Below are 60,948 nucleotides of genomic sequence, written 5' to 3' on the forward strand. Positions count from 1 at the left end.
ATAATTTCTTGTTCAATTCGCTTAAAAGGATTTGAAATAGTTGCCATTCATGATTTTCGAGAAAAGTATTAGGGGGGAGAATGAAGTACGGTCTTTTGATTTGACGAGTTCCCTAATATGTGTTTATCTATAATTATCATCAACGTCGACGCATATGCTGTTGTGCAGGAAGCGAGGAAACATATACTGAACACTGACCACCAAACAATATTGGACATAGCACATATAAATGATTATGCTACTCCCTGTGTTTCGTACGATAGACAGTTTTTTTTTTTGGGCGTGCTTACATGTTCTAAAAATATGTCAAATTTTTTTTTTTTAAAATAAGGTTTATGTTACACCTAGGCTCTTTCATTACACCTAAAGCCAGTAATCACCCTTTATAAACAAGGAAGACATTCTTTTGGCAGATTTAAAAAAATTAGCTTTCCTGTTCGTTTGTGTGTGTGTGTGTGAGCTTTTCTGGCTCTTTTTTTTTTTTCTTCGTTTATATTCAAAACTGTCCATAAAGGCCTTTAGATTCAATAAATATACAAGAAATGTAATTTTTTTACAAAAAAAACATAACCTTATTTATAAATGGGTAAATGAGAGAGTAATAAAAAAGAAAATAGTGAAAAAATGTATGGAAAAAAATCAATTACTAATAAAATTGATAAAAATCCCTTTATCATTTAGCTATTTCCAAAGTGAATCTTATTTTTTTAAAAAAAGAGAGGAGAGATTTAAAATTTTGTATCTTATAAAAAGAGATTGAGAGAGCAATCAATCAGTTCATATATTTTACCACTTAATTGCAATTCAACCTTAAAATGATTAGATAGTCTTGTTTTGCCCAAGAAAAATTATTAGAAAGTCTCCTGAAAAGGTAGGAATCGCCGGATGTAACGGGGAAAATGCAATCAGTACAAACACACAATGGCGAGGGGCGACTGTGACGCACGTGAGGCTTCCCTCCCTCCAATTCGCTGTCGAGTGCCAACAAATTGTGACTCTTCTCTCATTGGCCAAAACAAAAGTGGTACTTTCATTCCGTATTTTTTTGGGTCAAAGGGTCAAACCTTTCCATCTTTTGCTCCTTCCCCATTCCCTCAATCCTTCTTTCTTACATTGTCGCGCATTTCCAAATATATTACTCCTCCGATCCTTAATATAAGACCCATTCAACTAATTTGATTAGATTAAGGAAGTTAGGTAAGTTAGTTAATTATAAAAATATGACACGTTTTTCCTAAATACCATAATCATATTTCTTAATACCTCATCTTTCTCTTCTACTTGATTATGATTGAAAGGGTATCTATAGAGGTAATTTAGAGGTAATTGATAAATATGAGAAATGGGTCTTATATTTAGGACCAAAACCAACTCACCAATTGGGTCCTGTATTAAGGACAGGAGGAGTATTATTATTATTATTATTGAACATTTATATAACTAATGAAAACTTCATACAAATTTCAAAGAGCCAAAAAAGACCCTTATCTTTCTTCGTTCTTACGAGTTACAACCTGGCAGTAGCAGTAATTGACGCAAGTGGAGCTCAAGTAATCGTTACGGAGACCGTTATCTATCTTTCTTACGGGTTGCGACTTACGAGTCTAACGAATCCAGCCGCACTTGACTGTAGTTACTGTGTTATCCTTCTTGCGCACTCTTCTGGGTTTCTTGGCAACAACCAAACGAAGGACGTTATGGTAATTTCGTGGGTGCCCCCATTATTAAATCGCCGGCCAACCGGGAGTCCCTATCTCTCCACTCTGACTCCCACGGAATGGCAGACGACAACACCGCCAGCTCCACCTCCACCTCCACCTCCACCTCCACCGAGGACCATACCCTCGCGCCACCCCAGGACGACGACCCTCCGGCCCCGGCATCCGTCGACGGTGGCAAGATCGACGAGGAAGATCCCGACTCTTCCCGTGATTCCAAGAGGCGAAAGATGTGTCCCAAGGCTCTCGAGAAGATCGAGGACTTCGTACCGCCCAATCGAACCTTGTCCTTCACTTTCGACACCAAATTCAGCGCCTGTGGATCCGACGTCACTCCCAAATTCGGATCCTTCCACTCAATCGAGGAATCGGCGCCATTGACGACGAAGGATCTGCCTTGTGAAGTTCCCTCGGAGATTTTGGAGATCAAGGAAGGAGGAGGTGAGGAGGGATCGGATGTTTTGGGTGTATTTGAGGTCGTTGAAGGGATTGAATTGAATGATACGCAATTTTCCACGAAAATCGGTGAGAAGAACTTACCACTGTAGATCAAATTATGGTTTTCCATGTAAGGTTGATAAGCGTGATTTGTTCATGTATCGCAATGAAATGGTAGATGAAAAAGAAAATTTTCGTTTCCGACAATTTCGTGGCTGATGGGCGGGTGTGGGGTGGGGGGTCACAGCCGCCACTGCACTCTGCACTCTGCACGTGCGCCCTTGTTTTCTTCCTCTTTAGTCTTTACTGCTTTTACGCCCATTAAGTTATTCTGAATTAGTTCTCTTTAATATTTCTATTTACAAACTATAATTATTTCTATCAATAATCAGTCTTAGCCTCTTTAGCTCTTAGCTGCTAAAAAGTAAAAACCAAACATTCAGCTTTTACACAATACTTATTTCTCCTCTTGTGGTTAATTATCTATTTTTTATATTGTAAGAGTATTACTATAAATTTATACATTGTCCTGTTGATAATAGCATCGCAATTTACTCTCGTTCTTTGGACATCGAGTATAAGAAATTTGGCACTTTCAAGTTTTGGCCTCGTCCTTTTGGGGTGCGATGAAATGTAGTCTTGTACAATTTAACAAATTAAAATATTATTTTATTAGTATAATATTGATGCGTCTTTTAAAAGAGTAAAATATAATGACTTCCTTAATTACATATCTCTCTTTTTTATTTTTAAAACGTATATATGAGCCGCTTTGGAAACTATAAATTAATTACATAACACAAACATCCTTATACTTTCAAAATTTAATTTTTATCTCTCTAACCATTAAACATTAATAATTGTTAGGTTACATATTTGAGCCAAATATCCTTATTTAAATGCAGGTGATATTTTAAAATCATTTAGATCACCCAAAAAAAATTTTAATGCATATATTTTAATTCTTTAGTCTTGTTAACTTTTTTATTTAGTAATTATTTCAAAATGTAAATGTACTATAAGTTAGCTAAAATAATATTTCAAATATGTATATAGAAATGAACGAAATAATGATTTATTATAATAAGGATAAATTAGCCAATATAATTTATGTTTATTTTCGCTTAATTTTTATTAATTTTAGTATAATTTCATGATTTGGAATTCAAAATTTGGCACGCTAAAATGGATTGTTCTTTCGTCCATATTTCGTAACTATTTTGGGAGTAATATGGAGTTCTTTCATCAAGAGTGCCGGGATTATTATTATCCTCTGGACAAGAATAGAGTGAAAAGAAACCCACTCTCCAAGGTTATCTTAGATAATTTCTTTTTCTAGTTTTTTGTTTTCCAAGTTCGGGTACCTGTCTTTCACAACCAAAAAAAAAAGCATAACCATTAAAAAGAAAGTTGAAATACTAAGAAGAACATAATGAAAGCAAGGAAAGAGAAGCAAAGCAAGCAGGCTATAGGAAACACGAGAAAATGAATGTAGCCGATTACAATTTGAAATTAATTTGAATCACCAAGATAAATTATACACAAAACAATGCAGCAACCAATTCCATAAACATTAGTATACAATGCTATATTGATTGCTAAGGTGAAAATGGAAAGGATGGCATTGGCCCTCTCAGCCTGCCCAATCGCTATTCCATTATTGCGTGATATAGAACTCGAGCAAACATATATAAACCTAAACTAGGTACCAATGTACAACTACAAGCGATGGTGATTCATCTCTGGCTTTGAAAACATTCCTTAACTTGGATGAGGTTCCAACTTTTGGTTCATTTTTTACGCTTCTTAGCCTCAAATACAGCAGGCAAAAGCTTCTCAAAAATCTCCAAAAACAACTCCCATTCGGTTAGGTTCAGCCTTGCAAAGGAAAGGCCGCCACTTTCAAAATTTTGGCTCCACGAAGAGAAATTCGAACTTCTATCTCTACTCTCCTCAGTGTGACTCTCAGTGTTCTCTTTGGTTTTTCCTGTATAAATATTTGTAGTAGGATTACCGTTTTTGTCGTTCAATGGAGGCAGTACTGCAAATCCATTCATCGATCCTGCAAATGAAAGCCTTCGCGTTTTGGGTACCTGAGATGCTCCATGATGGGTCTGCAACAATTGAGGAAGTCCCAACCCTTCAATAGATCCATCTTGAATTTCATTATCAAATTGAAACATTTTAGACTCGTTTTCAGTTTCTTCTTTTCTTCTCCCATTGTTGCAAACATAAGGGATGCTAGACATGACTCGCGAACAAATATTTTCTACTTCACTTGGTTTTTCTTCTCCTCCACGAAATTCTCGAGTCATCATTTGACCTATATCAGCAAGACAAAGGCCAGCAGTAGCAGCTTGCTTTAAGAAGATGGTGCAAACCAGAAGAACCCGTATAGAGGATTCCCTCAGCAGAGGAAGCTCGGTTCTTAACAGTTCTGCATCTCTAAATGGATCAAGTTTGGATATGTACTCAAGTTCGGAATCTGAGAAAGGAATTGAGGCTTGTGGCCAATGCAGCCACTCAAAATATGGATCATCCATCCATTCAGGCAGGCAAAGTCCATGGTCTATGGGAACAAGCTCAGCAACTCCATTGCCCTTGTGGCTATTTCTCTTTACAAGCATATTACCTGCATGTCTGTCAAGATTTAGAAGTCTAATGTCTAAAATCCCAATCCGATGAACTGACGCAATTGAGTAAAAAGAAGGACCCAACTCTCCCGCGTCAAATTCATGATCAACAAAGCGATGGAGGGAAGCAATTTTACAATGTGTGGGAGGAACTTCAGCTGCACCATTAACAAAAAAGGGAGCATTGCAGAATTTTACGAAGGCTGATGGAGGTACTCCAGCAAAGCTTTCATAGTCAAGGAGATAAGCAGCCAATTCACGTATGCCACTTTCACCCACCCGAATTGAGCCTTTCAATCCAGGTTGGCCCAGCATTCGACCCCCCAAGCCTTTTGGGTTATTTAAGGCTAAAGGTTCTTCATCTGCTGGCTTTGCCACAGCAATGCGATCACCATTTTGGCTGCAGAAAACATAGGCACCACCTAGCCCCTTTGACAGTGGTTGAGGGCAAACACCAGAGGCCATAGCTATGGCAACCTCAACAACAAGAGCATGTGAAGGAGCTCCACGTCCACCAACCATCGCAATCCTTGGATAAGAACCAAGCTCTTCTTCCGTTGAAGTGGTTAAAGATAGACATGGAGTGGAGGAACTGCGGTGGATATTATCCGCTTCAAATGCTGGTTTGAAGGTATGACTAGTTTGGCTAAGTTCTAGAATGTTATGATCATGGGGACCGCAGGGTTGAAGCATGCATTCATAGGATCGACTAAATGGCTTAAATCCATGATGTTGATCAATGGCTACAGCCATTTCAAACAATCTCATTCAGATGGAAATGGCAGCAGTGCATTCCAAGTCAAGTTCTTCTCACAAAATTCTCTGAAGATCAGTTTTCTTGGGGCGATGACATCTGCAAATTCAAAACAAGCACACATGTAAAACCTGCTTCTGGATGTGCTGACCAACATGATTGTGTTGCAAGATAGATGAAAGAAAACAACATTCTAGTGCGTCATCGGTCTTGAGAACCAGTCATCTCATAGGTAGGAACCAAACAGGCTCCTCACATCTTCTTCCTGAATAATCTGTTCTGTTCTCCTTTAGTCACCAAAAAGAAAACAAGAAAATACTAGTTTCTTGAGACAACGGAAGTCAAATTCGATTTTTTTTTAAAATTTTTTTATGCTTATTTCAAATAAAAAGGAATGTTTTAAAACTCTAAAAGATTCTGTTGCATAAAATACACTCAAAGATCAACACCTCGAAAGCCTTATACGTTGCTATTTAATATTAATAGGCTGAGACATGGAAAAGTATTTAGAATTGACTTATATATGCAACAAATCAGTTTCATTGGAAGTCCCGGGCGCGTCTGACAAAAGATATTCCACCCGCCAGTTAGTGCCAAATTTGACCAATGACTACGGCTATCCTTGACGTTCCACAAGTTAGATGACAGGACAAGTCCGGTGATTTTAACAATGAGAAAAGAACAAGTAAGCCCATACCATTGCAAGATGGAATCAATAGAAAAGAGCGTTCGGATTCAAATCATAGAAAAGATGACTTTTTCTGAGCAACGGCCAAATTAACCCATCAAACTTTTAAGGACATATCATGGTTGGAAAATTGTCGGAACATTTCTCCCTTTATCACAGGAGAATGGAGACTCGTTAATATGCGGCCAATTTCTTACCGTGAATGCTGCTTCATAAAATTTGAATGCCGATTGAATTCATCGCTAGGCTAACTTCTGCAAATTTTACTTGGATCCCGTGTAACACCTGCAGATTCGACAACAGAAAACAGTAAATCAGACGACAGTTAAAATAAATATCGAACAAATTTTCTCACATACATATAGGAATATAGGATTGCATGAAGCACGGAAACATAAGAACACATAAACCCTGACTACAGGGAAGTTGCTGGCTACACGCAGTCCCTCCGCACATGGCCACAATTCCGTGGAACAGAGATTATGTAATATCGCAATGACTACAATTAAAAACATTCTTAATGAAAATTTCGCTTTTCCCGCACATCTACTAAATAAATAATGCGGAAGGCTTTCATCGATAGTTCGCATATCAATATTAGATGCTACTAAATGTGCATTAGAAAAGGAAAAGGGAAGAGCAAATGAAAATTTTATCAATTCTTTTCCGTTTGTGCTTTAGACAGTTTGTCAAACATGCAATTGCAAAGAAGAGAAAGGACATACCCTGAACACAGCGAAGGCCTGCAGGGAGACGAGAGTCGAGAAGCAAAAGGGAGCGCCAGAGAAGCAGCCCGGCGCCGGAGTAATACGAAATAAAACTCCGCTCCCACCCCCAACGTTGTTATCTCCAGCCCGTGAGCACAAACCCTCCATCTCTCTCCTCTTATGCCTCCTCCTTCCCTCCCGCAATCTCAATACTATTTTTGGCGCGCATTCCCCGTCTTCTTTGTGCATTCATTTCCTGATCATCATAACGGACCCGATCCCTTTACCCAATCAGAAAGCGACACGTGCACCCGCAGCACCTGTTTGTTAACCCGCGTCGCAAATGCCAGGCGTTTTCGGGAGCGTTGCCCTCATTGTTCTTTATGGGTCTTTTTGCGCATTCTTACCCATCATCCATCTCTTTTTATTTTCCTCTTACCAATAATAAAAGCGAATGCCGATTTTACTGATGAGACTCAGCTACACATATAATCTTTAAAATAAAAAAGAAAAATCTTAAATGACAGTAACTACGTACCCACTAAATCAATCACCTGATGACCAACAAACTGACTGCTTCCTGAAAAATTCCAGAGTAAAAGGTATATGAATTAATTTTTTAAAAATAATTTTACAGAATCTGAAATAAATATATAAAAGAAATTTTATCTTGATTTATATAAAAATATTTTTTTAATACTTTTGAGAGTTTCCAAACATTCCCCAAGAAGGAATCAAAAACCGCCCATTGAAAAAAAAAAGTATTTTTACACAAACATATTATTTATATATATATATTTTTATTATCCAAAATATCCTCCCACCTGAAGGTAAGAAACTAATCAGTGTTTTTTTCATACACACCGTCCTAAACATCGAACACACTGCCTTAAGAATCGAACCAAGAACATGATATTTAAAGTGTCCAAGTCTATTCCACTTAGATCAACACTTGTTGAGTAAGTGGACATGGGAAACAAAGAGCCCATAGAGTGTATTCGGACCAGGCTGCGGCGACGGCAAGAGTAATGCATTTGAAGATGCCATACTAAGCCCAAATCTGCGCTTGTCAATAACATTTATCCATCCAACTTTGTTTTCCTTTCAATCGTAAAGAGTAGCACACAGAAGGAATTAGGAGGGGATAATTGGGTGAGAAACACAAGGATAATTTGGTTACTTCCTTTTTCCTTTCGTATTTTCCCTCTTACATCTCTGCACAAAAGGATACACAATAGAGGGGCAATGCATGTCATTAAGGCCTGCCACTTGTGGTCTTTGACCTCAAAATGCATGCATCGCTTTGCCTGGACCTCTTCAATCAACTATTTACAAGCATAATGACAACTTATGTCCACTCGGATGTGAAGCTCGCCCTTTGCGTAGCTCACTTTCTTAGTACTCTAGTTTGTCCGCCCGAATAATACAGTTCAGTCATTTGTTATACAAGTAACACAGAATACTACTAATATTAAAGTCGTCCATTTCTCAGTCCCACGTGTACCTGCAGAAGCTGCAAAACACATGATATTATTATCAGCTGCATAATCAGAATGCAGTGTATAAAAAACATGGACTGACACAAAATAGTACACTCAAGTTCCAAAAGCTAACAAGAGAACCTAAAAGATTTATCAATCTCAGAAACAGGAAGAACAGATGAGCAAAAGAATTGCTGCATGCATCTGAATTTACAAGAAACACTCGCAAAGGAATGAAGGCGGAAGATAAATGGAAATCGTGAGTTCATGTTTGCAAATTTTCCTTTCGAGGGCTATATAAGGGGACAGAGTAAAAAGTCCAATTCCTATTCCTGCTCCAAATATAAGGAGACCGAATGCCCAATCAGATTTTTCCTTCTCAATGAGGGAAAAATAATAAGAAAACAAGACATACAAACTATTCTTACAAACAGATTGCGTCTAATTCAGAATGAACATGTCAGGTTCAATAATTGAATAGATCATCAAGCATACTCACATGGAGATGGTGACGGCTCATGAGAATGTGTGCTAGAACGTTCTCTAGCTGGTTCAGTCTTAGGAGGGGGCTCAGCATGCGCAAAAGCCACATTTGGCAAAGGACTCAATACAGGAACTGAATGAGAAGCACGTCCTGGCGGTTCAACTTGTTTTTTTGGTGAGGCAACGGGATAGTGTGTAGCAATGTTAGGTGCAACAGCAGGCGTCAAATGAGGGTGCTTTCCAGCATTTCGGGAAGACCTCTTTCTATGTCCAAATTGACAAACAGGAGGCTCAGCTCGAGAACTCCTCCCTTCTGGTGCAGTTGCATGTTTCCTGGTTTCAGGTGCTGGTGTAGGTGAAGTTGCAGGAACAAGATGGGAATTATGGTGGTGGTGATGATGGTGGTGATGGTGGTGGTGATGGTGGTGGTGGTGGTGGTGGTGGTGGTGAGGCAGAGGAACAGGAGCTGGCGACCAAGAAGTGCCCCTGCCATCACTACCGTTAAGGGAGTGCTGCAAGATGGATGAAAGTCGAACCTGCTTAACCCTACCAAATTCAGTGTTGTTCAAGCCAAGATTCCTTGAATGAGATCCTGTGATGGTTTTTGCCAGTTGCTTTAACCTCTCCCTTGATGGAATATCCCCATTCCCAACTGCAAATAAAACAGATGATTGAACAATTGTAGGAGCAGCCACTGTTGAACCTTCAGAATTTGATAAGATGACATACAAGTTCTGCATTCCAATTACAAAATTACGATTAGAATCAACATGGTTCATCCATACTACAAGTTTCAAATTAACATGTCATCTGATTCTTTACAAGGTTTACGGGAACATCTCCATACATCCAAGGTCCAATTGCAGAGTTTAGCGAAACTCCATTAACATGATATATTATTTATTTCTGCATGCATGACTCGTAACCAACACACAGGTTCCCATACAAGAGTTTCATACAGGTCGCATATGAACTTTGTGGTATTGAAACATAATCATAGCTTCAAAATTAAAGATGACCTCAAGTACGTAAGATAAAAGAAGGGGAAGCAAGTAAAAGACAAGAAGAACGGACCTCATATGATGCCAGATGCAGTCCAGACTCTAACTCACTTGTCAATTGATTGAAATCTGATTGTATTTTGCGAATAGAGAAGTTCAAAGTAAAGTTGAATAGTGATTGTGGTCTCTGCAGAAGAAACGCATGCTGTCTAGGAATTATAGTAATTCCTCCCTTAAATTTTAGCACCTCAAAAGAGAAGGGATTTCCAAACAAGGATGAAGTCAGCCTGAGATCGGATTGGCCAGCAATCAGAGATTCAAAAGATGATCTTATCAAACTAGCAGAAGCTGAAGGCATTCCAGAGTATTTATTATCAGGATCAACAGCAAACTCCACTTTGGTCATGTTTGACCCAGACAGGGGATCAAGAGACAATATAACCACCTGTTTCAAAAAGGAGGATGGAGTGATTATGTAAAAAACAAGATATTAATGAACCTAGAAGGAAATTATTGAGAGAGTTACTTTGGTAGAGGGAACTAATAACTCGTCAAAAATGTCATCTGCAAGTTGTGAAATGTTGTCATGCAGCAGAGAGACTGGCTTCTTCATAATAAAACTGGCAACAATATCATGACCTGCAAAAGTAAACAAGGCCATTAAGCAGGGAGATCATATAATCATTCCTAATAATACACATCCCGGGCCACAAAATCACATATTAAAACACTTGGACTGAGTACATATATATGAAGAGGACAATGTCAGCTTCATGGTTCACACAACTGAAAGTTGATAACCATGGCTGACATGAAAGGTGGAGTGATGATCCATAGTATTAAATCAAATAACAGGCACACATGCCTCCTATCACACATTTGCATTCTTGCTTATTAGAAACAATGTTTAGACAAATAATGTAATATCAGGTGTGTAACAATTGTTAAACAGCTCAAAATATTTAATCAACTCGCAAACCGAACAACTCATTGTCAGTTATAAAGCAAAACATCCCAAGTTGAGACGGGGCGTATTAATGGCCTGCTGCAAAGTACTTTTTGAGAAATAAAAAAAAGATATAAACAAGAAAATAATCAAGCAAGGTCATTTCTTCGCAAAAAAGTATTAAATCTCCAAATTAGAAACCCTAATTAACATTGCTAATAACAATTGGCCTCAATCTGCATCAACATGGATTTATTACACAATGTTAAGAAGAAAGATGCAGGAAGCCAGGGAAGTACATGTAAACAAGTTGATGCACTCAGGGTCATTTTAGCCAGATATATCATGCCTCATTTCTAAGTGACTGTAAATTGTAATGATAAATTATAAGATGGATAAAAGTTCACTGCCTTGCAAGGAAAAAACAAACTTCAAACATGGCAGATAGCATAGAAGAGAAAGAAGTTGCGCATGCTAAAGGAAAAACAAAGAAAATTGTAATGATAAATTATAAGATGGATAAAAGTTCACTGCCTTGCAAGGAAAAAACAAACTTCAAACATGGCAGATAGCATAGAAGAGAAAGAAGTTGCGCATGCTAAAGGAAAAACAAAGAATAATTATAAAGTGCATCTTTTAAGTATACCATGAAAATGTATGTTGTCAAGAGAAATGTCTTTAGATTTACAGAAATCCCTATTTCAAGCTCCCTTAATTATGCATTAGGCAATAGAATTGCCAACAAAAAATTTCCCTTTTCTGCTTCTTAGATTATTTTGTGTACAAGCCTCTGCCTTACTCATTTCCACCATGAAGTTTCATTGATTACGTCTTACTCTAATTGCTCTTCCCTTTTCCACCAAGCTCCACTTCTTAGCCTCAATTTATCACCTAATGGTTGCAACTTATTCATTTATTCCAACAGTAGTAAATATATTTGTGGAAATTTAAACATTCTGATGGTGAAAATGTGCCACATAGAGAGGCTGCATGATAGAAGGGCGTTTGTGACAAATGAAAAAGCAACAAGAACGGTTGCCCGTCTAGTGTCACAGCAGTGCTTATGGAGGTTTGCATGCCTCATAATGTCATTTCTCTCTCCTCCAATACAGGCACTAAAAATTGATGAGTACCAAATTTCCAAGAAGAAAAGTCTCAAGCAAATTTTTTTTTTGGTGTCAAATATCATGGCCCAAAAAAAGGGTTTTTGGAACATCTCCAAGCTTACTCTGGTTTAAATAATATGATAATGCATAAGATCCAATCTACCGAGCAAAACCTAACATTTGGATGATCACCACCGCGCCACACACAAGGTAGTTAGCCCGTGTTAGAAGTTAGAAACTCAGTATAACAATTTTGAATAGGAACATTGTTTCTATGTATAGTATTGATAATGAAATAAAAGAAAAAGTTATGTCGGAAAACATGTCATTATAGAAGTGGAAGTGTATGAATGTTTCAAAAGAAGCAAAACGCCTGCCTAGAGCTGACAGCCCCTCCGATGACGGTGACCAATTGTCAAAATACATTCACAATATAACGAAAATAATGTTAAAAAGTTGCAGTCTATGTGAGGTCCAGTTCAGAACGTTCAATGTGGCGTCAAAACCAGTCTTAAAATGCAAATGCATATTAAAGCCCCCACACCATACTTAAAATAGATATGAGAAGCTCAGTTTCCTAATTAAAGACAGCTTAACTATATTTTTGGTTTATCAAAAAGAAAATTCAAAAAATAAAGGATGAAATCCCGAAATCGCTGCGACTTTTCATGCAGCAGGGTCCAATCAGAAACTACAACCGAGCTTGCCTCCACTTCCCAGTTTTAGCAAATCGAATCCACGTAAACTATCCTTGTTAAAATTCATTCCCCGTCATTGGCCTTGATGCATAATCAACGTCAGATAAAGAATTAGATAACTTAAATTGATGATCATATCGTTCACTTTTTCCTCTGCATTTTTCCCTGAAACGTATGAAAGTTCTAATGACCTAGCAAAACAGATATCACAAATCGTATAGACCCCCTATTTCGAATAAGAAAAGACAAAAATTAGCTCCGCAAAAGGAATAGATCTATGCCCATAGAATAATGCCGCTGCCGACAGACTCAAAAAATGAGAGTGAGAATAAATAACTAAAACCTACCTTTATATTTTGAATCGGAACCCAGATCCTTCTGATCTGCGTACCGAACAAATGGGGGTAACCAAAATAAAGCAGAGAGGAACACAGCGACGGATAGCAGCAGGACGAAAATGCATCTGAAGCCAATGAATTTCCGAATTTTTGAACATCTGCACCCACAGCTTGCCTCCACATTCTGCTCGGGATCACCGGAGGCAACACTGGAAGGCAAAGGCTGTTCTTCTTCGGCCTTTCCCATCTGAAGCAATGCCGTTGAAGTGGATTACGGTCCATCATCGGTTTGGTGAAATCGGTAAGAGTTGGGTGCACCCATTTCTGGCTTGAATGATGAGAAATTGTTGGAGAAGATAAAAATTTTAATGGAGTTTGCGTCAGTGCAATTTTTCTTATGTAAACATCTGGTAGGGAAATCAATAATTTAGGGTTTGCAAGAAGAAACTGAAGTAACTTCAACAGCAAATGACAACTCTAGTCTTCTTTCTTAGAGATGGTGGTTTATCTGTTTTTTTTAAATATAATGGGAGAAAAAATTGAAAAGGAAGTAAAGTGAAAAGTAGTGACTAGTGAGAGGATTATTAAACTGCCCACTACTAGCGCACTGGGATCGTCGAAGTAGGATTCCTGTAATGACGCAGAAAGCATTAATACAAACAGCGAAAGATGAGGCTGTGCTCGTGTGAGAGATAAGGTTAAAAAAAGGTCACCGAATCGGAGTGTGATCTTATTCTTCGAATTTTTTTCCGAAGCTATTTCTTAACTGATTGATGCCCGGTGATTGAAGATTGCGATTAACCTATATTGAGGTTGATATAATAAATATAACAGTTAATTAATTAATTTAAATAATTAAAAAATTAGTTAAATTGATTATTTAACATAAATATATGTTATCTTTTTTAAAATAATTTTATTAATTATATCTATTAGCTAGAATTATTGTTTAATAAAATCTTTAAAATATGCGGTTTATAAAAAAAACTTTAAAATGTATAATTCTTATAAAAATTATTTTTAAAAAATAGACAAAATAAATTGAGATTTTATATTTAAAATAAAATTAAATGTAAAACTAGGTTTTGACATCTCTCCAATCCTATATATAAGCTTTAAATCGAATCACATTTAATGAATTAGTGGTTAAAATTAGTTTAAACTAATAAATAAGTTATAAATGTATTTTTGTTTTTCAAATTTACAAGAGTAAATAAGAGAAGTAATAAATAAAAAATAATAAAAGAGATATATAGAGGTAATATTAATAAGAAAGAGGGAATACTAGATATACTCAATTAAAGAGAACAGATGAAAAAATAATAATAAATGCCCAAACAAACTCAAAAATAAAATTTATATTTTGGATTAAACCTTTTTTGAAAAGTGAAAATTATATATAGAACCAGAAATAGTATTAAGGGGGATTTTTTTTTTTTGGCCAGTAAATATACTTTATAAACATGCAGTGAAAGCCATGAGTATTATCTGTTATTAAAATATATATTTAAAAAAGAAAAAAGACTACGGAAGTACCTAGTGCTCCTCCGGAGTCCGGACCTAAAATCCTAAATGCAGCACCCATGATTTACATTTAAGATTAGGAGGTGTTATATTTAAGTGCAGTCAACCTCTGCTTTATATATTATCTCATATTTTTAATGCAGGAACTAATTAAATAATTTAGATGGGTTAACAAATTAGTTAATTTAGTTATTTATAATAATTAGATATTATTTTTTTAAAATGTTTCTACCAATCAAGTGTATTGGCTATAACGATTATTATTATAAGAATTATCTTAAAAAAATAAATATAATAACCAGAGTGGATTGATGTCTTATATTTATGATTAAAATAAAAATCAAAAGAACTCTTATGTTAAGAACAAAAGTTAAGATTTCACATTCAAATGTCTTTAGTTATTATGAAGTGTGGAAAAAAAATACTTAAATTCTATTTTCACAGTAAAAGTAACGTAGGAAATGGAGGAGATCGAGAGGATGAATTAATGACGTTCGATGTTTTCTTGCGGGTAACTGGAGGAATTTCTTATTATGGCAAAATAAAAAAGTTGTATGGAGCTTCTTAATTTATAAGTCGACATTTCCAATTTTGTATATAGGGTGTAACTTAGATGTGTTTATATTTTAATAAATATTTCTGACACAGCAAATGTTATATTAACACGAAGGGGGGGAAAAGTCAAATTTTCTGAACATGTTAATAAATGTTCCTGACTTGTCATGTATCATTTTTTTACTACATGTAGGTTTATAATTAAATAATAATATTTTAAAAATATTATATATAGTCATGTATAATTAAAAAAAGGGATAATTAATCTGTAAGTCCTTATAGTTTCAATCAATTTTGAATCAGGTCCCTATAATTTTTTTTCTTTTTATCAGATCCTTATACTTTTACCTGTTTTTAATTAGGTCCTTGCATTTATTTTTCTTTTTATAAAGTCCTTATAAAATCACCTTATTTTTAAGTAAGTCCTTGAATTTTTTATTCTTTATTTTATAAATTCTAATAGTACTATTTTATAAACATAAAATAGTATATATTATGTAATATTAGTTTATAAACAATAATATTCTAAAAATAATGAATTATTATAATAATTTTATTTTTTAGCAAAAAAATTAATTGTTTTAAAAAAATTTCCTTATTAATTAATTATATTACTTATCTTTTATTATATAATTATTAATATTTTATATTTCAGTACTAATTTATTTAATTAAGTTCATATTTAATTAATAAATAAAAATTAAAACTAGATGGATCTAATTAAAATTTTAGTGAAATTATAAGGACTTAATAAAAAGAAAAATAAATGCGAGACCTAATTAAAAATAGATGAAAGTATAAGAACCTGATAAAAAGAAAAAAACTATAAGGACCTAATTCAAAATTGATTAAAACTATAAGGACTTTCAGATTAATTAACCCTTAAAAAAATTTGATATAATGAATATAATAAAATTTAACATAAATATTGGCATTTGCCTCAAAACAATTAGTAATATTTATATATATAGTTTGATACAACTTTTGATTCTTAATATAAGAGTCAGACTAATTTAAGTAGATTAATAAAATTAGCTAAGTTGAATATTTGTAATATAGCTACTACCTCCGGTCCTAGTTATAAGAGCTAGTTGACTAATTTGAGGATATTAAAGAAAAAAGTTGGGTTAGTCATTTGTAATAAATATGTGTTGTCTTTTCTAAATATTCACTTTATCTCTCATATTTATGTATTCTTTTCAAAATAATCCTTCTAATAATAATAGTTTTAATTAGCCAATACACTTTATTAATAAAGATATTTTACGAAAGACAACACATATTTATTACAAATAACTAACTTAATTTCTTTTTTTTAATCTACTTAAATTAGTTAACTAACTATTATAAATAGGACCCGAGGTAGTATGTGTATATGAGAGATAAAATGAATTGTAATTTTATATTTGAAACCAGATTAAATACTCCCCTATCCTTAATATAACCCATTTAATTAATTTGATTATATTAAGAAAGTTAGTTAAGTTAGTTAATTATAAGAAATGTGACATGTTTTTCCTAAAATACCATAATCATCTTTCTTAATATCCTCCTTCCTCTTATACTCGATTATGGCTGAGAAAGTATTTATAGGGATAATTTAGAAAAAATTAATAAATATGATAAATAGATCTTATATTTATGATTAAAACCAATTTAACAATCAGGTCCTATATTAAGAATCGGAGAAGTATCAAATTCTTATACTAAAGACGGAGATAGTATTAAAGTAATAAAATCATTTCAAACACGAAGGGAGATAGAATTTAGAAAACGCCCGGAAAATGGCCGAAAATGAGGTTTATGCTCACCTACGAAAAACACACAATCTCAATTAAAGGATTTTGTGAGTCAAGCCCGTAGCCAATTTATATAATTCCGTTCCAAAAGTTTTTTTTTTCACTTTTTAGAAAGCTCAGCAGAGCATCCTAAAATTTTTATTTTTTTTTTCTTTTTTAACATACAAGGCCCCTTTTAATGTTTCCTTGGCATATTTTTGTTACGCGTTTTAAGGCAATATTTTATATGTATAATTGAGAATATATTTAGGTCACCTTATATTTAAGATCATTCTCTGTCAAGCCAAGAACGCAAAGGTTAAAACTTTCATATTTTGATATTTAGGGAGTGTTTTGATGGAAACCAAACTATAATTTTAAAAATAATTTTACAATGTACGAGATAAATATGTGAAGGAGTTATCTTAGGGTATCCAAACACCCCTTTAAACTTGTATCATTCTCTTCCTAGAATAACACCGTATAGATAAGATAGTTAATATTTAATGCTATCCCCTGTCCTTTTGATGTTTCTTTTTTTATCTTCGGTGGGCTTGAGCACTAAATGCTATAAGTCTGAAAAAATTAATTAAGCTAAATTAACTATTTAAAGTGTAGAGATATGATATGATTTGATATGTAAATATTATGTAATTATGATTAGGATTTGATAGGATATGATATTATCATAATGGGCCATTAATGCAGAGGCTCCTCTCACTTGTATATATATGTGTATATTCTGATCAATGAAATACAAGAGAATTATTTTCCATATTATTCTATTTCCTACATGGTATCAGAGCGTGGGAATTTCTCTCTAGGTGTTAATTTTCGGTTGCTACAGTACCGCCGCCGCACTGTTCACTCGGCGTCCGTACAGTCCGTACGCCTGCACTGTTCATCGACTTTCCGGCGGCGTCCGTACAGTCAGTGCGCTCTGCACTGTTCACTCGGCGTCCGTACAGTCCGTACGGTTTATTACTTTCTGGCGTTCTGTTTCGTTTCTGGCGCATCTCCGGCACGCTGTTTGTGCAATTCAGTTCTGTTTGCAGCTCCTTGTGTAGCTGTTGGCCTTTTCACTGCCTTGGTATTCATTAGGTAATCCAGGTATCGTGCTTTGTGTTCCTGTGTAACACTCTTTCGCATTCCCTTTGGTTAGTGCACTTCATCTATGGCGGAAATTAAATCTGTCTCGGAGCTTGTCCCAACTATTACTAAAATTACTGATCACAAGTTGACTTGGGTAAATTATTTGGATTGGAGTAAAACCATTCGCCTCTATCTGCGGAGCATTGAGAAGGAAGACCATCTGACTGATGATCCTCCAACAACTGATTCCAAAAAGACCTGGTTGCGGGATGATGCACGGCTATTTTTCCAGATCCGTAATTCCATTGACAGTGAGATTATTCCCTCTATTAATCACTGTGAATTGGTTAAGGAACTAATGGATTATTTAGATTTTTTGTATTCAGGAAAAGGAAATATCTCTCGTGTTTACGAGGTCTGCAAAGCTTTCTATCGTTCTGAAAAACAGGATCGTCCTCTCAAAGCCTACTTTATGGACTTTAAAAGGATGTATGAAGAACTGAATGTGTTAATGCCTCTTACTGCTGATTTGAAGGTTCAGCATAAGCAACGGGAGCAAATGGCTATTATGAGCTTTCTTACTGGTCTCCCACCTGAGTACGACACAGTTCGGTCTCAAATCTTATCCGGATCTGAAATTTCTGACCTTCAAGATGTGTTTTCCAGAGTAATGAGAGCTGAGAATCTCTTGCCACCAGCTGCTAGTATTCCTACAAGTGCCTTGCTCAGTAAGGGCACCTATGAGACTCGTAATCCTATTGATAACCGCGGGGGGCCTACCCGTGGTGGTTCGAAGCAAGGGGGAGCCCCTTCTGACTCCAGTGGGGTAGTGTGTTATTACTGCAAAGAACCGGGGCATACAAAACGCACATGTCGAAAACTTCAGAATAAACAGCAACGGAATAACTCTGCCCACGTGGCTACACAAGCCAGTGACACAGTCACGATTTCTGCTGCTGAGTATGCCCAGTTAAAATCTACTACACCGTCTGTGAGTGCCGCAGCTACAACAGGTAATAATGCTACTGCCCTTGCTTCTTCTTCCTCAAAGTGGATCATAGATTCCGGGGCTACTGATCATATGACAGGTAACAGCCATCTCTTCTCCTCTTATAATGCTTTTGCCAATCCGTCAAGTGTTTCCATCGCTAATGGTTCCCAGTCTCAAGTTCTCGGTTCTGGCACTGTTAATCCCACACCCTCTATCCGTTTGTCATCTGTGCTAAATGTTCCTAAACTTGCTTTTAATCTCCTATCTCCCAGTAAACTCACCCGTCAACTAAACTGTTGGGTCTCACTTTTTCCTTCTCATTGCTTGATACAGGATCTTTTGACGAGGCGGATTATTGGTAGAGGTTATGAATCTGGCGGGCACTATATACTGGATGATCGGGTGTCTCATGCGGTAGCTTGCGCTAGCAGTCATTCTCCCTTTGAAGTTCATTGTCGATTGGGTCATTTGTCTTTATCTTCTCTTAAGAAAGTTTATCCTCAATTTCAGCATTTGTCGTCTTTAGATTGTGAGTCATGTCAGTTTGCCAAGCATCATCGTCTTCCTTTAGTGTCTCGTGTCAATAAACGGGTTTCATCCCCTTTTGAGTTAGTCCATTCTGATGTTTGGGGTCCTTGTCCTGTAGAGTCCAAAGCAGGGTTTAAATACTTTGTTACATTTGTTGATGATTATTCCCGGACAACTTGGTTATATTTAATGAAACATCGTTCTGAATTGTTTTCCCATTTTTGTGCCTTTTGTGCTGAGATTAAAACTCAATTTAATGTTTCTATTCGCACCTTACGAAGTGATAATGCTAAAGAATATCTCTCTGCTTCGTTCCAATCTTACATGCTTCAAAATGGTATACTTCATCAGTCGTCTTGTGTCGATACACCAGCTCAAAATGGTGTTGCAGAAAGAAAAAATCGCCACCTACTTGAGGTGGCCCGTGCACTTTTGTTTCAAATGCAGGTTCCTAAACCATTTTGGGCTGACGCGGTCTCCACTGCCTGCTTCCTTATTAACCGAATGCCTTCCTCTGTTCTTGATGGTAACTCTCCTTTTTCTACCCTCTTTCCTTCTAAGCCTTTGTTCCCTATTGCTCCTAAGATATTTGGGTGTGTCTGTTTTGTGCGGGATGTACGGCCATCTATTTCAAAGTTAGACCCAAAGTCTCTTAAATGTGTCTTCCTTGGATACTCTCGGGTCCAAAAAGGTTATCGTTGTTTCTCACCTACTCTCAATCGTTATTTAGTATCTGCAGATGTCACCTTTCAGGAGTCCACACCATATTTCTCGCATTCTTCCCCACCTGCTCCACCTGCGGAGGAGGATGACCTTCTAATATACTCTGTCACCTCACCATCACTGTCGTCGCAAGCACCCGCTCCCGCACTCGTTCAACCCTTTGATCATGTGTATACACAACGGTCAACGGAGATTACTACCGCCACGCCAGCTTCTATTCCTCCCTGGTCCGCCTCGCCCTCAGATCCTGAGTTGAGCAACACTGAACCTCGTTCTGACCCTAATCCTGAGACACCTCCTGTTCCAGACCCGGATGCCTCTCTTGATCTACCCATTGCCCTTCGCAAAGGTAAACGTACTTGTGCCCATCCTATTTCGTCCTTTGTTTCATATGACCGCTTGTCTCCTGTGTCCAGTTCCTTTGTTGCCTCCCTAGATACTATCTCTGTGCCCAGAACTATTCGTGAAGCCTTGGCCCACTCAGGTTGGCGTGCTGCAATGGAAGAGGAGATGGCGGCCCTTGATCGAGCTGGTACATGGACCCTGGTCGATTTACCGGCGGGTAAAAAGGCCATTGGATGTAAATGGGTGTTAACTCCGAAAACTAAGGCTGACGGCACACTTGACCGCCTTAAGGCTCGCCTTGTGGCTAAAGGTTATGCACAAACCTATGGCATTGACTATTCCGAAACCTTTTCTCCTGTTGCTAAGCTCTCATCTGTCCGTCTGTTCATCTCTCTGGCTGCTACTTATGATTGGGATCTACATCAATTAGACATTAAAAATGCATTCTTACATGGTGATCTTCATGAAGAGGTCTATATGGAGCAACCACCTGGGTTCGTTGCTCAGGGGGAGCATGGGAAAGTATGTCGCCTTAAGAGGTCCTTGTATGGTTTGAAGCAAAGCCCTCGTGCATGGTTTGACCGGTTCAGTACTGTCGTACAGAAATTTGGCATGAGCCAAAGCAAGTGCGATCATTCTGTATTTTATCAAAGAACAGCGGCTGGCATGATTCTCTTGGTGGTATATGTAGATGACATTGTGATCACAGGCAGTAATGGTTCGGGCATCTCGTCCCTCAAGTCCTTTCTTAATTCCCACTTTCAGACGAAGGATCTGGGCTCTCTGACATACTTTCTAGGTATTGAAGTTATGCGAAGCAAGAAGGGCATATTACTGACACAGCGCAAATATGTTCTTGACCTCCTGAAGGAAACTGGAAAGTTGGGAGCAGCACCGACCAAGTTTCCTATGGTTCACAACCCACTCCTTGACGCTGATGGGAGCATACCACTCGATGATTCTCTTGATGATGAGAAACGGATGCTTGAGGCTCAGAAGAGCAAACCATTTGAGAATCCTGAGAGGTACAGGAGAATGATTGGCAAGTTAAACTATCTCACTGTAACTCGTCCGGATATTACTTATCCAGTCAGTGTACTAAGCCAGTTCATGGCATCCCCGACTGTCAGACAGTGGGAAGCCTTGGAGCACGTGTTACATTATTTGAAGGGATGTCCAGGTCGTGGGATATTATACAAAAATCATGGCCATACAGACATTGAGTGCTTCTGTGATGCAGATCATGGTGGATCAAAGGCCACGAGACGGTCTACTACAGGATACTGTGTCTTTGTGGGCGGGAATCTGGTGTCCTGGAAAAGCAAGAAACAAAATGTGGTGTCCAGATCGAGCGCAGAGGCAGAATACCGAGCTATGGCACAGTCTGTATGTGAGATAATCTGGATATATCAGCTATTAAAGGAAGTTGGCCTCAAAACCACTTTGCCAGCAAAGTTGTGGTGTGACAATAAGGCTGCCCTACATATAGCCTCCAATTCTGTGTTCCATGAACGTACCAAACATATTGAGATTGATTGTCATTTTATCAGAGACAAGCTTAAGGAGAACTTCATCTCCACTGGATATGTGCGTTCTAGTGATCAATTAGGCGACCTTCTCACTAAAGCTCTAAATGGGACTCGTGTTGACTATCTGTGTGACAAGTTGGGCATGCTTAACATTTATGCTCCAACTTGAGGGGGAGTGTAGAGATATGATATGATTTGATATGTAAATATTATGTAATTATGATTAGGATTTGATAGGATATGATATTATCATAATGGGCCATTAATGCAGAGGCTCCTCTCACTTGTATATATATGTGTATATTCTGATCAATGAAATACAAGAGAATTATTTTCCATATTATTCTATTTCCTACATAAAGTATTTATATTTATCATTTTCTAAACTAATTTATCTAATATATAATCTAATAATATAAATAAATATTTTAAAAATACTATGTAACATATAACACAATTAAATAATTTATTTAGTCTCTTAATAGGTTCAAATTAATCAATCGAGTTGTATATTATCATTGTTACTCAATTATAATGATCATTTTTGTATACTGACAAATAATTCGCACGTACAAAATCATGTTTTGGGCGCGGAAATTTTTTTTCTCACGGGTTTGATTTTGATAAAAGAAAATGATATAATTAAAATAGTCAAACGGCTGGGGATCGGTGATAAAATAAAAGTAAAATAATAAGCTGCAGGGTGGGCAGGAAAGCGTGGCGGCTGCTGGATGGCTCAAAACTTCAAATATTCCATAACAGTGATTGACTCCACGCGCCAGTCACGGAGAACAGGGGCTCCATCACTACGTAAGCTGATGGCCGATAGCTCTTTTGTTTTTTCCCCCGGTAATGATATGATGTGAGATTTGACGTAAGGAGCTTGTGAAGTCATACCAAGATATAAGATCCATTTATATTACTGGATTTTATATTTAGGATTAAGGAAATATTGATATACTATGTCTGCCATATACCTAATTTTAAAATACTAAAAAAATTAATTAAACTGATTATTTGTTACAAATATGTTTTAGTTTGTTTAAATTATCATTTTTAATTGTGTGCGTTTGAACCATCTCTTGATAAAAATATCTTATAATTAATAGAAATATTTTAATAAAAATCAGAGATAAAATTAATTAAAATCTTATATTTAAGAGTTATAACTAAATTCAATTTTCATGCTAACTTTTATATTAAGAATTGAATGTAATAGTTTGGGGTATGGATGCATGGTTTTCATAAAATATAAACCAAGTCTGATATGTGAATAGTTGGTTTCGTTGTGTGCGTGATTAGGAGAAAATATATATTCCTTCTGTCTATTTTTATACGAAATAATCCTTTTCATAATAACGTTTCTAAATACAAAAAACAAATTATCTTTGAGAGTATTTGGATGAAACTAAACCATGGTTTGGAGAATAGTTTCTGGAGAATAGATTCTTGAGAGAATAGATTTTATAAAGAATATATTTTGTGAAAAAGTAATTCTAATAAAGTAAGAGTATTTTGATAATTGTTATCAAAAGTATTTTTTATATGTACAAATTACTAAAAAGGTATAAATTAATATGATAATTACATAAAATATAAATTTTATAATACATTTTAATTTAAAAGAAAAAATTATTAATAATGTTTTTTTTATCAACATAATTAAAAATATATAAGAAAATATAATTATTAATTAATTAATATGTGTATATATATCTATAAAATATGAGATTAAAATTTTTTTAAAAAAATGAATATTTTTTACCAACAAAAAAATATTATTTTATTTTAAAGATTATGCATATAAAATACCATGATATTTTTTGACAAAATTAAATAAGCACACATAAAACAATTTATTACTTATTATAGTAATTAATAATAAACACACAACACCTATATATGATCCTCTCAGGCTCTCCCTCATACTGTGTCTAAAACAATGAAGACAAGAAATGAATAATTAGGGAGGGGTATATTCGTTTGGGCCAAAAAAAAAATTAAGGCACATATCTCATAGGCTCTGATACTCTCTGACTCTCCCTTTTTTCCTCAATAGTAGAAATTTTTTGTTTTTATCAAAACTATGATTTATGGTCTTGGTCCAAACCTCGGTTTTGGTTTTTTTTTACGGTGTTTGAGTAATTTTTTTCCTCAAATCATGGTTTGGGTGATTACCCAAACACTCATTTTGCCTGAAATTTTAAACTAACATTTTCACTTTTATGTCCATTAAATATATGATGCTTATTATCTTTCTGCAATAAATTTTTATTCACAAACCCTCAGGTAAAAACATAATTAAAAAATATATGTATATATTTTACATATTTATTGTTTTTAGCTAATATTTTGAAAGGTTTGATTTTATTAGTTGTTTCTCGTACCAAAAGAGGGAGGGAGTAGTGTTTAATGGTACTGGTACAAAATGTGCATATGCCCTGAGGTTTCAATGTGCTCTAATTTCTTTCGACTGAGCAGCTCCCATCCGGAGGTCCACTCGCCGCAGTCTCCGGAATGCAGCAAAATCAGCGGGCCAATGGACAAAGTGAAGATGTGTTGAGATTGTGGGCTGAGGCTGACGAAGAAATTTAGAGGGTGTTTGGCAAAACCAAAACATAGATTTCAGAATCACTTTCCGCAAAACGAGGTAACCTCCTCCACATATTTATTTCGTAATCCGTAAAAGCACTTCTGAACCATGGTTGGTTTTATCCAAACATCCCCTTAAAAGAAGAGTGACTTATGAACGGGAAACAGAGGCGAGTGGCAAGTGAATGCTGTTGGTGGTCTTAATTTGGCCGTCGGTATATATAGCCGCAATGGTAGTCTCTGTAGTTGCCAGTTGGTAGGTCCTGCTTTGTTAATTTTCGGGTAAGTTGGTGTTCAATGCCTGCTACTAGTAGTTTTTTATGTGTAAAGATCATTATATACCTTTCTCTCATGCAATATAATTGGTTGGTTATGTTATGGGGAAAAATGCTCTTAAACCTCATTCTGCTCTTTTCACCCCCATATATATATATATGTACATGCCTTCGCATTCCGTGCTCAGCATTTAAAACACACACGTTGCCGTGCGTTTTGAATGCTGAGCTCTTAAATTTTTTTTTTTACTTTTTTTTTGCTACAAAATAATCTATGCTGCCTCATATCATTAATATAAAAATTAGTTTGATATTTAATTTTTTTTAAATATAAGATTCCAATCTATTTTATTTCTTATATATGTTTATTTTTTTAAATATAGTCTTTGTAATAATTGCATATGTTAAAGATTTAATCAATTGATAGTTCTAATTAATATACATAATTAGTAAACATTATTTTGGAGAAAACAATGCCTCTTTATGACAAATAATTAATTTAGCTAATTTTTTTAATATACTTGAATCAATCAAACTAACTCTTATATTAAGAACCAAAATAAATTATGTATTAAAATTATTTTTGGTTAACGTTTATCTAGTACTCTAAAATATTTTTTTAGATGTTTTCAATACCTTAAAGTATTTTATGATCCATTTAGGACTTTAAAATATTTTTTCAAGTACATTTAATGTCTTAAAAAATTGTCTATTTCCTGATATTGTATCACAAAATATTTTAGATTGCTGAAAAAATATTTCAGGATACTAGATAAATTATAAAAGACTCTAAAATACTAGACCCTGAAGTATTTTAGGATAATGAACTCATATGAAAAAATATTTTAGGGTACTAAACAAATCACATAATACTTTAAAATATTATATTCTTAAATACTATAGAATACTAAATGCACATGAGAAAATATTTTAGGATACCATAAGATATTTTAAAATATTAAACGTATCTAAAAAATATTTCAAAATATTAGATAAATCTTAACTAAAAATAATTCTAATACATATATTTTTTTATAGTAAAAAAAAAGGTCCCTTATTATACTGCTCAACACTCAAAACGTCCATGTTTTGAGGGCTGGGTACTCCGTGCTCATCAACACAGTGAGCCCGAAATGCGGATCCATATATATATGTGTGTTGTGTTGGTGGGTGTTATATGCTTGCTCTGATATGAAACCCCTTACATTTTGTTACTTCTCAGGTACTAAATATAAGACCTACTTTGTAATATAAATTACATGAAGTGGGTTTTATATTTAGAATCAAAAAAGTATTATTTTTATCTATTTTTTAAGGGGGAAAAATCCAACAAAGTTGGAGGAAGTTCAATCAATAGGCGCCTTTTTTATAAGAAGCTGAAATGTGTTAGGCCCAATAGTCTAAACAGTTCGAGACGGGTCCAATATTTCACACCACCCAACCGTATTCATTGGGAATTTCGTGGGATTGTTTGCCCAATGACTTTTTTACCCGGCCCATGAGATATTAATACAGGCCAGGGTGATTTTTTTAAGGGAAAGCAAAATATTTTTTGCCAGCTTTTCGTAGCAAAAGGTGAACAATACATGAAGCATAGGTACAGCAATTTTGACACTTTCATTTTTTTGCCAACCCAATTTTGACAAGCACACACGGGCGCGCACACTAATGTTATCTTTTTTTTTTATTAAAAAAAATAATACCATATGCGGTAAAATCATTTATTGCAAATGAATTGGACTTGTTTTTCATTATATTTTTGTTATAAACTGCTATCAATTTCTCAAAACATAATAATTTTTTATAAGATGCGATGTACGTAATCTAATTAAGAAACACGTAATTACAAAAGTTTGTATTGAAATACTTATATGTTTACTATTTTTTTGTGACAAGCATGCGAAATTTTTTTAAAAACTACACTTAAAACAAATCTTAAGAATTATATGCCATAACTTTCTCAAAATTATAATTACAATTCTTTTGAATCTTCAAAATAATTTAGAAGTTTTAAAAAATGAATATTAGAATTTAGTAATTCCAAGTTTCAATTAATCAAAATTTTAACATATGTAAATGTCAAATTGTAATAAATCATGAAATTCATTTATAAAATTTTGTTTGCCACATTTTGAAAAATTAATGAAAAATTACTACTAATTATAATTTTGAAAAATTGATTATAACATTTCCGTAGCTTGATATTAATTTTCCACAATTTAATATCAAAATTTTTAAAATTTAATGACAACTTTCAATTGTTTAAAGCTAAATATAAATAATAAATAATCTTATTAAAAAGGCCAGAATATTAACTTTGTATAGTTCTTGGATGTCACTTACTCACTTGACCTTTTTTTTTTTTTTGGCGCTTGGGAAAAAGTTTATTCTCGTACAGGTTGCCGCTAGACGCACAGAGAGAGGTTCAGATCGGCCATACCGTTCCTCCCTGACTCGGCAATATAAAATAATACTCACCGGCTTCCCTCCCCACCCAGGCACTCAAGTCTGGTGTATCTATAGGGGTTCGCTTTCGATTCTTGCACCATAACCGACTTTTGTTTCTCTTAGTTCTCTGTTGATTTCTCAAGCTTAGTGCGTCGTAGTTCTTGCTCCCATCGCCAACCATGGCCAAAGGCGTAGTCTCAGACGAAGAAGGCTAGCCCTAGAAACTTCCTAATTTCTCTTTGCATTTCATTGAGGCGGTTTTATTGATTTTTGGGATTTTGACATTTGTGTTTTTGGCTCTTCGACGTGTTCAGACGAGGTCGAACTCGAAGAGGAGGAGAGGGAGCCAGTTGATGGAGATGGTGCGGATGATGACGAGGACGAGGACGAAGAAGAAGGTATGAACAATGTTTTGAAGCGGTGTTTGTTGATTATGGATATTGTTATTAAATTTCTTTCTGCAAATGGTTGGAGGTTTGGTGCGAGGGTTTCAACTTGAATATAGGGCTTTTGCTAATTTGGCTAGCATGATCTTTCAACTCTATTTCCTTGTTTAGAAGCAATGCGAAAAACAGTCTGCTGGTGTTGTGTGGTGTTCTCCAGCGACGATGAAAGGCATTCCTTTTGGTTTTTCCTTGGATGATGCTGTTAGGAACTTAGGATGCTCTCGCCTAGCTTTATCCTTCTATCCTATGTGCTTAGGGCTTTTGCTCTATCTTTCTCCGTGTATTTTTCTGGTTTCGTTTTGTATAGTGCTTTTGCTGTTAAGTAACTACTCAGACAATTTTGACATTTTAAAATGTCTTTTACCTGGGAAGTATTCATTTATATACTTCACCTGGTACACGTCATGTGGGTTGTAAGTTCTATTTTTTCCTTCATGTGCAGAAGGACAGGATGAATATGAGAATGACGGATTTATAGTTGACGATGTTGAGGAAGAGGAGGAACAAGATGAAGAAGAGAGGGCAGACAGCGATGAAGAACGGCAGAAGAAGAAAAAGAGGAAGAAAAAGTGAAAATCCTCTCTTTTTTATTGCTTTTCTCTTTTGTGTTTGGTAATTAAGTTTTGCTGTTGTAGCAGTAAGGCATATTGCTTTGTTTTCTTTCTTTGTTCTATTTTATTGGGAGATATTACTGAACCTAATACGTGGTTATGGGTTTTCTTTTATTATTTGTATTTACAAATTCAAATTCTCCCGGAAGTTGTAGATGTTCTTTTCTTTTTTTCCTCTTTTAATTTTATTTTTAATCTGATAGATTTATTCCTGTTATTTCAGGGAGGAGTATGTTCTGGATGAAGATGATTATGAGCTTCTAGAGGACAATAATATCAATATTCACCGCAGGAAGGTTGTGAATTGTTGGCATTTTGAATTAGTGTTATAATTTTCTGCTGGCCTTATCTGCTGGATGATGCAGTTCTGTGGTTAAGTGCACAAGTCATATTTGTATTAACAAGATTAATTAAACAGGAGAGCAAAAAGTTTAAGCGGCTGAAAAAAGGGCAGAGGGACACCGAGGAGGAGCCCTCAGGATTATCTGACGAGGAGGAATTTGTTGGAAGTGGGAAAGGTGGGAGGACTGCTGAGGAGAAGCTTAAGCGCAGTTTATTTGGTGATGATGAAGGTATGGCCAAGATGCTCTTGGTTTATAGCATTGGTTTAGCATTGGTTTTTCATTGATTTACCATGGATGTCATGAAATGTAGGAGCTCCACTTGAAGATATTGCTGAAGAGGAGGAACAGGGAGAAGAGGAGGAGGATGCAGACATTGGTGAAGAAGATGAAATGGCAGACTTCATCGTGGATGAGGAAGAAGTTGATGAACACGGGGCTCCTATGAGGTATTTTCAATGAATATTTTGATGATTTATTTCTACTATAGTTGGTTTGGATTATTAGATAATTCACATCGCTATGTGTTGCTGCATTTTCTTTAGGCGAAAGAAGCTGAAGAGAAAGAAAGTTAGGCAGGCACCTGGAGTATCTTCTTCTGCATTGCAAGAAGCTCAGGAGTTATTTGGTGATGTTGATGAGTTGCTGCAGTCTCGCAAGCAAAGTCTGGAACTACGTGAATATAGGGAGACTAGACTTGAAGATGAATTTGAGCCTGTTGTCCTTTCTGAGAAATATATGACAGAGAAGGATGATCGAATTAGGGAGCTTGATATTCCTGAAAGAATGCAGGTCTTTTAAGATCTGTGCCGAAATAATTTGTTTTGTTTTGTTTTATTGGATCACTCAGGTATCTTAATCAGAAAATTGATTTTCCTGCAGATATCAGAAGAGAGTACTGGTGCGCCTCCACTGGACGCAGGTAGCATAAGAGAGGAGAGTCGCTGGATAGAGGATCAACTTAAAAAAGGAACGGTACCCTGGATTCACAAGAAAGACGCTGGCAATTTACAGATTGACACTCATGATATCATCAGATTTTTGGAACTGCATCATGTGCAGAAACTGGATGTTAGTATTTCTTATTCATGCAAATACATTTTTTTTTATTCTAATTTATTAGGTCCTATCATTGTTGTTTCTAATCGGAAATAACCTTGTCTAGATTCCTTTTATTGCTATGTACCGGAAAGAGGAGTGCTTAAGCCTACTGAAAGATCCAGAGCAACCTGATGATGAGAATTGGGATAAAAATGAAAGGCCTCCAACTTTAAAATGGCACAAGGTCTGTGTAATTTCTTTTATTTTGGGGCCAAACAAAGTGTGTACTTATGGCAATTGTTATCATTGTTTTTGTTACTGAAAGCAAATTCAATTCTCTATAAATGGCTTCCTTGTGCACGGTTTAGGTACTTTGGGCAATTCAAGACTTGGACCAAAAGTGGTTGCTTCTTCAGAAACGAAAAAGTGCCCTCCAAGCCTACTATAATAAACGATTTGAAGAAGAGTCCCGTCGTGTTTATGATGAAACAAGACTTGAATTGAACCAGCAATTGTTTGAGTCAGTTATGAGATCATTGAAGGCTGCAGAAACAGAGAGAGAGGTTGATGATGTCGATTCAAAATTCAACTTGCATTTCCCTCCAGGGGAAGCTGGTGTTGATGAAGGGCAATATAAAAGACCTAAAAGGAAATCAACGTATAGTACTTTCAGTAAGGCAGGGCTTTGGGAGGTTGCCAGCAAGTTTGGCCGTAGTGCTGAGCAACTTGGAATGATCTTATCACTTGAAACAATGGTAAGCATGCTAAGATTAGCGATGTCCCCCCCCCCCCCCCCATTTTCCTACAAATAATGGTCTTTTGTGACCTTTGTTTATAGATTAACGAGTTGGAGAATCCCAAGGAAACACCTGAAGAAATGGCTTCAAATTTTACATGTGCTATGTGTGATACGCCTCAAGAAGTACTCAAATATGCGAGGCACATGGTATGATCTATGCCCATCTTGTTTCTTCTTAAACATTTGGAAGGTAGTTTTTGTTGATACCATGCCTCTCTTGTTCAGGCAGCTGTTGAGATTAGTTGTGAGCCTAGCATCAGGAAACATGTCCGTACCAACTTTATTGACCATGCCGTGGTATCAACTTGCCCCACTGCTGATGGAAATGTAACTATAGATTCTTTCCATCAGTTTGCTGGGATAAAGTGGTTGCGGGAGAAGCCGTTATCTAAATTTGAGGATGCACAATGGCTCCTTATACAGAAGGCGGAGGAGGAAAAACTCCTTCAAGTTACTATTAAGCTGCCTGAGGAGTATCTTGATAAGTTGACAAATGAATTCAATGATTATTACATCAGTGACAGTGTTAGTAGGTCTGCCCAACTGTGGAATGAACAGAGGAAGTTGATACTGCATGATGCAATTTTTCGCTTTCTATTACCATCAATGGAAAAAGAGGCAAGAACTTATTTATTGAGCAAAGCAAAGAATTGGTTACTCATGGAGTATGGGAAGGCATTGTGGAATAAGGTTTCTTTGGGACCTTACCAACGGAAGGATAATGATCTTAGTGCTGATGATGAAGCTGCCCCTAGGGTTATGGCTTGCTGTTGGGGTCCTGGAAAGCCGCAGACAACTTTTGTTATGTTAGATTCATCAGGGGAAGTGCTAGATGTTCTTTACACAAGGTCACTTACTCTACGGTCTCAAAATGTTAATGACCAGCAACGGAAGAAGAAGGACCAGGAGCGTGTTTTGAAGTTCATGACAGACCACCAACCGCATGTTGTTGTTCTAGGAGCAGTGAATTTGTCTTGTACTCGTTTGAAGGATGATATATATGAGGTTAGCATCTTGATTTTTGATGTTCCTGATTATTGTATTAGCATTTGCTTCATCAGTTAGCTAATTTGGTTAATCTGTTGATGCTTTTTCTTGCTAAAAGGCCTTTATATATTCTGGAAAAATGCGTAACATTTCTTCTGGTATATTTATAATTTATGTTCTTAATGTATGTCTTTGTTCCGCTTGCATGATTTAGGACGTCTATTGCTTAGTCTTGGAGTCAGTGGGTAGTACCATACCTGTGAATGGAGATAAAGGTTCTAATTTCAGTTCTGGTTAAGCCTCATCAGGTTCTAAGGTGCTTAGGAACATCCTTTTTGAGCTGTTAGTCACTTGGGATGGTGCAGTATTTTATTGTTTCTCAGGAGGCTAATTAGTTATATTACTCTCTAAGCTGCGGTGGTTCATTGTTAATGAATGTAGGCATAAATCATTAGTCATTCACCTTAATTCTGATCTAAAGCTGCATCCAATTTTATGCCCCCCAAAAATGGAAAAAAAGATGCATCAAATTTTAATTTGCTTTGGTAATACTCTTTTTGTGCTCTTAAAACTTTTTGGATGATGACATGATGTGTCCTTGCTACGTTACTTGCTTCTGAGTTGTCTTAGTCTTGTATCACTTATTAGGAAGCACATAAGTTTGTTATGTACCTTGCATTTGACTTTTCTTTACCATTTGAATTTGAATAGATAGACTTTTCGTTTCAGCCCACCTCCTCCTTTTCATTTTCATAATACCATAGTGTAGAATAAATTCATGCCAGAGGTTATATCGGTGGTGAAAATATGAAGCTTTTAAGGCGCAATTGCTGTTTAGCTTCTCGGGCAAAACTCGTTTCTGCTGAGCAATTTGATAGTTACATTTGAGTCATAAGTTGTTTGTGTGGTCTTTCCATTACAACTTTAGATTTCTTAAATAAATTAGCTAATTTGCTCCACTTTTATTAGATAATTTTTAAAATGGTGGAGGAAAATCCTAGAGATGTTGGTCACGAGATGGATGGCCTCAGCATTGTGTATGGGGATGAATCTCTTCCACATTTGTACGAAAATTCTCGAATTTCCTCTGAACAACTTCCCTCCCAGCAAGGTAAATATTGTTGCTTGTGTGCTCTTCCTATCCCACTTGGTTGCTTGTAATTAATCCCTTTGTCCTCTCACCTAGCAGGTATAGTGAGGCGGGCTGTTGCACTTGGAAGGTATCTGCAGAATCCCTTGGCAATGGTTGCAACATTATGTGGACCTAGAAAAGAAATTTTATCATGGAAACTGAGTTCCTTGGAGAGCTTTCTCAACCCTGATGAGAAATTTGGGATGGTTGAGCAGATTATGGTAGATGTGACAAATCAGGTGGGCTTAGATGTTAACTTAGCCATAAGTCACGAGTGGTTATTTGCTCCCTTACAATTTATTTCTGGGCTTGGTCCAAGAAAGGCTGCATCCTTACAGAGGTCCCTGGTAAGAGCTGGAGCAATTTTTACCCGGAAGGACTTTGTGACGGAACATAAACTGGGTAAAAAGGTTTTTGTCAATGCTGTAGGTTTCTTGCGTGTTCGAAGGAGTGGGTTGGCTGCTAGCAGCAGCCAATTTATTGATTTGCTAGATGATACAAGAATTCATCCAGAATCATATACTCTTGCACAAGAGTTGGCTAAAGATGTATATGAGGCAGATGGCACAGGTGATGCTAATGATGATGATGATGCACTGGAGATGGCTATAGAGCATGTGAGAGATCGGCCTAGTTATTTGAAAAACCTTGATGTTGAGGAATATGCTAATGAGAAGAACCGGCAGAATAAAAAAGAAACTTTCTATGACATAAAAAGAGAACTGATTCAGGGATTTCAGGATTGGCGTAAACAATATGAAGAACCAAATCAGGATGAGGAGTTTTATATGATATCAGGTGAAACTGAGGAGACCCTTGCTGAAGGGAAAATTGTCCAAGCTACAATTCGCAGAGTGCAAGCCCAAAAGGCCATATGCGTGCTTGAATCTGGGTTGACTGGAATTCTCATGAAAGAAGACTATACAGATGACTGGAGGGATTTAGTTGAGCTGTCTGACAGGCTAAATGAGGATGACATTCTCACTTGCAAAATCAAATCAATTCAGAAGAACAGGTATCAGGTATTCCTTGTTTGTAGGGAGAGTGAAATGAGAAGTAATCGTTTACAGAGTAACCGAAATCTTGACCCCTATTATTACGAAGACCGTAGCTCTCAACAGAGTGAACAAGACAAAGGTCGCAAAGAAAAAGAGCTGGCAAAGAAACATTTCAAGCCTAGGATGATAGTTCATCCACGTTTTCAGAACATTACTGCAGATGAAGCAATGGAGGTTTGTTTCTAAGTGGTTTTAACTGTGATAATTTTTTTTGTCAATTTCCATTGGTGACTGAAAGTACAAGTGTTTGCATGCTTAAATTTGTATTCAAGTATCATATATTCATATAAATTCAATTACAGCTCTGTAGATCGCATGACAAACCTGCTTCCTTGATTTTCAATAAAACAGCATCTTCTGCGCAATCAAATCATAAATATAATTAATAAAATCTGCTCTGTCACAATCTGTATTGGGTATTTTATAGTGGCAGCTGCTTAGCTTGTGCATGTTTTGTGTGCAGTTCTTGTCTGACAAAGATTTTGGAGAAAGTATAATCCGGCCTAGTTCACGCGGACCCTCATTTCTTACTCTAACTCTCAAAATCTATGATGGAGTTTATGCCCACAAAGATATAATTGAAGGTGGAAAGGAACACAAGGACATCACAAGCTTGCTTCGAATTGGGAAGACACTTAAAATTGGAGAGGACACTTTTGAGGATTTAGATGAGGTTAGCTAGCACCACTGCCTTTAAATGCATTTATTGCTTTTCTTCTTTGCAGAAGCTTATTTCTTAGTTGATTTTTCTTATCCATTGTTGCTTAGGTAATGGATCGATATGTTGATCCCTTGGTAGTTCACTTAAAGGCAATGCTAAACTATCGCAAGTTCAAGAAGGGTACAAAAGCAGAAGTTGATGAACTTTTGAGGATGGAAAAAGCTGAGTATCCCATGCGGATAGTCTATAGTTTTGGCATCTCTCATGAACATCCAGGCACATTCATATTGACTTATATAAGAAGTACGAATCCCCACCATGAGTACATTGGGCTTTATCCAAAAGGATTCAAATTTCGGAAAAGGATGTTCGAAGACATTGATCGACTTGTGGCATATTTCCAGAGGCACATTGATGATCCCCAGCATGATGTGGCACCTTCTATTAGATCTGTTGCTGCTATGGTCCCAATGCGAAGCCCAGCTACTGGTGGATCCTCAGGGACATCAGTGGGTAGTGGATGGGGCTCTAATGAAGGTGGCTGGAGAAGTCACGCAGGTGACAGGGATCGATCTTCTACACCTGGTTCGAGGACAGGTATATTTTGTGTCATGGACTTCTGATTTTTGCTTCTGTTCATTTGTCATCCAATGCTTAACATGTGTGCAGTGCTGGGCGAAATTTAAACTAGCACCATGAGTAATTTTGTGTTCATTAAATCACTTTTTTTTTTCTTCATTTCATTTTTCCTTTAATCTCTGCATCAAATGACATGCTCTTTTCCAACTAGGCCCCCCTCCCTCTCTGATCTTGCATTCAGATTTTTGCAAGGCCAGAAACTCTAATTATTGTGTTCTGCTCAGGCCGAACTGATTACAGAAACAGTGGGAATCGGGATGATCACCCTAGTGGTCTGCCTCGGCCATACGGTGGTGGTCGTGGACGTGGTCGAGGCTCTTACAACAGTCGAGGAAACAACTCCAATAATGAAAGGCAGGACTCTGGCTTTAGCTCAGCTAGATGGGGTTCTGCCACAAAGGATGGAGATGATGGTTTAAGCAATTTTCCAGGAGCCAAGGTTCAAAATTCCCCAGGAAGGGAAGCCTTTCCAGGCGGTTGGGGGTCTGGTGGAGCTAGTGGTTGGGGTGGCGGTGGTGCTTCAAATGACGCAGAACGTGGAAGCTCTGGCTGGGGAAGTGGTCTCAAGAAATCTGATAATGGATGGTCTGGAAATGCTGGTGGGGGCACTGGTTGGTGAATCAGACAACTTAAATCCGGCTTCCCTGCTACGGTTTATGCAATCCCCTTCTGCGTACTCTTTCTTGGCGGTTGTAAGTAGGTAAGTTATCCAGTGGTTGAAATAGGATGTACCTTGACGCTGGTGTATGCATTTGCTGAGATTTTTAGATGGGCAGCTTTTCATTTCTTCTCCAACTCTTACGGATGGTATAATATTTTAGTCCATTAGCCTTTGGGGGGAGAGTATGGAGTGTGGCTAGAAGTGTAGGTTCAACCACCCGATGTGACAAGGAATATTTTGAAAGGTGCTTGATTTCATGGCATCAACATCTGTAAACTTGTGAATTGTATTTAGGACGGAAATCATAAGAATGGACACTTTTTTGCTTTTTGCCTCATACAGAATGCTGCAGTACTCGAAATTGTACATTTACGTTAATTTGGTCAATAAATATTGGTTCTCTTGTTAAATATGCGATTCATATCCCGACCCAGAAGAGTGCGTCTTTGAGTCTCACCAATAAGATAAAAATCTTGTCAGCAAATTTGGATGATAAAGCCAGTCCTAACTCTTGGAATCATGACCTAATCCTTCTAAGCATTTTATTCTCACCCAACAATGTTGTACCAATTAGACAAGCAAATAATTTCCTAGGTGTGAGCTTACGAGTGACGGGGGCTTAGAAACAACCCAGATGAAGTCCATTAAGGGATGGAAATATTGGTGGCAAATTAATAACAATAATAATGGGTACTACTATTAGGAACGAAAAATTAAAACAAAGGATGAATTGAATTGAATCCTCCGACCATGAATCATATCTAGAAGTGCAAAATTTATACACGATCTCCACACGTTTTGGTACACAAATTTTCACAATTCACACATTTTAAACAGCATAACTCAAACTGGCTAACTAAAGTCTCGCCATTTTCAGCATTCACAACCACTTTATTACTCCACATGAGCAATTTCAATGACAAGGAATTGGGCGAAGAGCATGTCCCGTACACACGCGGCACTTACTCAAATGGCCATCCGGAATAGCCGGCGTGGTGGCTATTCTCAGGGATAGGCTGTGTTGGTGAGCCGCTTCCCCCTGCTCCATTGTTGCTAGAATTAGATGAACGGAAAGGCCAAAAATAAGAGAATGGGTTCCGCCTTCCCTGGTTCTCCCTACCATTTACCCTTCCATTGCCGCTACTGCTATCAGAACTGCTTCTAGTTCTACCATTGGAGCCACGGTTGCTGCTCAATCCTTGTGGTGGCAACTCCTGGCGACAAACGGGACAGGAGTTATGCTGTACTAACCAGGGAACAATACAATCTGAGTGATATATGTGTTTACATGGCATTTGCCTTGCTTCTGACCCCAGCTCAAATTTATCTTGACATACTGGACAATGTGAGTCTGAACGAAGAAGCTTATGTGTGATCTTAATGGTAGGCATTGCATCTATTGAGGACCTGGAAGCTGGAGGAGGACCTCGCCTGTCATTAGCTGAAAGCTGTTCGAACAGTTCTTCCAGTCCAGGACCGATAAAATAATCACCTGTATTGCCTTGCATCAGACCAATTCCAGGAGTCCCATTGAAAAGAGCTTCAAAGCCACCATGTCCAGACAGTCTGACAGGAATCTGGCCACCAAAGAGCAGCAAAGGAGCATACCCTGGACCATGTTCAGGAATTGAATCTGATCCAACTATGATGTCATGCCTATGACTTCTATTTACCGGTCGATGCCTCGTAAAGGCAGAGAAGGCTTCCATAATTCTGAACATCCGGTCTCGTTCATCAGTAGCATTGTCTAGGCCAAAGAAGTCTAGTGGGTTGATGACCATATCATTAAGTTCTTGAATAAATCCCTCATTACAATTAGGGCAAACCACATCTCGCCCCCGCAGCTGTACTGGGCTCCTGCAGCTATAACACCAATGAGTGTTTCTACTATTTGACATGGTCTTGTTTACTCTTCCTTAAAGTCCCCAAAAACTAGTTTTAAAGTCTCCCAGCACCCTGAAAATAGACAATTTAAGGGTGTAATTAAATATCAAGGGGGTAATATCCTGAGACGGAAGGATACCTGATTCAAACATTTTCAAAGCAGGTCTTGTAAGAACATCAGTACCGCACATTTATCGTCATAGATCACAATATGTCAGTGATTAGATGGTAAGAAGCCAAGGCTAGGTGATAGTACACTCTTGCTGAACCACAAGGACCTGTTCTGGAAAAGGGTGATTAGAAAGAAATGGCTTCACTAGAACAGATGCAAGAACAGGATTCACCGTCATGAATACAAGCTTGACCAAATCTTCCCTACGCAAATTATTTTCCCTCATCTTGGTTAATTTAAAATCAATGCTCTGATTTCATTTTTTTTTTTTTCCCCCCAGTAACTGATGCGCTAAAAGCAATTATCACATGAGGTGCATACAAAGCATTGTTCTCTGTTAAATTTTTTTGAAGCCTGGAACTTCCAGGTAGAAACGGAATCGAGCATGAGCAAAGGAAGAAGTGATCGATTTTAAGAACTTCAATACTTTAAAGAGGGGAAAAATCTTATAACGACCTTAGTTTGAACGTAACTAACCATCAGATTCTGAATACGTATAAAAACATCGTTTCTTGGAAGCTTCCACAATTAACAAAATGCCATATAGCTATCGAAAAAGAAAACTTCAAACAGTTCTCCAGCATTCAGAGAAAAGGTAAAGTGTAAAACAAAGGGGCAGAAAAAGCCAGGTAGCAGCATTCTAGATTCTCGTCCGGATACCAACACCAAACCAAAATTCCGACAGACCAGAAGAAAACGCCGTTTTAACCAATCATTCATGAACACTTTTAGAGACTTGATTCGTCCAATCTAGTTCGGCAACTACACCCACAACACAGGAAACCACTGGCTAACTCAGTCACATCGCCAACGCAACCTCAGAGAAAGGGAAACTTCTCAAAATTCAAGATAAAGGGCTTTTGGAAATTTACCAACAGAGTCTCAGCACAAAATCAGGAAAAAGCAAAAATGCCGCCCTTGAATCAAACAGAAAAGCAAAAGCAGAGGACAACAAACATGCTGGATTAGAGTATCAACTCAACTAAGCTACGAAATCGAAATGACTGAAGAGAATAAAGTGAGACTAAGAGGAGTTACCCTGGTGAGATCAAGCTTGAGCGAGAAGGAGGAGAACTAGGGAAACCCTGATGAAAAATTGGGGATTTCCGTCATGTATATTACTTTTAGCATTATTTAATTATGATTCCTGAAAAAAAATATATTATCCGTTAATCTTTTGCTCGCCTGCCGGCCATCCTCTTTAAACAATCACTTCGTTATTCTAATAATTCATTTTCATTTCATTTTAAAATTATATTTTTTTATTCATGATACAAAATAAAATTGATTTTTTATATTGACTAAATATTTTTTATTTAACAATATAGCAAATACCAAACATATACTTAACCGATATAAAATACTACCTCCGGTCCTAATTTTGACTAAAGGAGATTAAGAAAGTAAGTTGAGTTAGTTATTTGTCCTAAATAAGTGTTGTCTTTTCTAAAATACCCTTACTAATCAAGCATATTAACTAGAACTATAATTATTAGAAGGATTATCTTAGAAAAAATTGAGTAAATATGAGAAAATGGATTGGGGTCTTATATTTAGAACCAAAATAAAAGTCAAACAGGGTCTTATATTAAGTAGTATTATGTTCTCATATTTCAAAATAAATGAGACCTTCAATTTGTGATAAAGAAAAATATTTCTAAAAATGTTATATGTTTTATATTAAAAAACTAAAAATGCATAATTTCAATATTTTCTAAATACAGGTTGGTCCATCGTCTTGACTCTTGACCTACCCACCGAAACAACGAAAAACCCAAAAAGGTTTAGAAAACCGGCTGTCTGGCATTTATATTCTTCGTAAATAGCCTGCATTTTCGTTCAATAAAATAAATTTGGCATCACGGATAATACTGAATGCTTTTTAACTAGTGCGATGAATTATTTCATTATTTAATTTATACGAAATGGAATTGTCATTAAGGCAAAAAGTAGGCCAAATTATTTAACGAAAAGAGAAAAAGAAATCTTTCATGAAATTATATTCATGATCGTTAAAGAGAGTAGAAAACATTTTCATTGTCAAAATATAATTCTCCTTCGAACTAAAATTCTCCCTAGCAATTACAGCTACTTTTACGCTGACACAACTGAGACCCAACTGGTGCCCAGCACACTAAAGACAGATTCTGCAGAGTTGAGTGATGTCAACGCGCTCAGAGACTGCTGCGTGCATGCCCATAGATGACGTCAACTGCTACGGTGGTTACGTCATGGTCTCAGTCAGCGTCGCCAAGGCCGTCGCTCCCATCACCTTTCTTGGATATGGGTGCATAATTTGAGTTTGGTTGCTTCTTCTGGGAAGCAATTTCAGCATTCTTTCGTAAAACCGCTCCAGGTGAGGGATATGGTCGTTGTTGAAAGAGAGGACCCTGAAAGTGACCCACAAACACAACTTGTTAAAATAATGCCGAGCCTCGACAAGATCCAAAATATCAACTTCCAACTTCCAGCGTGAAAGGCATATTTTAGTATACTCTTCATTCACCACCCAAGCAATCGGGATTCAGTAATGAGATCTAAAATTAAGGACCGGAGGAGTACCATATTTGATGTTTCAAAAACATATTTCTATAATTACTTTTTCGATTTTCCAAAATAATATCGCAGGTCATAACTTTGCTACGAATGTGGCGAGTGGCAGGTTATGGTCACCTAGAGTCTAGAGCTAGAGACACAACTGAGGAGAGGATATCGTCCCAGAAATAAGAGAACGTTGGAAAAGGAAAGCGATGAATGTACATACCGTTGCTGTTGTGTCAGCTGCTCGTGGCTGCACGCCTTTCAAGCCCACAACCCTGAAATAAATCATCATTTAAACTTTAGTCAATCATATTTGCCACTTGGCCATTCGAATTGTCAACAAAGTTAAAAGTCTTCAGCAATTCAGCATCGAAGGTTTTGTGTGTTGAACATACCAGCCACCACGAGGAGCATCTGAGTAAGAGCTGGGGTCCATGGGATCCAGTTCATCATCCTCAGCATAAGCACGTTTCTTGCCCCCTCTTCTGCTTCCTTTATCAAAAGGAGGCTTCCAACTGGACCTGGAAAGTACTTTCTATAAATTTTAGGCCAATTTAAACTCGATTTCATGGAAAGATACCAGCAGATAATACAAAACCTATGCGTAAAAAGTTTTTTAAGAATATGCAAATAACAGTTTCCCCCTTCCCATTCTAATGGGGAATTCCTACAAGTGGCAGAATTGCATGTACCAAGGATAGCAGCGATAAAAAATAATACTGCAAAATCCAGTCAATAAACAGTACTCCACGTCTTCATGTGAAAGAATAGCGTACCTCTGTCTGCCGTCCCTATCGTCAGAATTTTTAGAGGGATGCGTTGTATTGCTTTGCTTAGTACTTGAACTGGAGGACAGATACGCACACTGTGGAAGATTGTGTACTCTGCAATGCAGGTAAGTTTCAAAGCATGAAAAGATTATATGTGAATCAGATTCAGGGCGTGGAAGGACAAAAAATTGAGTCCTCTATTAGGTACTCGAGTTTCTTATCAACTGGATGGGACTTGTTAACTAGTTAATTACATTCATCGTGTTTTAAAACACCTCCCATGATTTTACTGGGTCAAAAAACACCTAAATATGAACCAATGATAAATTTACACAATAGTCTTGCAGTACCAGTAGTATACTGTGCTTTCACTCTTCTACATGCAACAACAATGTGCGCTCTAGATAATTTTTCTATAAATCAGCCACTTAGTTCATGCAGCAACAGTTAATACATATAGAGACATTACCTTGTGCAGTGATTGCAGTAACCCCAAGCCTGCACCAAGCCTACTCCCCAACCACCACATCCTGTGCACCTTGGTAATTTGGAAGAGTGGTCATCCCCACCAAGATTACCCCCGGATGTTGAGCTTGACAAGTTAGAGCGATTAGTGACATTATCCTGAGCTGAATTAGGACGCTCCCATTGTGATACATGAGTTTCTGTATTGTAGTAATACCTATGGCCTTTTACATAAAACAATGAGTAAAATAAGATACTTAATGTAAAATCTATAAAATATTAGGCATGTTGTTAACATGTTAATCACTGGCCTAACCAACAGCCACTTCAAAGATTATTGTTCATTGTGATTAGAAATTCTATTTGTTCAAGCAGGAAGAGAATTGTTCACTGAATCTGGTGGCAAATATCAAAGATGGCTAACAAAAGAGCAAAGTCTCCGCGAAGTTTATTTGCACGTGGGAGGAAGCAAATAGTTGCTGAGCGTTAGAACACACAAGGCATTGAATTATCTTGAATTTGGTTTCAGTCTTGCTTGAAAACACTAAGGGTGTTATAAATGACAACTCGAGTTATACTGTAAAATTTTCCTGATAGAGAAATAGACAAATTGTAATTTAGATTAACACGTTGCTTTGGGTCTTCAGATTGGACCGGTCCTAAGGCATTTGTAAAGGTCGATATATTGGACCAATTAAAAATTATCACTAATACCTTTCCCCAAAAACCTTATTTCCAAAGAGCTCCATGGTGACAAGTCCTTAGTGGCTTAGTCCTTAGCAATATAAACCTTTCTTTTTAATTTGTCATTTACTCATCAACCTTACCGTTATCATGAGTTTTTCTAACCACCAGATTAGTGGTACTCACTTTAAGACTGCCCACCTTCCTGATACTAGTGAAGATGGCTATTTTGGTGAAACTTGGGTTTGTCCAGCAAATAAATAGAACAGCTTTCACTTGTTAATTTTAAGAGATTCTGCGAGTAGGAAGAAGTCCTTGGCCAGAGTCTGAATGACTCATTTTTCAAGTATTTTCTCCCCATTTCTTTGTTTTCGTAGTGAGCCTTGGAACAATAGCAAGGTTACTATCACGTGACTTGGAGATAATGGGTTCAAATCATGCAATCATCCTCTCGGGTAGCAAGAGTAAAGCTGCAAACATCAAACCCTTCCTAGACCCCAACAAGTGGGGACCTTGTGCACTAGGCCACCCTTTTTTCATTTCTTTGTTTTCATAGCATAAAAGTCATTTACAGAGGGTTCGATTGCCAAATATGAAGCAGTAAAGCACTATAAGAGCTTAGTGCACTAGGCCACCCTTTTTCCATTTCTCTGTTTCGTAGCATAAAAGTCATTTACAGAGGGTTCGATTGCCAAATATGAAGCAGTAAAGCACTATAAGAGCTTATTCTACATTGATTAGTTCTTTTTCTAGATAAAAATCTATTAGATCCCTTTTTCAAAGTGTTTCTTTCAGATGGCTCCCCATCATTTGTCTCATAAATTTTCTCCTACCAGGCTATACCACTCATAAAAAGCCACCTTTTTTTAATCCCTCCACGCTAATAAAGAAGGAAGATTAACTAAATTTCTACCCCATCAGTAGAAAATTTCCTTCAGGTGCAATTAAATATATAAAATACACATTGAAACATGGCTGCAGTGGCAACCACAACAGCAATACTGGATTTGCAGACCACAAGCATAAAAATGGCAACAAGATTGATAAGGTCACGAAAAAACGTTTTTCTGCTTAATGCTGTAATTGAGCCTGGTGTGCATGCACATATTTATATATGTATAAGCAGAGAAGTAAAGGACAGGTTGGTTGTGAGGAGCATGTGTATTTTTGATAGCAAGGAGGGGACCATGAGCGGGTGAATGGAAGCAATTCTGTCATGAGGAAGTCCTAGTGCATATTTGGTTTCACTTTCCAATTCACCAAAACCATGGTTTTTGCCGTTTCAAATATGAAACCAAACATGCTCTTAGAAAAACTGGAGGAGCGGGCAGAGGTGATGGAAAAATCATGAAATGGATACCAGAGATAGCTGGCATCTCAAAGCCCAAGCACTTACATTTTCTTTCTTCTTTTTTTTTTGGCATATTATACTGTTTCTGGTTTAATGTTTTCTGGGATTTGCTTCCGTGTTATCTGTTCTGTAAGAGCTAATTTATTGAGGTCGCTTCTTTGCTTATGTTTTCTCAGTTACCACACTAAAATACACACTTTCTTGATCCTTTTTCTGGCTGAATTCTATCATTTTGCAAACATAAAAAGGTTAAGGTGCATCCAACATCTCAAAGTATTTTCTCAGATGCATCCAGTACCCTGAAAAATTCTATGATGCATCCAGCACCCCAAAATATTTTTTAAATGCGTCCAACACCTTGAAGTTTTTTTTTTTTGCACACTAAAAAATATTTTTGGATGCTGACACACCTAAAAAAAATATTTTGAGGTGCTAAATGCACTAAAAAATACTTTACAGTGCTGGACGCACTTAAAAAAATACTTCAGGATACTAGATACACCCGAGAAAATATTTCAGGGTGTTAGATGCACCTTAACCCAATATAAAACAGTGAAAATCATGTTAAGAAAAAAGCAACGCTATGCTGTACTTCCGTATATATTGCACCTGATGTTTCATCCAATGATTCCACCCAATTTTCTGGAAGAGGTACAGATGATGATGATGATTGCACGCATAAGGATGCTTCAACAGGTCTTTCCCATTGACTTTTCCCTGTAGTTTCATTGTAATAGTAAAATGCACCAGTTGCATGATCTTTTGCCTCCACCTTCATGAAAAAATTAGAATTTAATATACGCTACTACTTAAATCAGAAACTTGAAAAGAACAAATGAGTGTTAGGATATCTGCCCATCTCTCTTGCTTTCCAAGGTGGATAACTGAAATTTACAAACCTTGACCTATTGACAAACTGTCCAGTTTTTTCACAAATAGTTTTAAACATAATTGCATTTGCAATAAGTATTAAATAAACAGCATATACGATATCCAGAAGGTAAATCCAATGAGAACTAGAGAATACATTGAAAGGTAAAGTATGTGACAGTGATACATACCCATCCTGGAGGCAGTCTTCCATTTTCTGCAGGTTTAGCTGAAGTATCTTTCTGGATTTAAATACAAACAGTTAGTAAAACAATTGAAAAGGACAGATCGAAAACTATATATTGTAAAGAAACTAGGAAGAAGACAAGTATAGGTGAGGCAGATGAAAATCAGGAGGCAGAAAATAAAGATAAACCAATGAGCATCCTTACAGGCTCTTCAGCTTGTTTATGATCTTTAAGAATACCCCTAGCTCTCAACTTCTGCTTCAGGTACTCGGGCAATTCTTTAGTTGCTGGTTTCTGTCCTGAACCTTTATCAGGCTGGCTTGCCACATCATTACCTACTCATAAGTTTCAGAAGCAACAAAATGTCAAGCTATACTTACAAGCTTGCTCATTGGAATGCAATAAAGGTGGTTCAGCTTAAGGCAAATATATCTGGAAATTGAAACAATGTTTACCTGCAGCAGCACCAAGCCTAGGAGCATCATAATAAGCACCACCACCAGGTACACCATACCCATTTCCTATTTCTGTGTTATCTGGCATAGAAATCCAGGCATATAATCAGTCAATCCATAATCGTACCAAAAGAACAAAAATATAGAGAAGTATTCCCAAAGAAAGTAAGCAAATCCACCGCATATAAGGGTTAATCTTATTCCTGAGAGATATCTAATTAAACTCAGGGCCATCTTAGCAGCAACCAGGCAACTGTCAACTAGCAACCACAGAAACATTTTCTTTCTTATATCCAACTAAATATTTATGATCTATTAGCATCTCTGATTCTTTAAAAACTGATCATGCTTCTCTGATTTTTGTGCACTAAGCATCATTTTGTTGGCCAATTTGAGGGAAAGCAAAACAAGAATGCAATATAGTGTTGTTCCCAGGTCTTTCTAGTGTTAGTATTAGAATTTAGAAACATCTCCCAGAAGGCCAGTAGACATAAATCAAAGGAACGCCTTGTGCATAATGACATCCCCTTAAAAGAAGGCCCTGAAATCCTAATCGTCACTATCCTGATATACACAACTATGGAAAGCACAGTTATCCAGAATTCAACCCTGCTTGTTTGCCACCAACCAAACCACAAATGTCAAAGTCAGAAAAACTATGAAAAGAGGAACATAACTTCAAGCCACGAATATTACTGACCTTCTGCACGGGTAGGTTTCCCCCGTTTGACAGCCATTTCAGCCCTATGGTCTGTGGCCATCTTCAACAGATGTTCCTGGTTTTCCATTAAAAATAGGATTTAAAAAAAAAAAGGAGGACAAGATACTCAGTTCCTCATAGAAATGAAGACTAAAGCCAATTAGTCGGTTAACAGAAATGTTAAATCTGCACCTTCAAAGCATTGGGATCACGACGTTCTGAGAATATGTCTAACTTATCCTTGGGAGGTGAGCCACTGCTTCTCGTGTCTCTGGAATGGCACAACACAAGTATGGAATCTTTAATCTTTGATTTGTCAAGTGACTACTCAAAATAGGGTAGCATTCTGCCGAATAGCAAGTGAGTATATACCTTTGACTTCTTATGATATTTTGGGTGGCAATTTCCTATCAATGCAAACAAATCCAAGACCGATCAGATTGGTTAAAGGGAAAGATGAATAAAAATTTTCATGCAAGAGATACGGACTTGCTCACGTAAGACAGCATCCTGAGCGGCAATATCAATGGCATAAGCATTGTTTAATTGTACTCCGGAGCCTTTGCAGGATGCATCAGAAACATTTGCTGCAGCCTCATCTACTTTCAGTGGAGGACTGACATCAGACTCTTGGGTCGCTGATGCGGTAGCATTCTCAATGTTTTGATATTCTCCATCCGTGTTATTTGAGCCTAGAGGTAACCTTTGGGGACTATTAACGCCAGACTGAGAAAAGCTTTCTTGTTGGAAGTTACAGCGGGCATTCTTATCCAATAAATGAGGAGCACCGTGGGAAGATTGAAGTTGAGGCGCAGCATGAGTATAGACACTCTGAGAGATAGGTGGGAAGGTAAAATTAGAAGGGGGAGGGAAATACTGAGAGCTTCCAGAATAATTTGAAGGATACTGAGTTGCAGTCTCGCTAGGCTGTACATGGCCTGGTAATGATTGTGGCAAAGGAGCAGGGTTTGATGAATAGTTAGGCCATGAGTGAACACCCGGAGGGGGTGGCTGATCTTGGAAATTCTCCATATCTTGACAATGTAGTGACAAGTGAATGTTGTAACGTATCAATAGCTGTAAATATTTTACATCCTGCTCAAAAAATAAGTTGATGCTCCACCTGAACAAAGAAATTATATCTATAAGTAATATCAGATAGTTCAAAACTAAAACGGGATTAGTAAAAGAAGATGCAGTCAGATGATAAGAAAATTGCGAGGGAGCATTCAAATTTTATTTAAAAAAGAGATATCGGAGTTTGTAGAATTCTTGATACCATTATTTCCGGATGGAAATTTAAATGCTGGTCTCTGACTCTCTGCTCTAAATATCATGTCGTTCTTAACCTAGGGTTATTGGCAGTGGATAGTTAAACGAACAGCACGTTAAGCTATCGCTCATGCAGAGACGCATTGCTCATTGTCTAAACACATTCTTAGGGGCTAAAGATGCGATTTTTTCATTTATAATCTTCTTAGAAGTTTGCTACTTAATAATCAGCTCAACTAAAATCAATGAACACCAGCAGCCTTCCTGGGCACTATCTATGTCTGTCTTTTTGCACCACAATCTCGCAGTCCCTACACAATTGCCCACCATTACGTAACTTGAATTTACGAGTGTAAGAAAGAAACCGGAGGGAGGGAATGGAAACCATTAGAATCGTTCCCCATAAACTCAATGAAAAAAAAATTACAAAAGGAACACAGCCTCTGAGTGACTAACCATGGAAGAAATTAAAATCACAGCTGCTCACTCATCCACGGGGACCGGAATTCTCCGCAGCTTCAAGTCCTTCAACTATGTCTCTGAGATTGCATATGAAACTTAAAAAACTGGAAAAATTCAGAGACGTGGAGACATAGAGGGCCTTACTTGGGATGAAGCGGATCATTCCGTCGAGGGCGGAGGTCGGCGAACGGAGCCGGGCACAATCTATTCTCAGTTGGCATCATGTAGAATGGGCTTTATACATTGGGCCCTTCCGTTCATCTGGTGAACTGTGAAGGAACATAATTTGGGCTTCTATTTCCTCCCTTCCAAAAATTTTTGGAACACAAATAATTCCACGATGTTTTTCTTTAAAGCAAACCCTTCCACGGTTCTCATGGTCCAAAAATGAAAACCCTTCGACAGTTCTGGTTTCTTCGAAAATGCTCCGCAAAGCCTTTTATTTTTACCCGACGGATCTGCAAGTCTTTTGGGCTTTTTCTTTTTCTTTGGGCTTTGTCTTATTTATATTCAGATAATAATTACAGGAATCGTCCATATAAATATATATATATAATTCGCTAATAGTACAATTCGTGTATCAAACCATGCAAATACCAAAAAAAGGAAACTACGCTTAGTTTTTAATTGAATTGTGTACGTTATATTATTAGAAAAAAAAAAGCATATTTATCATAGCAAGTGAACATAAAATATGTACTTGTTAACATATGATATATAATACTACCTCCGGTTTTTATATAGGAACTCGTTTGACTTTTATTTTAATTTTAAATATAAGACTTCAATCCATTTTGTCTCTAATATTTATGTATTTTTTTTTCAAAATAGTCCTTCTAACAATAGTACTTCTAGCCAACACCTTTGATTAGCAAGAATATTTTAGGAAAGACGATACCTATTTATGATAAATAACTAACTTAGCTTCTTTTCTTAATCTCTTGAAATTAGTCAACTAACTTTTATAATTAGAATCGGAGGTAGTACTTAAAACTTAAAAGTGGTGAGGCAGGAACAATTTGACATGTTTTTTAAACTTTATGCAATACTTGACCCACATCTAATCTGATCCAATTAAAAAAACTATGACAGCGAAGTAAGAAAAGTATACACACACAAGTTCACTCCATAAATAAAAAATATTTACTAGGTAGAGACATCTCAAATGGGTCTGATGGAATGAATCATTGACTTTTTTGGCCAAAAATCCTTGACCTAGCGGATATGCGGTGAATTTTTAACCCATTTATCAATTAAAACCAAGAAAAGGGGTGAAAATAAGTACTAACAAGGCAGATTATTTTGGGTGGTTCGCATGATTATTTTTGGCGCATAATTGAGTGACAAATCAAATTCTAATTTGAAAAAAATGCAACTATCAAGCACACATACAATAAATAATAATATAAACATATTGTCATTTTTTTACATGAGAATTCAAAACTCATGATTACATAGTGATCATTTGTCGCGTAACTTTTTTGGCTATTATATTGTTTAACCCTACAATGATTTTCTTCCTAATTAAATCGTGTTTGCCAATGAACAGTTACTCTTTGGTCAGTGATTGGCTTTTTTTTTTTAAAAAAAAAAGGGCATCGTCCTAGAATCAGGAAAAAGAAATAGAGAGAGAAATCAGAAAAGTGATTATCATAAACAAAGTTATTTGGAATTAGTTTCAGTACTCATCACAGTAATCAGCATCATAATCCTCATCAAATCTTAGTCGTTTAAATTTAAGGTGGATAATTAAGATTTAATATTTAATATTTTTGTTTCTAAAAAAATTAATAAGTATATAATTCAAAATAAATGTAATCTTTTAAACATAAATTTTTTATTTAAAAATTACTAATTAAAAATTTTAAATGTGAATTATTAAAACTAATTTTATATGATTTAGATTTTAACAACTATTAGTGCTCGTTACTGTCACAGGGATCGAAACTTTTTCGGTTATTTGGCCGCTGCCCCCTGCAATCAATCCTCTTGAGCTCCATAAGTGAATCTAATCCCTGTACCCAAAAAGAGAAGACAAGAAGATTCCATCTCCCGAAAAAATCTTAAAAGGAAAGAAAATGAAAATCCACGATTGGATTTTGGAGGGGGGTGAAAGTTACAGGGGAATCATTTTGCGATCACTTTTATTTTTGGGCTCCTTTTATCATCAATTACCAAATAAATAATTCGTATGCTTTCCTTCGCCAGAACGCATACTTCCCCATCACAGGCACATCATGGCACCGTATTGGCTTTTTATCCACAAACAGCCCTTTTAATATTCCCAATCGTACTCCTTTTTCCTTTTCCTCCCCCCCCCGCCTCCCCGCTTTCTTCCTAATTTCATCTCTTCTCCCGCGTATGCACCACTCAGTGTAAATGCTTTTCTGCTCTTTTTCATTTATCGGATCTGATGAAATAGTTCAGATCCCTAAGAACTTTTGTTTCTTTCCAGGGGCAGTGTCATATTTTGAAGCTCGATGATTCAACTGTCATAGTTTAATGAGCAGATATGCAAATAAAGAAACGCTTTAATCTTTTCTTTAAATCTTTTACATCCCGACACGTCTATAAGCATAAAAAATAATTTATTAATTCTGATCTTAATTAATTAATTTAAATATATCAACAAAATTTATTAAATCAATTATTTGTAATAAATAAGTATTATATTTCTTAAAATACACTTACTAATCAAGTATATTACTTAAAATTATCATTTGATGAAACATTTAACATGTACAACTACTTTTAAACTATAAGAAATAAAATAGATTAAGACCATATATTTTAGTTCAGATTAAAAGAGCAAAATTATTTTTATATTAAGGACTGGGTAACTCTATTTCATCTACTTAGGCAGCCTAACTAGGGGATTCAAAGACTCTATGATCCCACAAAATTTTACATTTCAAGATCCAAATCATTTGAGGTGCGCAGATGACGGCTTAAGTTTTTTTTTTTTTTTTTTTTTGGGATAAGCATGAAGAAATATCATTGTGATGAATAATTTAAAGCTTAGAGGCCAACGCTCATAAAAGTCCTCATATAACTAATTATCAGGCTCGTGCTCACAGCCGCAGCGTCCGTAGAGCCGAAGGCTTGCATGAAAGCAATGAGCCAAGAAACTTTATCGCTTATGTCTCAGTAATGCAGTAAGTAGTATAATTAACCAGTCTAGGTAGATTAAAAAATTATTTAAATTAACTATTTATAATAAACCGATACTGTTTGTTTGAAATATCCTTACTAATCAGGTGTGTTAAGTATAACTACTAATGTTATAAAGACTATTTTGAAAAAAAATAGATAAATATAATAGACAAAGTAGATTAAAGTCTTGTATTTAGGATCAAGATAAAGGTTAAACAAATTCTTATATTAAGAACCGGAGGTAGTATCTTATGTCCGCAACAAGACTAAATGATGTCCTTGTAGTAATAATAATTTAAAAATAATAAAGTGATACTATCTCTAACTCTCGATATTTAATTTTAAATATAAAATTTTAATTAACTTTATTTTTTACATTTATCTATTATGCCCCAAATAATTATTATGATAACGACGTATGTTAAGGAGTTTTTATCAAGAAATAATTACAGCACACACGATGAACAATAAAAGGTATTTTAGAAAATACAACATATATTTATTTGTTATCTAACTCTTATTACCTCTAGTTCTTAATATAAAAGCTAGTTGACTAATTTGAGTATATTAAAAAAATTAGTTAGATTAATTACTTGTAATAAATAGGTATTATCTTTCCCAAAATATATTTGCTTATCAAGTATACTGGTTAGAACTACCCTAAAAAAAGGATAATATGAGATAGAAAGTAGATTCGGGTCTTATATTTAGGACCAAAATAAAAGTCAAATAAACGGTCCTTAAATTAATTAACTTAACTAGTTTTTTTAACCTACTCAAATTAGTTAACTAACTTTTATACTAAAGACCGGAGGTAGTATTAAAGATTGGAGATGTAATATTAAGAATGGAAGATAATATAAATTGACCAAGAGGATAGACAGTGGTTATCAGGATTTGATAATTGGGTGGTTGAAGCCTGACCAGAAATTGGAATTAATGGATGAGCGTCTGAGATCTTTGAAGGTCAGCACTGTGCTGCGGGAGTCAATGGCATCCTGTTTGGAATGAATCAAGATGTGGTCTCAATTAGTTTTATAAAATAAGAATGTGGTTGAAGAAGCATGGATGCAGGTAAGAAGCCGTGAGCAGCAATCTAATTTAGGGGGTGTTTGGATAGAGACCAAACCATGGTTTCAGAAATGCTTTTACGGATTACAAAGTAAATATATGGAGGAGATTACCTCGTTTTGCGGAAAAGTGTTTCTAAAACCATGGTTTTGGGTTTCCCAAACACCCCTTAATCGAGGGCAAAAAAAAAAAATCTGGTCTTTTTAGCATTTCTGAATCATTCGGAACCAGCTTCATTTGTGGTTCCTCTCGGTGTTTTGACCTCTGTTAAGGGAAAATTGTTAAAACACGAGCTCCTGCAAAAAAATTAAATGATTGATGAACTAAGGATTAAAATGCCTAATTAAGGAGACAAATTGAACAAGTGAAGGTATTGATTTCAACAAACGAACGAACACCCGTTTTTTTTAATTCAAAAATGTATTTTTGATTATATGTTCTCAAAAATAAAAAGGTTAAAAGTCGTTGCGAGAGATTAAAAAAATCAGAATATAACAAAACAAACACTAATTTCTCATTTATCCCTCTCAATATATATATATATATATTAATTTTTCTCCACATCCGCACGGAGATTGGGGGAGTGAAAGAGAAGGAATCTAGAAGGTGAAGGGGATCAAGGAAGGATAAGACGGGAAGGGGTGACGCGGGCGAGATGTGCGTGGAGAGCAAGAGAGGCATTATTTGTGGGACCCACGGCCACATGGGCCGACGAGTTATGGGACTACGTCGTTAGCGTTGCCTCTAATATTTTAATGCCGTGTCCTGTTCCCACTTCTCTGTCCTTATTCTTGGTTGTTGTCCGTCCAGTCAATGCCTGACCCACAGAAATCTTATCCCTCCAGACCCTTTTACGCGGGCTCTTCTCATTCCTATGGCTTTCCCATTTTGATCTTGGCTCTTCCCCCTCCCCACCTTATGATCCTGGCAAAACGCGAAAAAAATAAAAATAAAAATACGATCTATACTAATACAACCTTTTTTCCAAAAACTAAATCAACATATTTGATCTGGGCAGTTTTTACATATGAGGTTGCGATTTGAAAATATTTTTTTACGGCCATTTGATTGATCAGGTTCAAACATTCTTAAGTCTATTGATAAATAACTCTCTCGAAGGCATCTTTTGAGTCGTAGGACTGAAACTTAAAATTCCGACCAAATTTTTTTTCACTGAGGAGGTGTTTGGAAAAACCAAGAATTGCTTTTTAAAAGTATTTTTTTGCAAATCAAGATAAATTCCTCTATATATTTACTTAGTATTTTTTTGGTCCTAAATACAAGACTCTTATACATACTAGTATATTTAGGACTGGAGGAGTATACCGTAAAATCATTTCTGAAATCATAGTTTAGTTTCTATCTAAATATCTTCTATAACTAATAACTGTTGGTGTGATCTGAAAATATCTTATTTATATAGTAATTTAATTAATAATTGCCACGCTGATGATGGATGGGGGAACTACTTTGCAGAAGCAAAAATGAGGCATCGAGCCGAGCCGGAAGCCGGGGCTAATGGCGACTCTTGCGGGAGAATAAAAGAAAGGCCGCGGAAGCTTCCGTGACCAAAATTAAAAAAGAAAAATAAATATATAAATGGTGATAATAAAGAAACAAAGGGAGGACAGAGCTTTCGGTGTCCGCATCAAATTAAAGTGTCAAATCCGTCCTTTCTGTATTGTTTTTTTCTAATTATATTTTTATTTGATTTTGAATATTAAATTAATTAATCGCTGGATCCGTTGCGCGTCACTATTCTCTCACGCCAAGTTCTGTCATGACGTCACTGATGACCCCATTAATTCTTTTACTTCCACATATTTCAGATATACATCATCATCGCTCGTTTTTTTCTCTTTAATTATAAAAAATATATTCATCATTATTCGGGGTTTTTTTTCTAGACACAATTGACCTCATATTAAGTCAATCCTGCTCAACATATTTACCAGTTGAAATTCAAACTTTAATTCATCACATTCTGAATAGCTTATAGTGGTTCATTTAGGTAAATTTGTTTGTTAAACTATTTTTATTCTGTTTTGATATTGCTAAGCTTCCTCGTGACATGATGAAAAAATGTTTAAATTAAGTTTTTATATTCATTATGTCGAGTTTTTCAATTACTCATAGTCATGTATCAAAAATTTTTGACATGATAAATACAAAAAACTTGATATAAGTTTTTTTTTTTAAGTAGGCTAATCTCTTTTTCAGCCTCCCCGTGAAATCCCCAAGCTCAGGGTAATTTTTTTGCAACTAATAGGAGGAAAAGCATTTTTGAAGAATTTATACAGAACAATAGAAATGTTCATTAAAATTATAAAAACTATGCTGACTTCGTCAGAGTGGCCGGCATATCAATAGAAACTCAATAGTATGGAAAGAAGAAGAGGAGGAGGAAGAAGAGAAAACGTAGTCAACAACCCTTCATTTGTCTCGCATGTCACGTAGGGGTCAGACTAATTATAGACAATTTTGCTCTGTGAAAATATATATTCGGAGGCAAATTTTGAACGCATATATAGCAATTCCATTGACGTGATTAATGACACAAATGTGACCTTGGGGAAAATTTTAGTGTTTGTTAGCCTTTAACATTAAAATCAGTGAGTAGGGGCCAATCACCCACGATTTTTTTAATATATTTAAACTAAATGACATTTGGACTGGCTTAGATTTGACCACTGTTCAATTTAATTTAATGATTCCTTTTTATCGATGTTTTTTTTTAGTATAAAGGCTTGAATATTCAACCTTACGCATAAAAATTCAAAACCTTCCCCTCACCCGAATTTTAATGTTATAGGAGTTTTAGGATATACGAAATAAATATATTAAAATTTTTTTCTCGATTTACGAGACAATCTATTAATCTAAATACTCTTTATGTTAGATATCATTGCTTCAATTAATATGTCTGAAACAAAACCAAAAAAGAAAAATCACATTGAATGAAGCCAGATGAGCTAATGCTGGAGAGACAAAAGATTAAAAGATAGCTTTTCTTCCCCAAAAAAAAACCGGAGAGCAAATGCTGGTTGTTCCCGAAGGTAATACCCGTAATTATTTAAAGTAATGTTTATAACAAAAAATTATATATATTTTAAATTATCAAATGTCAATGGAAAAATAAGTCACAGGCTGCTCGTACAAAACAGGCTAAGTTACCATGCATATTCTACGCGTGGACCCAGCCTTTCACTTTTTAGTTACATCTCACTCGATCTGCTTTTAATCAGGAAATTAATGAATGTGTTAGTATAATTCTGGTAAAATAAAATCAGCATAAGGTCCAAAGTAATATAGTGACAAAAAAAACTCTAATAATAAGTGAGAATTATGGATATGTTGTATTTTTTAATTGTAACTCATGTTGTTTGAAATTTTTTAAAAACCACATTCAATTTTAAATCTAGCCGTGAGCTCTTTCTTTGACTTTTATGCCAGAAAAAGGGCAGTAAATAATATGGTTTAAAAAATCAAATTAAAAGAGAGATCCCAATCAATTTTCGCTTCGATCATCCATTTTCCCACTTTTTGTGCCTTGCTTTTTGCTAACACTGCCTTGAGGTCACAAAGCAACTCTGTCCCTACTCCTTCCCCTCTCTATCTCGGCTATCTGTGTGAACCCATTCACCGTGGTCCTCCTTACAATGCCCACGTCAATAAATATCTCTTTCATCTGTTCTTAATTTCTGTTAAGCAGTCAGTTACATAAAATTTTACCAGTTTATAAATGTAATTAATCTCAACACACATCCAAGAAGTATTTTGACGATTCAATTTGTATACTAACTCCTCTCTTTAATATATGATTTAATTTTTAGTTTAAATTCAACAACAAACTAAATACTCCTCCGGTTCTTAATATAAGACCCATTTAACTAATTTGATTAAATTAAGGAAGTTAGGTAAGTTAGTTAGTTATAAGAAAATTGACACATTTTTCCTAAAATACCATAATCATCTTTCTTAATACCCTCTCTCCTTCTTCTACTTGATTATGGTTGATGAAGTATTCATAGGAGTAATTTAGAGAAAATTAATAAATATGAGAAATGGGTCTTATATTTAGGACCAAAATCAATTTAAAATTGGGTTGTATATTAAGGACCGGAGGAGTATCATATTAAGAACAGAAAAAAAAAACACTTATTCTTTCTAATTTCTATGGTCGGAGCGTTGGAGATGTGCGCTGAGATGGATTCCACGCTGCTAGGCAATCCTGTTGGCGCGTGATGCCTGGTATATTCCTCCCCTGTGTGTGAAGATAGATTCTCATTCTGCTCCTTATTCAGTGTTTTATTTTTTTAAAATGCTTCAACTATACATGTATTTTATAGTAATATAAACACAGATGACAGTTAAAAAAAAAGAAGAAGCAAACTTTGACTCACTTCACTTGCCCTCCATAATTTTTGTTTTTTAAAAAAGGACGAAGCATGGATGGAAAATGTGATTCTCGCCCCCGGGAAAATTCAATTCGGATAATAGAATCATGTTTGATAACTAATACTCCTCCGGTCCTTAACACAAGACTCAATTCTTGAGTTGATTTTGGTTCTAAATATAAGAGTTTTTTCTCATATTTATCAATTTTCTCTAAATTACCTTATGAATACTCCCTCAACTATAATCAGTAAAAGAGAGAAAGGGTATTAGAAAGATGATTATGGTGTTTTAGGAAAAATGTGTAACTTTTCTTATAATTAACTAACTTACCTAACTTCCTTAATAATCAAAATAGTTAATGGGTCTTATATTAAGGATCAGAGGAGTATATTGGACTCCAATTGACACCTTGTTAGAATATATATTAAAAATTATCGCGAGGATGAAATTTGACTAATCTGCATTTCTTTTTAAGTAAGTGTGTTCTATCTCATTTAAAAATGTTCATGAGCATTTCTTCTTCTATTGACCTCTTTCATATAATGCTCTCCATGCGACCTGAGCTAGGTGTGTGTATGGGTTTTTCTTTTTTTTTTAAAAAATCCGGGAATAAAGTCAATTGAATGAGATAAATAGACGGACACGTCCATTTAATTACTTAAATAATTGGGAAAAAATATTATTATTAAACATAAAAAAACAAAAACTTAGATTAGAGCGTTTTATCTTAAAAAATGCTGCGAAGTGAGCGAACGCGGAGAGAAGGTGAGGCCAATGACGCGGCTTGACCGTCAAAATACCCGCACACACTCCCTCTTATGCTGCTCTGCCACACCCAAACTGTTAACCATTCCATCTCGCTACCGGGGATGTTCTGAGCCCACGTTTTATCTGTTTCATTTCATTGGCTAAACCAGCACGGTGATAAATTTGAAAAAAATTAGGAGGAAGGTCCCAAAAAAAAAAATCAAATAACTAATCAAGGTTTAACAAAAACTTGGGTCTAGAATAGTTATATAGAAAATGTTATTAAATAATTTGAGATATTAAAAAAATTAATTAAGTTAATGTTTGTCACGAATGCATGTATGCTGGTCTATTAAAATTATCCTTTTCAACAATGCACATGTGATGACTAGAATTATTCCTCCTTCAAAAGGAAAAATAACAAAATAATAATAATAAATATCAAAAAAATTTTGCTGTTATTTATAAGCTTATTATTATCAATACAAAATAAAGTATTGTTACCAAACCTGATCTATGATTTAGTAATTTTTAGTTTTTTCTTTGTCATTTTCTCTTGTGAAAATTCTTTACAGTAAATAGAGGTATTTTGAGGAAAGATGACAAACAAAGTGGATTGAAGTATTATATATTTAGAACTAAATTTAACTCTCAACTAGGTCTTGTACTACATCCAGTCCTCGATATGAGCTAGTTGACTAATTTGAGTAGATCAAGAAAGTTTTTTAAACTAGTTATTTGTAATAAATAGGTGTTGTTTTTCCTAAAATATTCTTGCTAATCATATGCATTGACTAAAACCACCATTTGATTAAATATTTAACATATACAACCAAAGGAATATTTTAAAAAATGATTAAATATGAAAAATAAAATATATTGAAATTTTATATTTATAATCAAATTAAAAATCAAAATAATTTTTATACCAGGACCAAATGAAGTAATAGATTCGTCCTCTACTGGACAATGTATAGTCATACGTCAAATGAATACCCGATAAAAATATATGGAGAGAGTTATCAAGAAGTTCAAAAGAAATTAATTACTAAAAACCCTTTGCTATTATTTATTTTTTATTTGTTTATAAATTTTAGGATGATTAAATATTATCCTTCAAATCTGAGTGTAATTCTCCAAAGTACATCCGTCCAAGACCAAACATTACAATAACTTATTGGCACCTATCCGCCGCTTGATATATCAATATTTCTTGTGGATTAAGATAATAGCAAATTAGCAATAATCTACAATTTACTAGTTAAACAGGGAACCCAGCTTGCTTACACTGATTAAACCAAGCTGAAGTACCCAGTGAACTATGGTTAGGTTAAATTACTGATCGCTTCCAAATCCACCCAGCTCAGCTCAGAGTCCGTACGGACAAGCTGACGCGTGTCTGCTCGTCCCCCGAACAACGCGGTTTCCTTCCCACCCTCTCTCACATTCCCCATAATACCCTCCTCTCTCCTTTCACCGCCCTATTTATCGCCTTCCTCCCCGCTTGTTTTCCTCCCATTTTCTCCTCCTCTGCTCTGTAATCGCTCTGCTCGCCCATACCGTACACACCTAATGCCCCCTCCCCCTTTTCTGCCTTATCTACTTCCTCACTGGTTTCTCTGCTCCCTCTGCATCTCAGTACTTTGCTAATACGGTCAAGCGATTCAAGTCCTAAAATGCTCTGAGTAGTGTTTCTGTTTGATTCTTTTTACTGTTCAACTTTCCAGCAACTCTCGGCAGTTCTGTTGCTTTAACCGTCTGAACCATATGGCGTCTTCGGAGAATTTGGCGAGTATCGACCCCTGGGCCTTCCGATCCCCCTTCGCAGATTCCTGGTTTACTGACGCTTTCTCCCGCGAGACTGAAACGCTCACGAAAGTGCTGCAGAAATCGCTATCTGGTGCGAATCCCGAGACACTGACAGACGACACGATTTCTCCGTTTATGGACCTTATCAAACCCGATACGTCTCCAACCCCGACGGTTTCGGGCCTTTCCGGTTCGGACCAGGAAGCGGCACCTAAACGCCAGCGGGGCTCGATTCCGCCGGCTGCTGGAGGGAAGGTTTCGAAGCGCAAGTCACGTGCGTCGAAGAGGTCACAGACGACTTTTATAACGGCGGACCCGGCGAACTTCCGGCAAATGGTGCAGCAGGTGACCGGCGTGAGGCTGGGGAATTCGCAGATGCCAATGGCACCGATCCTGAAGCCGGAGCCACAGCGACTGGGTAGCCGGGTTCCTGTGAGCGGCGGAGCGGGGTGCTTGCCGACGCTGGACACCTCCGCATTCTTGCTGGATCATCACCAACAGCAGGTGGTGGGACCCGCGTCGGCGGCGGCTGGGGCTGCTGGGTTCTCAGGGTCGGCCCCACTTTCTTTTGCACCCTCTGTTGGGGTGGTGGATGGTGCTGGTATTGGGTCCGCGGGTTTAGATTTTGACACTTACGCGAGCTTTCCCACTCTGGAGTCTTGGAAAGTTATGTGAGATTCTGCGCTACGTTATGACCCAATTGTTTTGGCTTTTTCAGAGCCTTGATTGGGGTCCCAGTGATGTGGAGTGGAAGATGGGTTAGTATCAGTCTGTAAATTTGGCAAGGAATGACTCTAGTTCTTATTTGAGCCTTTTTTCCCTATTAGATTTTTCTTGTCACATAGTTTATCTGGGGTTGTATTGGATAATTTAGATATTATTACCTATGTATCAATGCCATTACTTGTTTATGTAGCATTATCGACAATGTGGTGTTGGTATCTTTGGTACATACTCTCCCTCTCTCCTACACACAACGCAAAAGTTTCCTATTGGATCATAAATGTTTCTGGTTTAATCTGGATTGTAAACTAATTTCCGCCAAAAGGAAAAAGACCAGAGGGATCGATGCACGAATCCGTTCACAGGGGGACTTCTTTTGTGAACAGAAACTTCACTTTTGCGTGTGCTGGGTTTAGATCAGACAATTTGGAAGATGGATATCTGTATGCATATGACTTGGGATTTTGATTGTATCTGTGTTGAAGAAAGGTCCCTACTTTCACGCCTAATAAAGGCATCAGATGTGGGGAAGGGGCGGGGCCTGCAATTAAAAAAATAAAGCAGCGAGGCGCTTTTGGTGGTTCAAATTTAGATGGCACGCACGTTTCCCTTTCAATGAATAATGCACACAGCTAATATAGGGGGTTATATTTGCTTTTGAGCACTTTTTTTTAGCTTTGCATCCTTGACGAACCATGTCTGTATCCGCCTGAAATATTTCTATTTCATGGCTAGCTATCAACATTATTTTAGGCAATGATTCAAATTCGGAGAGAACCATTTTGGAAAAATTTTAAACGCCGTCTGCTGAATGGTTAAGAAGCTACTACCTCCGGTCCTTAATATAAGATCCCATTTGACTTTTTGTTTGGTCCTAATTATAAGACCCAAATCTATTTTGTCTTTCATATTTATGTATTTTTTTCAAGATAGTCCTTATAATAATGATAGTTCTAGCCAATACACTTAATTAACAAGGATATTTTAGGAATGACAATACTTATTTATTACAAATAACTAATTTAACTTACTTTCTTAATCTCCTCAAATAAGTCAATTGGGTTTTATAATTAGGACCGGAGATAGTATATCTCTTGGAGGAACCAATTTGAACGTGCATCTCAAATCTCAACCATTCAAATTTATTAGAGATTAAATATTTAATATTTAAAAAAAAATAGATGCACGTACTTTCTTAGCTGTAATTCTGTAAATTTTTTGAAAAGTTTAAACTTATGCCATTACAGAACTCATTGAAGCTGATTCCATCCGTGAAGTCGTTACCTGTGTTGATGATTCAGAAAACAACCACGTCCCCACATTAACGAGCTCCTAAGCGCGCAACTGAATTTTAATGTTCGGCTGGAAATTGTTTAAAATCTGGAACTTCTCCTTCATGTGGGGCAGTTTTAGACATATTCAATAGTTGAATACCGAGTTTAGATACGGGCATATAATAAGGAGAATAATCTCTTATCAACAGCTT

General features: G+C 36.3%; 6 protein-coding genes across 9 annotated transcripts; 2 read left to right on the plus strand and 4 right to left on the minus strand.

Annotated features, from left to right (window-relative positions):
- Nucleotides 1-3,661: 3,661 nt before the first annotated feature.
- LOC114724574 (phosphatidylinositol 4-kinase gamma 1-like) lies at nt 3,662-6,485 on the minus strand. Its single transcript, XM_028910939.1, has 2 exons — nt 6,429-6,485; nt 3,662-5,642 (listed from the first exon to the last, which is right to left on the minus strand). The coding sequence occupies exon 2, from the start codon at nt 5,555-5,557 to the stop codon at nt 3,947-3,949; it is 1,611 nt and encodes a 536-aa protein (XP_028766772.1). The 5' UTR covers nt 5,558-5,642; nt 6,429-6,485; the 3' UTR covers nt 3,662-3,946.
- Nucleotides 6,486-7,916: 1,431 nt separating this feature from the next.
- LOC114724576 (uncharacterized) lies at nt 7,917-13,556 on the minus strand. The gene is made up of 5 exons (XM_028910941.1): nt 13,001-13,556; nt 10,430-10,542; nt 9,977-10,348; nt 8,919-9,636; nt 7,917-8,451 (listed from the first exon to the last, which is right to left on the minus strand). The coding sequence occupies exons 1-5, from the start codon at nt 13,236-13,238 to the stop codon at nt 8,369-8,371; spliced, it is 1,524 nt and encodes a 507-aa protein (XP_028766774.1). The 5' UTR covers nt 13,239-13,556; the 3' UTR covers nt 7,917-8,368.
- Nucleotides 13,557-27,345: 13,789 nt separating this feature from the next.
- LOC114724572 (transcription elongation factor SPT6 homolog) lies at nt 27,346-36,157 on the plus strand. The gene is made up of 17 exons (XM_028910936.1): nt 27,346-27,581; nt 27,686-27,769; nt 28,260-28,386; nt 28,652-28,724; nt 28,847-29,000; nt 29,083-29,218; nt 29,315-29,561; nt 29,652-29,840; nt 29,935-30,054; nt 30,179-30,565; nt 30,649-30,756; nt 30,835-31,614; nt 32,566-32,707; nt 32,786-33,960; nt 34,250-34,459; nt 34,555-35,044; nt 35,311-36,157. The coding sequence occupies exons 1-17, from the start codon at nt 27,551-27,553 to the stop codon at nt 35,703-35,705; spliced, it is 4,848 nt and encodes a 1,615-aa protein (XP_028766769.1). The 5' UTR covers nt 27,346-27,550; the 3' UTR covers nt 35,706-36,157.
- A 289-nt stretch (nt 36,158-36,446) lies between these two features.
- On the minus strand, nt 36,447-38,932 carry LOC114724578 (probable E3 ubiquitin-protein ligase RHC1A). 4 transcript variants are annotated; one of them, XM_028910944.1, is made up of 2 exons: nt 38,842-38,932; nt 36,447-37,703 (listed from the first exon to the last, which is right to left on the minus strand). In XM_028910944.1, exon 2 carries the CDS (start codon nt 37,643-37,645, stop codon nt 36,710-36,712), a length of 936 nt encoding a protein of 311 aa, XP_028766777.1. In that variant the 5' UTR covers nt 37,646-37,703; nt 38,842-38,932; the 3' UTR covers nt 36,447-36,709. The 4 variants fall into 4 exon arrangements, with proteins under 4 accessions (XP_028766777.1, XP_028766779.1, XP_028766776.1 ...); XM_028910946.1 differs by lacking the exon at nt 38,842-38,932 and adding an exon at nt 38,513-38,810; XM_028910943.1 differs by lacking the exon at nt 38,842-38,932 and adding an exon at nt 37,816-38,810.
- Nucleotides 38,933-39,740: 808 nt separating this feature from the next.
- On the minus strand, nt 39,741-47,724 carry LOC114724587 (uncharacterized). The gene is made up of 14 exons (XM_028910961.1): nt 47,556-47,724; nt 46,317-46,950; nt 46,200-46,234; nt 46,020-46,098; nt 45,828-45,903; nt 45,128-45,208; nt 44,877-45,007; nt 44,676-44,726; nt 44,224-44,386; nt 41,584-41,803; nt 41,121-41,228; nt 40,740-40,865; nt 40,568-40,619; nt 39,741-40,193 (listed from the first exon to the last, which is right to left on the minus strand). Exons 2-14 carry the CDS (start codon nt 46,857-46,859, stop codon nt 40,041-40,043), a joined length of 1,818 nt encoding a protein of 605 aa, XP_028766794.1. The 5' UTR covers nt 46,860-46,950; nt 47,556-47,724; the 3' UTR covers nt 39,741-40,040.
- Nucleotides 47,725-58,441: 10,717 nt separating this feature from the next.
- Nucleotides 58,442-59,682, plus strand: LOC114724514 (calmodulin-binding protein 25-like). The gene has a single exon (XM_028910863.1). It carries the CDS (start codon nt 58,698-58,700, stop codon nt 59,412-59,414), a length of 717 nt encoding a protein of 238 aa, XP_028766696.1. The 5' UTR covers nt 58,442-58,697; the 3' UTR covers nt 59,415-59,682.
- The last annotated feature ends 1,266 nt before the right edge of the window (nt 59,683-60,948 follow it).

This window comes from Neltuma alba, unplaced genomic scaffold, assembly GCF_004799145.2.
Source record: "Neltuma alba isolate B1F8T4 unplaced genomic scaffold, ASM479914v2 tig00012192_pilon, whole genome shotgun sequence".
Classification (NCBI taxonomy): Eukaryota; Viridiplantae; Streptophyta; class Magnoliopsida; order Fabales; family Fabaceae; genus Neltuma; species Neltuma alba.

Coding starts and splice junctions, on each gene's coding strand:
- LOC114724514 (XM_028910863.1), top strand. CDS start 58,698: ATGGCGTCTTCGGAGAATTTGGCGAGTATCGACCCCTGGGCCTTCCGA.
- LOC114724587 (XM_028910961.1), bottom strand. CDS start 46,859: ATGGAGAATTTCCAAGATCAGCCACCCCCTCCGGGTGTTCACTCATGG. Junction 41,229..41,583: donor TACTGCAATCACTGCACAAG/GTAATGTCTCTA, acceptor CCTGCATTGCAG/AGTACACAATCTTCCACAGT. Junction 40,620..40,739: donor GATGCTCCTCGTGGTGGCTG/GTATGTTCAACA, acceptor GATTTATTTCAG/GGTTGTGGGCTTGAAAGGCG.
- LOC114724578 (XM_028910944.1), bottom strand. CDS start 37,645: ATGTCAAATAGTAGAAACACTCATTGGTGTTATAGCTGCAGGAGCCCA.
- LOC114724576 (XM_028910941.1), bottom strand. CDS start 13,238: ATGGGAAAGGCCGAAGAAGAACAGCCTTTGCCTTCCAGTGTTGCCTCC. Junction 10,349..10,429: donor TATTAGTTCCCTCTACCAAA/GTAACTCTCTCA, acceptor TTTTTGAAACAG/GTGGTTATATTGTCTCTTGA. Junction 8,452..8,918: donor TGAGCCGTCACCATCTCCAT/GTGAGTATGCTT, acceptor TGTGTTTTGCAG/CTTCTGCAGGTACACGTGGG.
- LOC114724574 (XM_028910939.1), bottom strand. CDS start 5,557: ATGAGATTGTTTGAAATGGCTGTAGCCATTGATCAACATCATGGATTT.
- LOC114724572 (XM_028910936.1), top strand. CDS start 27,551: ATGGCCAAAGGCGTAGTCTCAGACGAAGAAG. Junction 29,562..29,651: donor ATATTCCTGAAAGAATGCAG/GTCTTTTAAGAT, acceptor ATTTTCCTGCAG/ATATCAGAAGAGAGTACTGG. Junction 29,841..29,934: donor ATCATGTGCAGAAACTGGAT/GTTAGTATTTCT, acceptor AACCTTGTCTAG/ATTCCTTTTATTGCTATGTA.